Below are 68,508 nucleotides of genomic sequence, written 5' to 3' on the forward strand. Positions count from 1 at the left end.
GATATATTAGCGGATTTTTGGATGGTCATAGTTAAGCTGCTAATCCAAAAACGACATAAATTATTTAGAACTATTACTATATCCTACTATATTTTTAAATGACATCATTAACATATGTACATAGTAAAATTACATATGATCCGAAAGCACAATACAAAATTACTAACCCAATTTGGTTAATATATAGTTATAACACAAATTTTTTTGAGTTGAGTTAGAGTTGACTCATTTCATATCAACTCGATAATTGATATGACACGAACACGACACTAACTCAATAATAAGAAAAAAATTTAGAATACTCTAGGAGTAATACACCTAACAAATCAATTAATGTCACATGTACATTTTTTTCCTTAGACAAATCATCTCCCATGAAGTGGTATGTACAATTATTTTGACTGATTGGTGTATTACTCCTGGAATACAGTAAAAAAAATTCAATAATTGTCACATCTACAACAACCCCTCTTCATGTCTTTCACTCTTTGACAAAGTGGGCTTGGAAATTATTTTGAAACAAATTTCAAGGACTATCCCCCTATGGAGTTCTGCCCCTGGACAAGTAACATTGATTTTGCTTAAAATAGTTAGGAGTAAATATATACCATTTCATATGTTAGAGTCGAATCTATATTTTTCTAAAAATGCGTGTAACAAATTTCGCTTTTATCCCAATAAATTAAATTACTTCACTAGGTAGATTTTTGAAAGAAAAAAAGAATTAAAATTTATTTTGCTTGAAAAGGTTACTAATAAATTTATACAATTTCATATGTTAGAGTCAAATATGTACTTTTCAGAAAATATTAGAGAGGAATTTAGCCTTTATGTCAATAAATTAAATTACTTCACTAGGTAGCTTTTTGAAAAAAAAAAGAAAAAAAATGATTAAAATTGATTTTACTTGAAAAGGTTAGGAGTAAATTTATAAAATTTATATACTTTTCATAAAATATTAAAGTGAAATTTAGCCTTTATGTCAATAAATTAAATTACTTCACTAGGTAGATTTTTGAAAAAAAAAACAAGATTTAATTTGATAATCAAATGACAAAAATTGGTAATTAAAGGAGACAAAATAGATTGAATTCATAGCATACAAAAATGTTTTAAAAAAGGCTTACATATATTTTCTTTATCTGATTATAATATTTATTGTTTCATTGAAATAAAAATACATCGAACCTAACCATAGCCATAGCTAGGGTTAGGTATTGTCCTGAATAAAACCCTAATCTTTATGCTGCTCTACAGCTTCAAGTTCAAGTCTAGCACTTCAAACTCAGAATCAGAATCAGAAATAGGGATCAAGGGTTTCTCCAGCTGCTGAAGAAATGGCTGGGTGAATTTCCTCGGAGCCTGAAAAGGGATAGGGAAACTTTGTGACCCAAACCCGTAGTTGTTCCTCACAGTTGGAAAAGGAGAGTACATGTCTGGGGCTGCCCGGGGATGAATAAACTGATTAGGATTCGGATTAAACATAGTACTGTAAACATTTGGAATGGGAAAACTGAAGTTGTTTCTTTGACCGAAGAGACGGCTCAAGCCACCACCGGAAGCATTAAGAGACGGTGGTGGCTGCTGCATCCTTCTAGAGGCAGAAACAGAAGAACCATCATGATCCGTAGACATGTGAATTTCGATGTGATGAAGAAAAGCTTCAGTGCTCACAAAAACCTGATTACAAATTCGACAGGCGATTTGTGGAGCGCCGGCGTACGTGCTTGTAGGAAGATTGTTGGAATTCCACCCATATCCAGCCATAGATTCAGGGTTTGAAAATTGAATTTGTGTCTTTTTTTGATAATCTGAAGAGAGGGCAAGAGAGAAGAGGGGTGTAATTTATAGCTAATTTGGTTACCATACACAGGTCATGTGCTAAGTTGTATAAAATGGCAAATATAGTATCTTAATTATTATGTGCAGAGGATATGACTCATCAAATAAAAAGTTCAGAGTGGAGGGAAAGTTTTGGAGTATAGGGGCAACATCTGAATTTCTAAAAGTTACAAATGATCCCACGTATTGTATCTAATAACCTCATAATTCTTAATAAAATTTGTTGCATGCTGAAAATGGAAGACACGCTCAGTCATGTCTCAAAATGCTCGTCACGTATCAAAAGAATGTGATAAATAGACAACAAATTAGGAAATTTTGAAAGTTCACGGGACAGTTGAATTTTTGGGTTATCCAATGCAATTAGACGAGATTATGGAGATATTGAATGTAACTGGACAAGTTATTGAATCAATTAGATAAGAACATAGGGTTATTAAACGCAATTGAAATTTTAGGCCAATACCTTGTTTGATAACTCATCTAATCATTTAAATTAAAAATTAAGCACTTATTTAATTTAAATGTGATTTTTTAAGGTAATTCACGTGTGTTTGTATTATCAACTAATTGTTTATATTCGGTATTTAAAATTCAGTATTTAATTTTATATTTTTTCAGTACTTAATTTTTATTTCTATCAAACAACATATAAGTACAGATTATATAAATCATGAAATCTATATTACATATAATAACAGAAACAGAAAGAAGATTAGAAGAGAATTTTAGATGCCATTTTGATGATGTTGCATGCTCTTACAAACAGAACATTTTTTTTAAATGTAAAAATTGTTAGTGATATTATATGACAAAAGGTATGAATTGGAAGAGTTTAATCGTAAGAAAAAAAAAAGGTAATTGGATTTGATGGGATTTTGATGATGTGGCATGCTCTTAGAAAAATGATAATTCTTTTTTTGGTTAAGGTGCAAAAATATCCCTAACGTTCTGGGCTAGGAGCAATTTTACTCCTAACGTCTAAAATGGTGCAATTTTACCCCTAACGTTGATAAATTTGGTCAATTTCAGACACTATTATAAAATACAGATATTTTTATTCATTATTCTGCACCAATTGCATAATAATTCGTCTAAAAAAAGGATTTCATATTTTTTATAATTTAGTAATAGAATTTGAGATTAATATTTACAAATTCGGTGGATTTTTAGAATTTTTTTTATCTAATCCGTACAAAAAAGACAGTATATTTTTTTATTTTTTTCACATTCCAATGAATGTTTGTGATTTGTTACTGATAAAATAACACACATATGAAGTGTAGATAACAAGATTCATGAGCGAGAAGACAGTTTGATGAATTATTTCTCAAATCGACCCAATTTATTTGTCACGTCAGTGTCTAGTTTTATTATTATTATTTTATGAAAATTGATTTCAATAGATAGTATTTTAAGTATATGATTAAAATCAAAGAAAATTACATATCAATTTGAATTATTTTTCGAAATAACATTTCGAAAACATCATTTAATTCGATTAGACCCGAGATAACAGTGTCAGACTAATCTTTTAATCGAAATAATAACAAATAGGTATAAAAATGTAATAAATGAGGTTTAATTACACGAATTACAAGAATTGGAGGTTAAATTAGAATTTTGGAAATTCCTTTTAATTAAAGAAAAATATACCCTTTCAAATTTTATAATCCGATATTATTAATGATACATTTAATTTGTTTTCTTATACTACCATATACTAATGATAATTTCATATTACAAGTTACTACCATTATTATTTCATTTTTTTTAACAGATTACCATTTTTATTTAATCAAATAATATATTTTATAAAAGAATATAAATTTCATGTCTAGTAAAACCTAATAATAATTTTCTAACTCTAATTTAAATAATGGGAGGAAGATATAGAAGGTCCTAGAATTAATTAAGTGAGGGAAATGTGTACATAAGGAAGGGAAGTTGCTAGAATTTAAGAAGGGGGGCACCGCAGAAGGGAGAAGGGAGAGAAAGAGAGAGAGAGAAAGCTTCTCTTTTCACCATTGTCTACTCTTCACAACCAATGTTATCAGACTCGGACCGGACCGGCCGGTTCGACCGGTTGAATCGGGAACCAGTTAGGCAACCGGTCCGAGCCTCTCCGGTTTGTTGAATGTTCAACAAACCGGAGTGACCTGAGGTTGAACCGGAATTCGGCGGTTCGACCGGAAACCGGTGTGACCCCGGGTCTGTAACATTTTTTTTTTAAAAAAAAATTTCAAATTTTAAATAAAAGACAAAACTCATGGTATTCTTTAATAAAAGGCAAAAGAATAATTCCATTGGAGCTCACCAAAGTGCTCCCCCTGCTTTCCCAATCCTCTCATTTGCTTTTATACTCACATATAGGTTTGCTCAAGTCTATTTTTTTCGATGTGGGATATACTCTTTCCACTATTTTTCTCTTTTTCTCTTTGTGCAATTTTTTTCTCTCTGATTTAATACTTCCCAAGTTATAATTTATAAATTTCACCTCCACTATTATATTATTTATAGGTTGAGTGCTTATTAAATAATAGCAAATTAAAAGATTGTATTCAAATTGTTTTGAGAGCCATAAAATAATAAATTAATCATCTTTTTTTTCACTAATAAATTAATTGTTTTTTTGACATCTTAAGAAACAACATAAGTATTATTACCTTGGATTTATTTCATTTTCTTACCACTTTAGAAAATTATCTATCAAAAGGTAGTTGGTCTACACGTTGATATATTTCAAGTTATTCTAAATTTCATTTATCCGTTATATATTTAAGTCTCAATTTGATGAAAACTAACAAACCAAAAGTTATTTATAATTTGTTTTGGATATATATAATTTATAAAAATAATTTTAAATTAACTATATATGTTTAATATATATAAATATCATTTATTTATTTATTACGTCATCCGGTTCGATCAATCCGAGCCATCCGATCCGACCAAGTGACCCGTAACCCAGCTATCAATCCGGTTTAATATCCGGTCCGGTTCTGATAACATTGTTCACAACCCCTTTCATCTTTTTCTTCCTCACTATACAGTCACCGGCGATTCAAACTGTCATTCTTTTCACCATTATCGAACGGATTTTCTGAAATTCTGCTTGGTTCCGTCAAATTGGGACACTTCCTGGTAGGTTTTTCGACTTTCAATTCTGGGAAACGGAATAACTGATTTTGATCTCTGCTTCTAGGAGTGTTTAGCGGAGGTCTGAATTCTTTCGTGTGTATGTGGTTACTGTTGGTTTTCCACAGACTCTTAATGGTTGGATTTTATACATGCAATAAGATTTTCAAATGTAAAATCTTTTCGTTATGGGTTTTTGTTCATGATTTCTCTTGTCCTGAAATTTTTACTTCAAGTTGCCTATATATGTTGTGATTGTCTGAGTTCTTCGAACTGAGAGCACTGGTTTTTGGGGTTGTCCACCCGGGGTTCGTATTAAAATAGGAATGAGGAAGATGGCCTCCTATGCTGATTTTCTCGACTTTTTGCAGATTAGGGACATTTTCTTGATTCCGTAATAAAAAGAGTTGTTTCGTTATTGAGTTGGTTTTGAGTGATTTGTTCAGTAATCAGAGTCGGGTTAGACTTTGATTAAGTCGTTTGGAATGATTCGTTTGATAGGAAATGCCAGTGATAGAATTGTTAATGGTTCAGATTTTGGGGAAAAGGTAGCTAAGCTATTCACTATTTTATGATCATAACTAATATCAAATCAACGGTTATTTCTACTGAGTTGAACGAAACCACATGTGTACACGCGTAGCATTATATCTTAATGGTATGATCTTGTTTGGTAGTGTGTGCATTATAAAAATACGAATAAGGATGATGTTTACATAAAATTAATTTAAAGATGACTGACTGAATATGGGTTAGTGTGTGCGTTTAATTTATGTTAGCGATGATGCGATTGTTCTACAATAATTGTTAAGTAAAAGTGCTCGAACAAGTAATTATTGATTGTGGTCTAGTCTATAAATAAACTAATAACTATTTTTTTTAGTTTGTTAATTATATTAATTTAAAGTATTTAATTTGTGCTTATAAAATCCAACTATATCTAGATAATTTAAAATAGGTAGAACTACGTGGCTTTGATTCCCGGTTGAAAGGTTAAAAAAAAACGTTCGGGATACGTAGGAAGCTTGATAAAATGATCAAGTCCAAGCCAAATAGTTAAATAAATTTTTTATCTAAGTTAAAATTTATGAGTCAAATTCATATATCGTTGTGTTATCTTTCCTTCACACCCGATGACGTTTAGGGTCGGGTGTGACATTTTGGTATCAGAGCCCTAGGTTAATTTCTTCGGACCTAATATAAAGATATATAGTGATGGGAAAATATCTATTTATTGTGTTGTATTCGTTAATAACGACAATATTTAGCTAATATTTTTCAAAAATAATTAGAATTAGCATATGAGATAGTTGATTATACATGATTATACATTTTTCTGGATTTGTTGCCTACCTTCAATTATAAGATTATGCTCACAATTTATGGTACTTGTAATAATTAGTTTTCAATTAGAGTCAAATTCATAGATCGTTGTGTTATCTTTCCTTCACACCCGATGCCGTTTAGGGTCGGATGTGACATTATTAACGTTAGGGGTAAAATTGCTCCTGACTTCCAATGTTAGGGGTAAAATTGCTCTTGACTTCCAACGTTAGGGGTAAAATTGCACCATTTTAGACGTCAGGGATAAAATTGCTCCTGGCCCAAAACGTTAGGGGTATTTTTGCATCTTAACTCTTCTTTTTTTATAAATTGTTAGTTATTATTTTTTTAAATGTAAAAATTGTTAGTGATATTATAGAACAAAAGACAAGATTTGGAAGGATTTTTTTTTTAAGAAAAGAATTGGAAGAGTTAATAGTAAGAAAAAAATTGGAAAAATCAACTTGTTTAAGAGTGAATTGAATGTGGTTAATGACATTTTTATAAGGGAAAATTACCCAGAAAATTCATATTTTAAAAACTATTTACAACTATGAGAAGTTATAATTTTGGATTATATCAAACTAGTAAAATTAGTACTTTTAATATATTTTAAGGATTAGAGTTTATAAATTAGAAGTCTAGAATATATTTTCTAAGGTTTATAATTTCTAAATTTGAGTCTATAATTTTTAAATTATGGTATAAAATCATAATATATAGAGAGAATAATGACATATTAAGAATTAAATTTAGTGATATGACTTAGTTGTAATTTTGTACTTAATTATGATATTCATATATTTGACTATTTTTATAAAGGCAAATGACATTAGAGTTTTTTTTTTTTGAAGTGGTTTGGTATTAATACCACAATGAAATACTTTTTTCATCTTCTAACATTTAAGCATAACTCATAGTTTTTTTTCTATTTAATACGTTTATATCGAGTCATGATTACCCATCGTTTGACTATATAATGACAAAAAGCATGGCTAGATTTATAGTTATTATGTAGTCTCTGTATCAAGTTATGATTGCCCCCCGTTTGATCATATATAATGATCCTATATTAGGTGGGGAATTTATAGGAAGGTCCTGGTCCTCCAACTCACTAAAAGAACCTTCCATATACTAATTGACACATGTCCTTCACTTATAACAGCTCATCAAATAAAAACTCTCTTTCACGGCAAAACACGTTCTCCATCTCCCTCCTCCATTTTTCGTTACTCCGATTGCCTCACTCAGATTGCCGCTGCTGATGAAGTCTTGTTGCCGATCTCCACCGTTCTCTTTCAACCTGTTTATCAGTGTAGTGAGACCTGTCACTGATTGATTTTCCCTTCGTCAAATTCTCTTCTCCGCTTGCTTCTTAACCATTCCACCTCTCTCTCTCTCTCACTTTTTTTTGTCAAAGTGTCTAAAATGTTTACTAAGTTACTAATATAGTTAGAAATAATAACCACAAAAATGTGCAAAACTATTTCAGTTTATCGACAAATTAATATGTTTGGAAATGTCTGATATGACAGTTTAATAATTGTCAAGTTAGTTCATTCAAATTTTCTATTATATAGCAGTAGTGGCAGAACCAGGACATTAGATGAGCCGAGGTTCAACTTAATGAAACAATCGTTGTTCATCGACGAGTCATTTAAAAAAAATTAAAACTTCATAGTTAAACCTTATTTCTATCTTTTATTCCTATATATCTTACCAATAACAACCTAGGAATGATAAATTTATACGCGATCGATTACTCGATATGTAATTATAGTGTTTGAATTTAGTTTAGTAGGTAAGGAGTAATTTTTTAGTTGAGAGAAAAGTGATACATAAATTTTAGGGTTGAATTGGTGTTGACCTGCTAACTCGAAAATGTCATGAATATTTAAAATTATTATCATATTCTCTAATGTGTTTATATTTCATTTAATTAGTAAACGTAATAAAATTACAATTACTAATTGCAAAAATGGCTTGAACCTTCCATATTTTTGCATGCGACTTATAAACACATTACACGAACTAAAATGATATATTAGCGGATTTTTGGATGGTCATAGTTAAGCTGCTAATCCAAAACCGACATAAATTATTTAGAACTATTACTATATCCTACTATATTTTTAAATGACATCATTAACATATGTATATAGTAAAATTACATATGATCCGAAAGCACAATACAAAATTACTAACCCAATTTGGTTAATATATAGTTATAACACAAATTTTTTTGAGTTGAGTTAGAGTTGACTCATTTCATATCAACTAGATAATTGATATGACACGAACACGACACTAACTCAATAATAAGAAAAAAATTTAGAATACTCTAGGAGTAATACACCTAACAAATCAATTAATGTCACATGTACATTTTTTTCCTTACACAAATCATCTCCCATGAAGTGGCATGTACAATTATTTTGACTGATTGGTGTATTACTCCTGGAATACAGTAAAAAAAATTCAATAATTGTCACATCTACAACAACCCCTCTTCATGTCTTTCACTCTTTGACAAAGTGGGCTTGAAAATTATTTTGAAACAAATTTCAAGGACTATCCCCCTATGGAGTTCTGCCCCTGGACAAGTAACATTGATTTTGCTTAAAATAGTTAGGAGTAAATATATATCATTTCATATGTTAGAGTCGAATCTATATTTTTCTGAAAATGCGCGTAACAAATTTCGCTTTTATCCCAATAAATTAAATTACTTCACTAGATAGATTTTTGAAAGAAAAAAAAAATTAAAATTGATTTTGCTTGAAAAGGTTACTAATAAATTTATACAATTTCATATGTTAGAGTCAAATATGTACTTTTCAGAAAATATTAGAGAGGAATTTAGCCTTTATGTCAATAAATTAAATTACTTCACTAGGTAGCTTTTTGAAAAAAAAAGAAAAAAAAGGATTAAAATTGATTTTACTTGAAAAGGTTAGGGGTAAATTTATAAAATTTATATACTTTTCATAAAATATTAAAGTGAAATTTAGCCTTTATGTCAATAAATTAAATTACTTCACTAGGTAGATTTTTGAAAAAAAAAGATTTAATTTGATAATCAAATGATAAAAATTGGTAATTAAAGGAGACAAAATAGATTGAATTCATAGCATACAAAACTGTGAACTCAGAAAGGAAAAAAAAGCAATGTTTTAAAAAAGGCTTGCATATATTTTCTTTTTCTGATTATAATATTTATTGTTTCATTGAAATAAAAATACATCGAACCTAACCATATCCATAGCTAGGGTTAGGTATTGTCCTGAACAAAACCCTAATCTTTATACTGCTCTACAGCTTCAAGTTCAAGTCTAGCACTTCAAACTCAGAATCAGAATCAGAAATAGGGATCAAGGGTTTCTCCAGCTGCTGAAGAAATGGTTGGGTGAATTTCCTCGGAGCCTGAAAAGGGATAGGGAAACTTTGTGACCCAAACCCGTAGTTGTTCCTCACAGTTGGAAAAGGAGAGTACATGTCTGGGGCTGCCCGGGGATGAATAAACTGATTAGGATTCGGATTAAACATAGTACTGTAAACATTTGGAATGGGAAAACTGAAGTTGTTTCTTTGACCGGAGAGACGGCTCAAGCCACCACCGGAAGCATTAAGAGACGGTGGTGGCTGCTGCATCCTTCTGGAGGTAGAAACAGAAGAACCATCATGATCGGTAGACATGTGAATTTCGATGTGATGAAGAAAAGCTTCAGTGCTCACAAAAACCTGGTTACAAATTCGACATGCGATTTGTGGAGCGCCGGCGTACGTGCTTGTAGGAAGATTGTTGGAATTCTACCAATATCCAGTCATAGATTCAGGGTTTGAAATTGAATTTGTGTCTTTTTTTTGATAATCTGAAGAAAGGGCAAGAGAGAAGAGGGGTGTAATTTATAGCTAATTTGGTTACCATACACAGGTCATGTGCTAAGTTGTATAAAATGGCAAATATAGTATCTTAATTATTATGTGCAGATGATATGACTCATCAAAAAAAAAAGTTCAGAGTGGAGGGAAAGTTTTGGAGTATAGGGGCAACATCTGAATTTCTAAAAGTTACAAATGATCCCACGTATTGTATCTAATAACCTCATAATTCTTAATAAAATTTGTTGCATGCTGAAAATGGAAGACACGCTCCGTCATGTCTCAAAATGCTCGTCACGTATCAAAAGAATGTGATAAATAGACAACAAATTAGGAAATTTACACAATTTCAATTTAGTACATAAACTATACATGGCTATCACCCCCCCCCCCCCCCGCAAGTTGAGCAGGGGGTGCACAAATGCTCAACTTGGAGCGAAGTAACCGAAAACGATCCTTACTCAAGGGTTTCGTCAAAATGTCAGCAACTTGATCATGTGTAGGTATGTATTGAACCCGTAGCAACCGTTTGGTGACACGATCACGGACAAAGAAAAAATCAATCTCAATATGCTTGCTGCGATGATGAAAAATGGGATTGATAGTCAGATAAGTGGCAGATAAATTATCACACAAGAGACGTGGAGGCCGATCAAGAGAGAAGCCGAGCTCATGGAGAACAATCTGAAGCCAGCCAATTTCAGATGCACCGTTAGCTAAGGCTCGGTATTCAGCCTCCGTGGATGACCGTGCAACCGATTTCTGTTTCTTAGAAGTCCAGGATATCAAATTCCTACCCAAATAAATGGCATAACCAGTGGTGGACTTTCGATCATCCGGTTTGCAAGTAGCGTAATATTCGCTTAACTCCCTGCCAATGGACACTAGTGGGAGAGTGCATATACTGGGCTAAGCGATTTACGGAGAAAGATATATCCGGCCTAGTAAAGGCGAGATATTGCAAGCTGCCAACAATAGTTCGATATAAGGTCGGATCATTAAAGGCATCACCCACATCCTGCTTGAACAATTCCTTAGAACACATAGGAGTAGTTAATCCTTTGCAAGTAGCCATTTTGGCTTTTTGAATGACATCACTGATGTACTTTGTTTGATGGAGTAATAAACCTGTTGACATCCACAAGGCTTCAATGCCAAGAAAAAAATTCAGCCTCCCCAAATCCCGTAGAGTAAACTCACTCTGTAACTTGCTAACAAGTGACCGAATAGCCCAAGGTTGAGGTCCTATGAGTATAATGTCGTCAACGTAAATTAAGCAAAACATAGTCACCTGAGAAGTGTGATAAAAATAGAGGGAGGTGTCGGACTTTGAGCCAGAGAATCCGAGGTTCCGCAAAAAATCTGTCAAGCGACGGTGCCACATTCTTGGCGCTTGTTTCAGACCGTATAGTGATTTTTGAAGCTTGCAAACATGAGTAGGAAAGTTATGATCACGGAAACCCGGTGGTTGAGCCATAAAAACATCTTCATCCAAAGTACCATGGAGGAAAGCATTAGAGATATCCAATTGATTAACTGTCCAACCACGAGAGATAGCAAGAGCTAAGAGTAATCGAACTGTCGAGGGCTTAATTACCGGGCTATACGTCTCAAAGTAATCAATTCCAGGTCGTTGATTATAACCTTTAGCAACCAAACGCGCTTTATAACGCTCAATAGTCCCATCAGGATGTTGTTTAATTGTGAAAATCCACTGACAACCAACAAGATTAATGTCCGAAGTACGAGGAACAAGGGTCCAAGTTGCATTCTTTTCCAATGCTCGAAACTCTACTTCCATAGCATGACGCCACTCAGGTATTTTTATGGCCTCGGCTGCATTCTTAGGAATAGCGGGTAATTGGTGAAGAAGAGCTCGGGAAGGTGGTGGCGGAAGCGAGCCTGTTTTTGAGCGGGTGATTATGGAGTGTTTGCTGGAATTGTTAGGGATTAAAGGGCCATAGCGAGATAGGTCAACAATGAGGGACGGTGTGGCAGTAGAAGGAATGGGAGGGAAAGGTGGATTTTTTGTTGTACTGGGTGAAGCAGGAGAAAGAGAATTAGAAAGGCTAGGTGAAAAAGTAGGATTTGTATGGGAATTGGAATGAGGTGGAGACGTAGGGGTTGTATGAGAATGTAAGGTATCATGTATGGTGGGTGGGGTAGTGTGATGATTAATTATTTGAGTGGGTGGGGTATTAGGAAGGGTTGCAGGGGGAGTAGAATAAGAGGGGAACGTAGGGTTTACATGGGATTTAGGTGAGGGTAATTGCATGGGACTATTAAGGGACACTGTTGGAGCTTGTTCATGAAGTGGATTTGATGGTGCCATAGGTTGCACTGGAACATGGGCAGGAAAAACAACAGTCACTGGAGTCGAATCAATATGAGTAGTAGGAGTCGAAGTACGAACATCATTTAACATTGGACCCGGAAACACCTGCTCATCAAAAAGAACATGACGTGAGATAAATATTTTGAAGGATGAGGGATCTAAACATTTATAGCCTTTATGAGAACGACTATAGCCAAGAAATATGCAAGGACGAGAGCGATCATCTAATTTTGTTTTATTATATGGACGAAGCCAAGGATAACACAAGCAACCAAAGACACGAAAGGACAAATAGTCAGGAACTTCACCAAATAATAGCTGATACGAATTTTTAAAACTCAAATTAGGCATTGGAGTACGATTAAGTAAATACGTTGCAGTATCAAAGGCAAATGTCCAAAATTGGATAGGTAACTGAGCACGTTTTAGTAAAGCAAGACCATGTTCAACGATGTGTCTATGTTTCCTTTCAGCCGTGCCATTTTGTTCAGGAGTGTAAGGACACGACATACGATGATGAATTCCATGAGTGCGAAAATAATGGGTCAATTTAATGAATTCACCACCCCCATCGGATTGAAAGGCTTTAATTGGTGTGGCAAAATACTTTTCAACAATACTGCGAAACTGAACAAAAGTATCATAAACATCCGATTTGCGTTTTAAAAAATATAACCAGCTATATTTGGTGTAGTGATCAATGAAAACAACATAATATCGAAAGCCATCAATAGATGGACACGAAGCAGGACCCCAAACATCAGAGCATATTAATTCCAACGGAGCATGTGAAACATGATCAGATAACATAAATGGTAATTTATGAGACTTGCTAATACTACAAGATGAACACAAGGACGAGTTATTATTGGAAACAGCAATTTTATTCGATTGAAGCAAATGTTTGACTACAGGAAAAGAAGCATGTCCAAGACGATCATGCCAGGTAAATAAACTAGCTAGATTAGCAGAACATGGAATAGACTTGGAAGCAGCTAAACACATGGAATAAAGTCCATTGTCACTCCGGCCTTTGAATCGAATCCGTCCCGTTGTCAAATCCTTTATGTAAAAAGAATCAGAGAAAAATTCAACAGAAACCGGGTTAGAATTAGTAAGCGCATAAACAGATAACAAATTATGAGATGAATTAGGGACATGTAAAATATTGCGCAAACTTAACGGAGAAGATCCAATAGAAACACAGGAATTACCCACATGAGACACAGGGAGTTTAGAACCATTACCAATTTGAACTTCATCGGGACCACTATATTCAGAATGGAGCTGGAGATTTCCAAGATCGGATGTTAAATGATGTGTCGCACCCGAATCAACGACCCATGGTTGGTTGCCGCCAGAGCTTGATGCTATGTTGGATTGAGGCTGATAATGATTATCCTTGTTGAATCGAGGAGAAGAACAATTCCGTGAAACATGGCCAATCCCTCTGCAATTATGGCACGTCAAGTGTTCTCTACCATTAGCCGAATGAAGAGGAATATTTGGGAGAGAGGCAGTGGTGGTTGAAGACTGATATTGCTGTCCTCCTTGGCGTGGTTGCCCATTCTGTCCGCGCCCATAACCGCCGCGATTGTGGCGTCCACGACCTTGACCCCGAGAGTGAGATTGTCCGGAGTTCTGCCTTGCGGAGTATAAGGCAGTAGATTCGACAAGGGTAGATTTAGGTTTTACACGTGTTAGCTGCCTCTCCTCGTGTAAAAGCAAACCAAATAGATGATCAAATTCAACAGCATGATTTTGGACACGAATCGTACGAATAAAGTGTGAAAAATTTTCATTAAGCCCATTGAATAAAGCATCAGTAAAATCTTCATCTGTCATCACATCTTGATAGGAAGCTAATTGGTCGTAAATACTACGAGCCTTCAAGACATAAGTTGTGATATCATCAGTACCTTGGGTGAGGGAGCGTAGTTCATCTTTAAGATTAACGACTCGGGAGCGAGCACCGGAAGCATAAGCACGAGTCAATTTTGTCCATGCCTCGAAAGCAGAATTAGCGGAAGCAATATGAGGTAGCAGAGAGATAGAAACCGAGCCCAATAACCAGCTCAAGACCTGTTGGTCTTTTTGATACCAAATCGAATAAATCGGATTGACAGACCTGTCAGACAAGTACTCCAACGGTGGCACCATTCGATCATCAAGGTGTTGGGCGAGTCCACTACCGCAAACGGCGGACAATACTTGGGCTCTCCATAGCACATAATTGGTAGAATCAAGTTTTATTGTAATCAAGCTGTGGAGATTAGGAGACTGTGGATATAAAGGTTGTGAGGGATTTGAATTAGAGTTTGGAAGTGATGAGTGGTGAGTTTGGGTAACAGTAGAAGTGGTGGGAAGTGGGTGCTGGAATGGATTAGAAAAAATCCATTGATTCCCCAAGGAACCAGAAGAGAATGATGAACCGGATACGGCGGTGGACGGCGGAGCAGAAAATTCAGGCAGAGACACGGAAGCAGAGGAAGCAGTGGTCGCCGGAATAGAGACGGAGGTAGCAAGCGAAGTGGTAGCCATAGGGATCGGGAAAAAAAAAGTCAGATTTGAGAGGTGACTAAGGTTGCGGCTCTGATACCATAAAGAATGTGGAAGCCCCCATTGTATTTCATTAAGAGAGGTATATATATACACAATGAGTTATGTAACCCTAGCTACACAATTTCAATTTAGTACATAAACTATACATGGCTATCAATATTGAATGTAACTGGACAGGTTATTGAATCAATTAGATAAGAACATAGGGTTATTAAACCCAATTGAAATTTTAGGCCAATACCTTGTTTGATAACTCATCTAATCATTTAAATTAAAAATTAAGCACTTCTTTAATTTAAATGTGATTTTTTAAGGTAATTCACGTGTGTTTGTATTATCAAATAATTGTTTATATTCGGTATTTAAAATTCAGTATTTAATTTTATATTTTTTCAGCACTTAATTTTTATTTCTATCAAACAACATATAAGTACAGATTATATAAATCATGAAATCTATATTACATATAATAACAGAAACAGAAAGAAGATTAGAAGAGAATTTTAGATGCCATTTTGATGATGCTCTTACAAACAGAACATTTTTTTTAAATGTAAAAATTGTTAGTGATATTATAGAACAAAATGTATGAATTGGAAGAGTTTAATCGTAAGAAAAAAAAAAGGTAATTGGATTTGATGGGATTTTGATGATGTGGCATGCTCTTAGAAAAATGATAATTCTTTTTTGGGTTAAGGTGCAAAAATATCCCTAACGTGCTAGGAGCAATTTTACCCCTAACGTCTAAAATGGTGCAATTTTACCCCTAAAGTTGATAAATTTGGTCAATTTCAGACACTATTATAAAATACAGATATTTTTATTCATTATTCTGCACCAATTGCATAATAATTCGTCTAAAAAAAGGATTTCATATTTTTTATAATTTAATAATAGAATTTGAGATTAATATTTATAAATTCGGTGGATTTTTAGAATTTTTTTTATCTAATCCGTACAAAAAAGACAGTATATTTTTTTTATTTTTTTCACATTCCAATGAATGTTTGTGATTTGTTACTGATAAAATAACACACATATGAAGTGTAGATAACAAGATTCATGAGCGAGAAGACAGTTTGATGAATTATTTCTCAAATCGACCCAATTTATTAACGTTAGGGGTAAAATTGCTCATGACTTCCAACGTTAGGGGTAAAATTGCTCTTGACTTCCAACGTTAGGGGTAAAATTGCACCATTTTAGACGTCAGGGATAAAAATGCTACTGGCCCAAAACGTTAGGGGTATTTTTGCATCTTAACTCTTCTTTTTTTTATAAATTGTTAGTTATTATTTTTTTAAATGTAAAAATTGTTAGTGATATTATAGAACAAAAGACAAGATTTGGAAGGGTTTTTTTTAAGAAAAGAATTGGAAGAGTTAATAGTAAGAAAAAAATTGAAAAAATCAATTTGTTTAAGAGTGAATTGAATGTGGTTAATGACATTTTTATAAGGGAAAATTACCCAGAAAATTCATATTTTAAAAACTATTTACAACTATGACAAGTTATAATTTTGGATTATATCAAACTAGTAAAATCAGTATTTTAATATATTTCAAGGATTAGAGTTTATAAATTAGAAGTCTAGAATATATTTTCTAAGGTTTATAATTTCTGAATTTGAGTATATAATTTTTAAATTATGGTATAAAATCATAATATATAGAGAGAATAATGACATATTAAGAATTAAATTTAGTGATATGACTTAGTTGTAATTTTGTACTTAATTATGATATTCATATATTTGACCCTTTTTATAAAGGCAAATGACATTAGAGTTTTTTTTTTTGAAGTGGTTTGGTATTAATACCACAATGAAATACTTTTTTCATCTTCTAACATTTAAGCATAACTCATAGTTTTTTTTTCTATTTAATACGTTTATATCGAGTCATGATTACCCATCGTTTGACCATATATAATGACAAAAAGCATGGCTAGATTTATAGTTATTATGTAGTCTCTATATCAAGTTATGATTGCCCCCCGTTTGATCATATATAATGATCCTATATTAGGTGGGGAATTTATAGGAAGGTCCTGGTCCTCCAACTCACTAAAAGAACCTTCCATATACTAATTGACACCTGTCCTTCACTTATAACAGCTCATCAAATAAAAACTCTCTTTCACGGCAAAACACGTTCTCCATCTCCCTCCTCCATTTTCCGTCACTCCGATTGCCTCACTCAGATTGCCGCTGCTGATGAAGTCTTGTTGCCGATCTCCACCGTTCTCTTTCAGCCTGTTTATCAGTGTAGTGAGACCTGTCACTGATTGATTTTCCTTTCGTCAAATTCTCTTCTCCGTTTGCTTCTTAACCATTCCATCTCTCTCTCTCTCTCACTTTTTTTTGTCAAAGTGTGTAAAATATTTACTATGTTACTAATATAGTTAGAAATAATAACCACAAAAATGTGCAAAACTACTTCAGTTTATCGACAAATTAATATGTTTGGAAATGTCTGATATGACAGTTTAATAATTATCAAGTTAGTTCATTCAAATTTTCTATTATCTAGCAGTAGTGGCAGAACCAGGACATTAGATGAGCCGAGGTTCAACTTAATGAAACAATCGTTGTTCATCGACGAGTCATTTAAAAAAAATTAAAACTTCATAGTTAAACCTTATTTCTATCTTTTATTCCTATATATCTTACCAATAACAACCTAGGAATTATAAATTTATACGCGATCGATTACTCGATATGTAATTATAGTGTTTGAATTTAGTTTAGTAGGTAAGGAGTAATTTTTTAGTTGAGAGAAAAGTGATACATAAATTTTAGGGTTGAATTGGTGTTGACCTGCTAACTCGAAAATGTCATGAATATTTAAAATTATTATCATATTCTCTAATGTGTTTATATTTCATTTAATTAGTAAACGTAATAAAATTACAATTACTAATTGCAAAAATAGCTTGAACCTTCCATATTTTTGCATGCGAGTTATAAACACATTACACGAACTAAAATGATATATTAGCGGATTTTTGGATGGTCATAGTTAAGCTGCTAATCCAAAAACGACATAAATTATTTAGAACTATTACTATATCCTACTATATTTTTAAATGACATCATTAACATATGTACATAGTAAAATTACATATGATCCGAAAGCACAATACAAAATTACTAACCCAATTTGGTTAATATATAGTTATAACACAAATTTTTTTGAGTTGAGTTAGAGTTGACTCATTTCATATCAACTCGATAATTGATATGACACGAACACGACACTAACTCAATAATAAGAAAAAAATTTAGAATACTCTAGGAGTAATACACCTAACAAATCAATTAATGTCACATGTACATTTTTTTCCTTACACAAATCATCTCCAAATGAAGTGGTATGTACAATTATTTTGACTGATTGGTGTATTACTCCTGGAATACAGTAAAAAAAAATTCAATAATTGTCACATCTATAACAACCCCTCTTCATGTCTTTCACTCTTTGACAAAGTGGGCTTGAAAATTATTTTGAAACAAATTTCAAAGACTATCCCCCTATGGAGTTCTGCCCCTGGACAAGTAACATTGATTTTGCTTAAAATAGTTAGGAGTAAATATATACCATTTCATATGTTAGAGTCGAATCTATATTTTTCTGAAAATGCGCGTAACAAATTTCGCTTTTATCCCAATAAATTAAATTACTTCACTAGGTAGATTTTTGAAAGAAAAAAAAATTAAAATTGATTTTGCTTGAAAAGGTTACTAATAAATTTATACAATTTCATATGTTAAAGTCAAATATGTACTTTTCAGAAAATATTAGAGAGGAATTTAGCCTTTATGTCAATAAATTAAATTACTTCACTAGGTAGCTTTTTGAAAAAAAAAGAAAAAAAAGGATTAAAATTGATTTTACTTGAAAAGGTTAGGAGTAAATTTATAAAATTTATATACTTTTCATAGAATATTAAAGTGAAATTTAGCCTTTATGTCAATAAATTAAATTACTTCACTAGGTAGATTTTTGAAAAAAAAAACAAGATTTTTTTTTTTTGGTAGAAAAGGAAAAGAAAAACGAACAACAACAAACTACCTAGGAATTAGCCTAGGAAAGCTAACCCAATCCTATCTTCTAAGAGAAGATGAGAGATGAAACTAGGGGAAACAAGAAGGGTAGTAATTAAAGGAGACAAAATAGATTGAATTCATAGCATACAAAACTGTGAACTCAGAAAGAAAAAAAAGCAATGTTTTAAAAAAGGCTTACATATATTTTCTTTTTCTGATTATAATATTTATTGTTTCATTGAAATAAAAATACATCGAACCTAACCATAGCCATAGCTAGGGTTAGGTATTGTCCTGAACAAAACCCTAATCTTTATGCTGCTCTACAGCTTCAAGTTCAAGTCTAGCACTTCAAACTCGGAATCAGAATCAGAAATAGGGATCAAGGGTTTCTCCAGCTGCTGAAGAAATGGCTTGGTGAATTTCCTCGGAGCCTGAAAAGGGATAGGGAAACTTTGTGACCCAAACCCGTAGTTGTTCCTCACAGTTGGAAAAGGAGAGTACATTTGTGGGGCTGCCCCGGGATGAATAAACTGATTAGGATTCGGATTAAACATAGTACTGTAAACATTTGGAATGGGAAAACTGAAGTTGTTTCTTTGACCGGAGAGACCGCTCAAGCCACCACCGGAAGCATTAAGAGATGGTGGTGGCTGCTGCATCCTTCTGGAGGCAGAAACAGAAGAACCATCTTGATCCGTAGACATGTGAATTTCGATGTGATGAAGAAAAGCTTCAGTGCTCACAAAAACCTGGTTACAAATTCGACAGGCGATTTGTGGAGCGCCGGCGTACGTGCTTGTAGGAAGATTGTTGGAATTCCACCCATATCCAGCCATAGATTCAGGGTTTGAAAATTGAATTTGTGTCTTTTTTTGATAATCTGAAGAGAGGGCAAGAGAGAAGAGGGGTGTAATTTATAGCTAATTTGGTTACAATACACAGGTCATGTGCTAAGTTGTATAAAATGGCAAATATAATATCTTAATTATTATGTGCAGAGGATATGACTCATCAAATAAAAAGTTCAGAGTGGAGGGAAAGTTTTGGAGTATAGGGGCAACATCTGAATTTCTAAAAGTTACAAATGATCCCACATATTGTATCTAATAACCTCATAATTCTTAATAAATTTGTTGCATGCTGAAAATGGAAGACACGCTCCGTCATGTCTCAAAATGATTGTCACGTATCAAAAGAATGTGATAAATAGACAACAAATTAGGAAATTTTGAAAGTTCACGGGACAGTTGAATTTTTGGGTTATCCAATGCAATTAGACGAGATTATGGAGATATTGAATGTAACTGGACAGGTTATTGAATCAATTAGATAAGAACATAGGGTTATTAAACGCAATTGAAATTTTAGGCCAATACCTTGTTTGATAACTCATCTAATCATTTAAATTAAAAATTAAGCACTTATTTAATTTAAATGTGATTTTTTTAAGGTAATTCACGTGTGTTTGTATTATCAACTAATTGTTTATATTCGGTATTTAAAATTCAGTATTTAATTTTATATTTTTTCAGCACTTAATTTTTATTTCTATCAAACAACATATAAGTACAGATTATATAAATCATGAAATCTATATTACATATAATAACAGAAACAGAAAGAAGATTAGAAGAGAATTTTAGATGCCATTTTGATGATGTTGCATGCTCTTACAAACAGAACATTTTTTTTAAATGTAAAAATTGTTAGTGATATTATAGAACAAAATGTATGAATTGGAAGAGTTTAATCGTAAGAAAAAAAAGGTAATTGGATTTGATGGGATTTTGATGATGTGGCATGCACTTAGAAAAATGATAATTCTTTTTTGGGTTAAGGTGCAAAAATATCCCTAACGTTTTGGGCTAGGAGCAATTTTACCCCTAACGTCTAAAATGGTGCAATTTTACCCCTAACGTTGATAAATTGGGTCAATTTCAGACACTATTATAAAATACAGATATTTTTATTCATTATTCTGCACCAATTGCATAATAATTCGTCTAAAAAAAGGATTTCATATTTTTTATAATTTAATAATAGAATTTGAGATTAATATTTATAAATTCGGTGGATTTTTAGAATTTTTTTTATCTAATCCGTACAAAAAAGACAGTATATTTTTTTATTTTTTTCACATTCCAATGAATGTTTGTGATTTGTTACTGATAAAATAACACACATATGAAGTGTAGATAACAAGATTCATGAGCGAGAAGACAGTTTGATGAATTATTTCTCAAATCGACCCAATTTATTAACGTTAGGGGTAAAATTGCTCATGACTTCCAACGTTAGGGGTAAAATTGCTTTTGACTTCCAACGTTAGGGGTAAAATTGCACCATTTTAGACGTCAGGGATAAAATTGCTCCTGGCCCAAAACGTTAGGGGTATTTTTGCATCTTAACTCTTCTTTTTTTATAAATTGTTAGTTATTATTTTTTTAAATGTAAAAATTGTTAGTGATATTATAGAACAAAAGACAAGATTTGGAAGGGTTTTTTTTTAAGAAAAGAATTGGAAGAGTTAATAGTAAGAAAAAAATTGGAAAAATCAATTTGTTTAAGAGTGAATTGAATGTGGTTAATGACATTTTTATAAGGGAAAATTACCCAGAAAATTCATATTTTAAAAACTATTTACAACTATGACAAGTTATAATTTTGGATTATATCAAACTAGTAAAATCAGTACTTTTAATATATTTTAAGGATTAGAGTTTATAAATTAGAAGTCTAGAATATATTTTCTAAGGTTTATAATTTCTGAATTTGAGTCTATAATTTTTAAATTATGGTATAAAATCATAATATATAGAGAGAATAATGACATATTAAGAATTAAATTTAGTGATATGACTTAGTTGTAATTTTGTACTTAATTATGATATTCATATATTTGACCCTTTTTATAAAGGCAAATGACATTAGAGTTTTTTTTTTTGAAGTGGTTTGGTATTAATACCACAATGAAATACTTTTTTCATCTTCTAATATTTAAGCATAACTCATAGTTTTTTTTTCTATTTAATACGTTTATATCGAGTCATGATTATCCATCGTTTGACCATATACAATGACAAAAAGCATGGCTAGATTTATAGTTATTATGTAGTCTCTGTATCAAGTTATGATTGCCCCCCGTTTGATCATATATAATGATCCTATATTAGGTGGGGAGTTTATAGGAAGGTCCTGGTCCTCCAACTCACTAAAAGAACCTTCCATATACTAATGGACACACTACAACAAATCATTACTTGTGTCACGAATTATGTCACGTGAATTCAAATTTCGTGGCATATTTTAATTTAGCCACGGAAAAAATAGATTCCACTACAAACTTATGACCACTTGTTGTATTTATGCCACGGGTAATTTTTTTCTATGGCAAACATATACTTATGCCATGAATTTTGCTACAGTATTTTTTTTTCCGTGGCTAAATCTATTTATGCCACGGAAAAAAAAAAATTACTCGTGGCATAAAATTACTTATACCACATGTAATTTATTTTATAAAAATTGTACTAAATTTAATTTAATATGTTAATTTGTTGCATTTTTTCTATGTGGAGGGAAACTACAAAAATTCGTTTGGATTAATCTGAAAATGACACGATATTTTGAAGTCGTGTTTGTATCAAACCACTAAACACAAAATTAACACGAAAATAAATACTTACAAAGTTTTGAATGATTAGTTTTTTAATTACAATATCTAATTAATTAAAACAAAACTTATCAAAATTATTGCATTTAATAAAAATAGGAGAAAGTTATACTATCTTTGAAAAATTAGCTTTTTTTGGTAAACTACGAGGGGCTACGCCCCATTTGAAAAATTAGCTAAATCAACATTTGTAAAGTATTATTTTATTAATTAAGTGTATACAAATTATAAAGTTTTAAATTGATGAAAATTTTAATATTTATTACTGGATTTCGTCCTAACCTTTTAAAATCCAATTACATGCCTTCAGCACTTGCAATCCTTATCCCTTCAACTTCCCCCCTCTATTATTTCCAAACAGTTTTTCTTTCCCGCTTCTATTTTTGAGAAATTTCCCTCTTCAAACTCCATTCCCCCTCTACTCTTTGGCTCTCAAGTGTCGGATGGCCTTCGATTGTACACTGATTCGTTTGTTTGTCCTTCTCCGAAACGCATGCTTCTCTTATCTTGAGTTCCGTCGGCCACCGACTGTGATTCAAACCCTATATTCGTAATGATTTCTTGCAATTGGATCCTCAAGCGGCAACTAACCCTCAGAACATGTAAGAACTGCAAACCCGATTTTACCCTTCCCTAAATCACCCTCACGCTTGTCGCTTCCACACTGCACATTTTCGAGGTAATTCATATAATCCAGTTTCCAATTTGTTATATTATGTTTGTTGTTTCAAACTATGACGCCTGGTATTTAATTATCCATTAATTAGCTATTGCACTTCAAACCAGTTTCGTTTTGTCATAATGCTGAGTTCCTTAATTTCATGTTAATTTACTAATACTTCATTCTGCAATTCATTGATTCCTTCTCTGCTTCTGTTTTTTTCATTATATGGATGTTTAAATTCATTATGAATATAAAGAAAGGGATTCCCTATATATGTTAACTGTGTGTAAAATCAATTATGGTTGATGTTATTTCATCTTTTTATATGTAACAGTTTATCTTGGGTTTTTTTCTCTATCTTTCATAAAATAATTACCTTGAATCACCTTATTCTTATTCTAATTTCAGTTTTTACCCTTTGGACTATTGCCACATTGATATGATATGGAAGAGAAAGCTGCAAGGACATATGATCTTGCTGCCCTCAAGTACTGGGGCCCTTCCACCCACATTAATTTTCTTGTAAATTTTGAAACCCCTTTCATGAATTAGTATAATCTTTCTCGAGATATATCTTAATCTTAGTTTTCGTTTCGTTTAGCTGGAAAAATATCAGGATGAGCTGAAGAGATGAAGAATAGATGAGCCGTCGGGAATAAGTTAATCATTTAAGACGGTAAAGACAATTTTTTTGCTTAATTACGAGAATGGTTAGTTAATTAATTGATTTTTTCCCTATTTCTATGGAGTAAAACATTTGGTTCTCTAGGAGTGATTCAATTTATAGAGGAGTAATAAGGTTTTCATTAATCTTATTGCATGGTTTCACAAGAAGCCCCTTCTTAATAGTATAAAGTTAGCTCATTGTTCTAACTGTCATATATCTATGTTATGGAGACATCACCTGCATTGAAGATGTCAAGCAAGGATAGGCAGAGTCACTGGAAACAAGGACATTTATCTTGGTACTTTCAGTGAGTTCTTTCTTTCATTTTTTATATTTGATAGATTTATATTCTGATATCAAGTTCAAACTTTTATTGGAATCTTGGTGAGTATAAAGCTTATACTTTTTTTTTATAACATTTACTGCATGTTGTTTCCACAAAAGACTAGTAATGCTTTTATAAGGCGATGATGGCCTTCTAATTTGGGGCTACTTGATGCATGCTTCTAATTGTCAACTACAATCTAACTTTCTGTAAGACTGTCTTTTTTTATGTTATTTTATCTGATAAAGTGGAATCAAAGTAATTTTATGAGTGAAAGAGATCATTTTATTTCAGGCTCAATGGCTTTGTTCTTCTGCTCAATCAGAACCTTCATTCTCTCCCTTAATCTCTGAATTGTCATTAAGGTTTCTCCTATCTATCCTCATTTTGTGCTTATTATGCATATCATCTTCTGTTAGTTATAATTGTTATTCTTTTTCTTATTTAGTTCATTTTTCTAATTTTTTGCTTATTGCAATTATTTGTGGGTTATGCATTGGTTAAAAATGTCAATTTTAACCAAGTTTGTGTTTTGAAAGTAATTACAATGTAAAATCAAGTCTTGAACTTAAATTGCTTTTGTTTTTGGATTTATTATTTTCAACCTAAAAAGAAACGCTAAAGAAAAGCATTGAGGAAGATGGAGCAGACAATTCCTTTGAGGCATCACACCACATAAAGCTAGTAAGTTTAATACCTTTTTGCTTTTCTTTCATTGAAAGTATTGAAAGATAGAAATATAAAAAGGAATATCATGATAACAATGTGGTATTATTAGACGATTGGTTACTAGAGCTTTGTTCTTTTTTGACTTCTCTGTTTTCATGGAGAAACCAGAGGATTTAGTTATTGCTGGAAGATTTTTAGCTCCCTATTATGTGCTAATTAGTTGGCTTGATCTTTCAATATGGGATTTTTTAATCAGTGATGATGATATGAACTCACAATTAATATCCAATTCCAAAAAATTTGAAGCCTTATCTTGGTGTAATTTCAATTATATTGAATTATTATTTGATTAATTGAAAAGTGGATCAATTACTCTACTTCTGAAATTGTAGACTTGTATGCTTATCTTGTTTATTTTCCATACAACTTTTGGGCATATCGTACAATGTTATTATTCATGCATACAAGCAATGTTGAGTCTATGGAAGTGGTCTGTACTATAACTTCTTAGTCAATTGTTGGTTGTGCTACGTGGTTTTCAGTATAATATACAACTATATGTTATCTTTTTAATAGAGCATAGAAGGTGAAAAGTATGATAGTTTGGTTTAGCCTTTGCGAATTCATAGTATTTTGTGATCATGTTGTGCTTCTTTGTCGTTTTTGTATAAATTACTACAATGTATAGCATATTTTCTTAGTATTGCAGGTAAAAAGAAGTTCGAAGAGCTAGTATCTCCATCCGCAACAAATGAATGTTGTTAACGTGATCAATATTTATAGAAGTTATAAGAGATTGGATATTGTATTTTATTTGATAGATATATATTTTTACTGTAAATATTTATATTATGGGGATATAAAGTATTTGATTCAGATGTCAATTGCACAATATTCAATATGTATATAAATAGATCTAATGACACCAATAAATTCTATGCCTCGACTTGTTTCATATTTGAATCTATTAATATTTTTTTCACAGTTTAAATTGGGTTAAATATGGCCAACACGAATTACAAAGAAAAAAGAAGAAGTTTGCCATGATTATATTTGTGGCTAAGCAAGATTTCTAGCCACAAGTGTTTTATCTTTGCTACGGTTATACTTGTGGCTCAATAAGGTTTCTAGCCAAAAATATTCTATTTTTTGCTACGGTTATGTCCGTGGCTAGCTAGGATGAATTACGACAGGCTGCTTTGTTTTGCCACGAGTATTTTAATTTTGCTACGATTTTTCCTGTGGCAAATGGATATGATTAGCCACGGATTTTTTCGTGGCATAAAAATCAATTTAAGCCACAACCATGATTTTTCGTGGCAACTACCTAGCCACGCTCACTTGCGCCACGGGAGTAGCTACCTTGAATTCTCGTGGCTAAATAGTATAGCCACAGAAATATCACACTTGTGCCACGATTCTAATCGTGGCGCAAGTGATGATTTGTTGTAGTGACACCTGTCCTTCACTTATAACAGCTCATCAAATAAAAAGTCTCTTTCACGGCAAAACACGTTCTCCATCTCCCTCCTCCATTTTCCGTCACTCCGATTGCCTCACTCAGATTGCCGCTGCTGATGAAGTCTTGTTGCCGATCTCCACCGTTCTCTTTCAACTTGTTTATCAGTGTAGTGAGACCTGTCACTGATTGATTTTCCCTTCGTCAAATTCTCTTCTCCGTTTGCTTCTTAACCATTCCACCTCTCTCTCTCTCTCTCTCTTTTTTTGTCAAAGTGTCTAAAATGTTTACTATGTTACTAATATAGTTAGAAATAATAACCACAAAAATGTGCAAAACTACTTCAGTTTATCGACAAATTAATATGTTTGGAAATGTCTGATATGACAGTTTAATAATTGTCAAGTTAGTTCATTCAAATTTTCTATTATATAGCAGTAGTGGCAGAACCAGGACATTAGATGAGCCGAGGTTCAACTTAATGAAACAATCGTTGTTCATCGACGAGTCATTTAAAAAAAATTAAAACTTCATAGTTAAACCTTATTTCTATCTTTTATTCCTATATATCTTACCAATAACAACCTAGGAATGATAAATTTATAGGCGATCAATTACTCGATATGTAATTATAGGGTGTGGGCTACTGTTACTTTGTTGTAAACAAAGTAAAATTTACGTTGATGTGATCACCATTGATTTGATACTAGAATAAAATATAGTAATGATGGATTCAATTAGTTTTAAATTGGTAACTGTTTCATCCGGTTACAATTTTTTTTAACTAACCTCCTTCCTCAATTACTTTTCCTTCCCCACTAATGCTTCGATTTTTTTTATTGGAGTTTGATAGGTTGTTATTCTCATCCCACTCACAAATTGGCTTAAACTGTTAAAAGAAAAAAAATTACTAATGTTGGCAAAAATTCATAAACTAGCTTCAAAAGTATAAAACCAAAAAGTGAAATCACTAATTATGGAAAAAATCACTTAAAACCTTTAAATTTTACCAAAAATAATTCAGTTTACACATTATTCACATGAAATCATACTTAATTTTAGTAAATTATTAGTATTTATTATTATCCAAAAAAATTATTAATTTCATGTGAAATTTAAATCCTATATTATCAGAAGTAATTCATGTAAATCCACCAACTTTGCGAAAAATCAAGTTTCAGGCAAAACTGAACTTATCCTCTATTGTTAGATTTTATTTACGTAAAAAGCAAATTATGAACGTTAAATAGAAACCTTGTGAAAATAGAGTTTTACATAAAACCTTTGAAATTAACGCAAATCTTTTATTTTTAGATATAATTATGTATAGTTTGACTAAATTACGTAATCTTTTTATTTTAGGGGGGAAAAAATTCACAAACCTTGTGAAAATAGAGTTTTACGTAAAGCCTATGAATTTTACGTAAAGCTTTTATTTTTAGACATAATTTACGTAAGGTTTGACTAAATTTACGTAACCCTTTTACTTTACGAGAAAAATCCACAACCATTGTGAAAATTAGAGTTTTACATAAAACCTTTGAACTTTACGTAAATATTTTATTTTTAGATATAATTTACCACTACAAAAAAAAGGATTTGTTGTGACGAAAAATTCCGTCAGAACATATACTTATTTTGTCACAATATACATATAGTGACTAAATATTTTGTCACAAACTTCGTTGCAATAAGCTCGTCTCAATAAGTTTCTTGTGACGAAATTGTAGTTTGTCTCCATTATTAAGATCATTTTGAGACAAAATTTCATTCGTCACCTTTGCGGTATATATTGTGACCAATAATTAGTCATGACATCGATTATATTTCGTTGCTACTAGATTATATTAGTCACAAAATGTTAGTTGGTTGGACAAATGTTTAATACCTATTGTGACAAAATTTGTTAATATGACAAAAGAATATTTGTTACAATTAATTTATTATTAAAATGTGACCAATGCAATATTTGTTACAATTTATTTAATATATTGTGATTAGTGCATCGTCATCAATTGTGTGATTTTTTTTAACAAGTTAGATGTTCTGGTCATAAGTTTTTTGCTTTAAAACTTAATTATTCATTTTATATATCAAGCTAATGAATATAATATCATATCTCAAGACTCAATCCAATATTCTATTAATCCACAATAGAAAAATGTACATTATCAACAATAGAAAAGCCACTAATTTAATTACAATGAAGAACACCAGATGTTTATAAGAAACAGTAAATCTAAAAATAATATCCAACTTTAATTTTGAGACAGTAGTTTTGCGAAATTGTTGCTGCTGCTCCAATTTAGAATACTCTTGGTGCCTCGAGATCATCCTGAAAGCAACAAAAAAGTAAACTATAACCCATCTAATAAGTATACAAGGAAAGCTTTTTAATAAGTTAATAACAAATTTTCTACATCCAGAAGACATGAACTGCTGTCTAAATTGTTAAATATCCAAAGGATGAACAAAATCTAACAGTTTTCTTACACAACTGAGAAAAAAATAACAATTCATGATCTTAAATATATGGTACAATAAACACAGGATGACAAAGGATTGAAGATTTTTAGTTGGAGAAAAGCATCATGGAGAAAAAAGATATCATTGACCGTACAGAAAGTTTCCTATAGTGAGTAGTAATAGAAACTTTTTTTCCTTGATTACTTGACGAATCAACTAAATATAAAATCTAATAGAAACAACTACGAAACATCATAAACAATTCATAATCATAACACATAAAATTACGCTTAAATAAGAGGTTGCATATGCAGGAGGCCTGGATTCAATTATTTTGCTAGTGTGGATTGGTCATTGACGCTGAATTGAAAAACCACATTTGTTTTGCCAATTTTACACCTACAGCTAGAGAACTATCAAACTGAATATAAATATATAATATAACACATCCCCCTGCAGAAATAATTTCATTCTTCATTTCTATTTCTAGATAGCATCACATATATTAGATTACCTTGCTTTAATATCAATAGCTATCTCACAATTGCATAAAGTCAATGCTTGAAACAACTAATTGACTTGAGTAATTTTTGTGTCATATTTAGCAAAGTGGTAAATTCCTAACTGATAAATCAGAGCCAGACTATCCTTTTAAAAGCAAATTTTCATATCAGGCTATAGAAACCATTTAACAGAGTTATCAAACTTCAATTTTTTTGTTAGACCTAGTCTAAACTTGTCAAGAAAATATTTCCTCTATCTCATGTCAGCTCATGACAATTAAAATACTAGAAAAAACACAAGTTTTTATAATAAAAATTGGGATAAGGTACCAAAATAGGCCTATGGTTTTGGGGGAAGTATCAATTTAGGTCTCGAGAACAGATTGGACACGTCATTTCTATTACTCCGTTAAGTTTTGATTTCTCCCTCCACGTATAATCGATAGAACTTAACGGAGTAATGTCAACGTCGTGTTTCGTTCCATTATCGATGCCTAAATTGGTACCTTTTTTTAAAGGCCTATATTAGTGTTATTTTTTACGTGGAGCCTAAATTGATACTTCCCTAACAACCATAGACCTATTTTAGTACCTTATCATTTGACACAATCAAATTAACAAGACCATATGACATGTTACAGAAAATTAAGATATGCAATCTAGAATTGGCGAGTGTTGCGGGTGTTAGTATTTGCTGGATCAAATTCATTTGTACATCCGCCATACCAAAACCATCCCCTTATTCACATAAACCAATAACAGTGCACACAAGATCAACAGATATAATAGGAAAATTTACCAGAAAATTTTGAATAATAGTAATGTCAATGTACCCAAAATATTGAATAATAATAACATGCTGCATACCTTGATATAGAAATTGCCGTCTACTTCTTGAACTAGGGATAAACGTTGAACCAAATTTGTCACTAGTTTTTTTCTGAGTCTACAACATACAACAAATATCAATTTCAATTAAAATAGTTTAGGGTGGAAACAAAACCAAATTTCAAATAACGAAAAACATAAAACATTATCTAATTTGAGAGTTTACTGTATGGAAGAAGCAGCCTTGGCAGCTCTATAAGCTTCGGGAGCGGTACTCTATAAACGATGGAGAATTAATTGCAGCATTCTCTCAAATGGCACCGTATTGCAAAAATCTGAAACCCTACTCAGACCAGAGCAATAAATTGAAAAAACCCAATTTATAAATACCCAAATCATACGGATAACATTTACATTAACAAACCTGAAATTCTATTGGGTATGAAGAAGTGAGTAGAGACTTCAATTAGACACCATAACATCAACAATGGCTGACAGAGCTACAATGTTGGTCTTTCAGAAAATTTACGGATCTGAAATTGATATTCACAGAGACGGATAAGGATAAAGAGCAAGGGGAAAACAGAATGGAAGAAGGTAGAAATAGGAAGTGGTGGCAAGAGTTGGTGGCCGGAGAAGAAGCAAAGGTGGGAGATGGGTTTGGTTATAGGGTTTCTGATATGAAAGGGGAAAGTGAGGGGTCGCCAGAGAGATGAGTTTAATTTCTGTTATCCACTTGTTTTATATTTAGGTTTCATTTTGTTAATGAATTTCGTCTTTTCCTTTTCTTTTCCAATAGAGAAAATAATAGATATATAGTTATAATTTTGAAACATATTGTGACCACACACTATTTCTTGCCATAGTCACTAATATCATAATAAAATTAAAAATCGATGATATATGTTGTTGTAACAAAATTATTTTGTCATAATAGTATTAATTTTTTAGAGACAAAATAATAGTCTCCATATATGTTTACAATTTTAACCCAAAAATATTATGTCATATATATTGCTACGAAATAGTAGTGACAAATTGATTTCGTTCCAAAATATACGTATAGTGACAACATTTTGTCAAAATAAGTATTTCATCACAATCTTTTGTATCTAGATTAATTATTGTGACAAATAATTTATTTTGTCACAATAACCATATTTATTGTGACAAAAATACTTTCGTTACAACAGAATTAGTCATAATATCATGATTTTTTTGTAGTGTACGTATAGTTTGACTAAATTTATATAACATTTTTATTTTAGGAGAAAAAAATTCACAAACCTTGTGAAAATAGAGTTTTACGTAAAACCTATAAATTTTACGTAAATCTTTTATATTTTGATATAAATGACGTTAAGTTGGACATAATTTATGTAACCTTGTTATTTTAGGAGAAAAAATCCACAAACCTTGTGAAAATTAGAGTTTTACATATAAAACCTTTGAACTTAACGTAAATCTTTTATATTTCGATATAATTTACGTAGAGTTTGACTAAATTTACGTAATCTTTTTAGTTTAGGCGGAAAAAATTCACAAATCTTGTGAAAATAGAGTTTTACGTAAAACCTGTGAATTTTACGTAAATCTTTTATTTTTAGACATAATTTACATAAGATTGACTAAATTTACGTAAACCTTTTACTTTAGGAGAAAAATTCACAAACATTGTGAAAATTAGAGTTTTATGTAAAACCGTTGAACTTTAAATAAATCTTTTATTTTTAGATATAATTTACGTATAGTTTGAATAAATTTATATAACCTTCTTATTTTAGGATAAAAAAATTCACAAACCTTGTGAAAAATTGAGTTTTACATAAAACTTTTAAACTTTACGTAAATCATTGATTTTTAGATATAATTTACGTAAAGTTTGACTAAATTTACGTAATCTTGTTACTTTAGGAAATAAAATCCAGAAACCTTGTGAAAAATAGAGTTTTACGTAAAATATTTGAACTTTACGTAAATCTTTTATTTTTAGACATAATTTACGTAAAGTTAGACTAAATTTACGTAACCTTGTTATGTTAGGAGATAAAATACAGAAACCTTGTGAAATATAGAGTTTTCTGTAAAAATTTTGGATTTTATGCAAATCTTTTATTTTTAGATATAATTTATGTAAGGTTTGACTAAATTTACGTAACCCTTTTATTTTATGAGAAAAATCCATAAATCTTGTGAAAAATGGAGTTTTACGTAATACCTTTGAACTTTACGTAAATATTTTATTTTTAGACATAATTTAAGTATACTTTGACTAAATTTAGGCAACCTTTTTATTTTAGGAGAAAAAAATTCACAAACCTTTTGAAAATAGAGTTTTACGTAAAACCTATGAATTTTACGTAAGGTTTGACTAAATTTATGTAACCCTTTCACTTTAGGAGAAACATCAATAAACATTGTGAAAATTAGAGTTTTACGTAAAACCTTTGAACTTTACGTAAATATTTTATTTTTAGATATAATTTACGTATAGTTTGACTAATTAATTCACAAACCTTGTAAAAATAGAGTTTTACGTAAAACCTATGAATTTTACGTAAATCTTTAATTTTTAGACATAATTTACGTAAGGTTTGACTAAATTTACGTAACCCTTTTACTTTAGGAGAAAAGTTCACAAACATTGTCAAAATTAGAGTTTTACGTAAAACCTTTGAACTTTACGTAAATATTTTATTTTTAAATATAATTTACGTATAGTTTGACTAAATTTATGTAACATTTTTATTTTAGGAGAAAAAAATTCACAAACCTTGTGAAAATAGAGTTTTACGTAAATCTTTTATTTTTAGACATAATTTACGTAAGGTTTGACTAAATTTACGTAACCGTTTTAGTTTAGGAGAAACAATCTTGTGAAAATAGAGTTTTACGTAAAACCTATGAATTTTACGTAAATCTTTTATTTTTATACATAATTTATGTAAGGTTTGACGAAATTTACGTAACCTTGTTATTTTAGGAGAAAAAATCCACAAACCTTGTGAAAATTGGAGTTTTACGTAAAACCTTTGAACTTTATGTAAATCTTTTATTTTTAGATATAATTTACGTATATTTTGACTAAATTTATGTAACCTTTTTTATTTAGGAGAAAAATTCACAAACATTGTGAAAATAGAGTTTTACGTAAAACCTATGAATTTTATGTAAATCTTTTATTTTTTGACATAATTTATGTAAGGTTTGACTAAATTTACGTAAGGTTTGACTAAATTTACGTAACCTTGTTATTTTAGGAGAAAACATCTACAAAGCTTGTGAAAATTGGAGTTTTACGTAAAATCTTTAAACTTTACGTAAATCTTTTATTTTTATATATAATTTACGTATAGTTTGACTAAAATTACATAACCTTTTTTATTTAGGAGAAAAAAATTCACAAACCTTGTGAAAGTAGAGTTTTACGTAAAACCTATGAATTTTACGTAAATCTTTTATTTTTTGACATAAATTACATAAAGTTGGACATAATTTACATAACCTTGTTTTTATAGGATGAAAAATCCACAAACGTTGTGAAAATGAGAGTTTTACGTAAAACCTTTGAACTTTATGTAAATCTTTTATTTTAGATATAATTTACGTATAGTTTGACTAAGTTTACGTAACCTTTTTTATTTAGAAGAAAAAATTCACGAACCTTGTGAAAATAGAGTTTTACGTAAAACCTCTGAAGTTTACTTAAATCTTTTATTTTTAGACATAATTTACGTAAGGTTTTTCTAAATTTACGTAACCCTTTTACTTTAGGAGAAAAATCCATAAATCTTGTGAAAATTATAGTTTTACGTAAAACCTTTGAACTTTATGTAAATCTTTTATTTTTAGATATAATTTACGTATAGTTTGACTAAATTTACGTAACCTTTTATTTTAAGAAAAAAAATTCACAAACCTTGTGAAAATAGAGTTTTACGTAAAACCTATGAATTTTACGTAAATCTTTTATTTTTTGACATAATTTACGTAAGGTTTGATAAATTTACGTAACCTTTTTATTTTAGGAGAAAAAATCTACAAAGCTTATGAAAATTTGAGTTTTACATAAAACCTTTGAACTTTATGTCAATCTTTTATTTTTATATATAATTTACGTATCGTTTGACTAAAATTACATAACCTTTTTTATTTAGGAGAAAAAAATTCACAAACCTTGTGAAAGTAGAGTTTTACATAAAACCTATGAATTTTACGTAAATCTTTTTTTTTTGACATAAATTGCATAAAGTTGGACATAATTAACGTAACCTTGTTATTATAGAATGAAAAATCCACAAATCTTGTGAAAATTAGAGTTTTATGTAAAACCTTTGAACTTTACGTAAATCTTTTAGTTTTAGATATAATTTACGTTTAGTTTGACTAAATTTACGTTACCTTTTTATTTTAGGAGAAAAAAATTCACAAACCTTATGAAAATAGAGTTTTACGTAAAACCTATGAATTTTATGTAAATTTTTTATTTTTAGACATAATTTACGTAAGGTTTGACTAAATCTACGTAATCCTTTTACTTTAGTAGAAAAAAGCTACAAACCTTGTGAAAATTAGAGTTTTGCCGTAAAACCGTTGAACTTTACGTAAATCTTTTATTTTTAGATATAATTTACGTATAGTTTTACTAAATTTATGTTACCTTTTTATTTTAGGAGAAAAAAATTCACAAACCTTGTGAAAATAGAGTTTTATGTAAAACCTATGAATTTTACGTAAATCTTTTATTTTTAGACATAATTTATGTAAGGTTTGACTAAATTTACGTAACCTTGTTATTTTAGGAGAAAAAATCCACAAACCTTGTGAAAATTAGAATTTTACGTAAAACCTTTGAACTTTACGTAAATCTTTTATTTTTAAATATAATATACGTATAGTTTGACTAAATTTACGTAATCTTTTTATTTTAGGAGAAAAAAATTCACAAATCTTGTGAAAATAGAGTTTTACGTAAAACCTATGAAATTTACGTAAATCTTTTATTTTTTTGACATAATTTACGTAAGGTTTGACTAAATTTACGTAACCTTGTTATTTTGGGAGAAAAAATCTACAAAGCTTATGAAAATTGGAGTTTTACGTAAAACTTTTGAACTTTACATAAATCTTTTATTTTTAGATAATTTACGTATAGCTTGACTAAATTTACGTAACCTTTTTTATTTAGGAGAAAAAAATTCATAAACCTTGTTAAAATAGAATTTTACGTAAATCTTTTATTTTATCAGTTCCTATGTTAAATATCTAACATATTGTTCAGTTATCGTATTTTAAAATTTATTGTTTAGTTCTGATTTTTTATTTTGATCAACAGTTTTATCACTTAAATTTTTAAATTATTGAACAGATTAGTCCTTTATAAGGGACTAAACTGTTGAATTGAGTTAAAATTAAGGACTTAATAGTGTATTATTAACATATAATAACTAAATAATAATTAAATTAAAATAGAGGGGCCCATATATTATTTACCTTATAATTAATAATCTTTAAAATTTCCATAATTAAATATTACCTGCTATAGCAGGTTACTTTTTTTATTAATTTTAATTAACATAATTTTAATTAACACATGTCCAAATACTATTGGATACTAAAACAAAGTATGACTACTTTGTTTTCCAACAAAGTAGCCATAGAATTTACCGTAATTATAGTGTTTGAATTTAGTTTAGTAGGTAAGGAGTAATTTTTTAGTTGAGAGAAAAGTGATACATAAATTTTAGGGTTGAATTGGTGTTGACCTGCTAACTCGAAAATGTCATGAATATTTAAAATTATTATCATATTCTCTAATGTGTTTATATTTCATTTAATTAGTAAACGTGATAAAATTACAATTACTAATTGCAAAAATGGCTTGAACCTTCCATATTTTTGCATGCGACTTATAAACACATTACACGAACTAAAATGATATATTAGCGGATTTTTGGATGGTCATAGTTAAGCTGCTAATCCAAAAACGACATAAATTATTTAGAACTATTACTATATCCTACTATATTTTTAAATGACATCATTAACATATGTACATAGTAAAATTACATATGATCCGAAAGCACAATACAAAATTACTAACCCAATTTGGTTAATATATATAGTTATAACACAAATTTTTTTGAGTTGAGTTAGAGTTGACTCATTTCATATCAACTCGATAATTGATATGACACGAACACGACACTAACTCAATAATAAGAAAAAAATTTAGAATACTCTAGGAGTAATACACCTAACAAATCAATTAATGTCACATGTACATTTTTTTCCTTACACAAATCATCTCCCATGAAGTGGTATGTACAATTATTTTGACTGATTGGTGTATTACTCCTGGAATACAGTAAAAAAAAATTCAATAATTGTCACATCTACAACAACCGCTCATGTCTTTCACTCTTTGACAAAGTGGGCTTGAAAATTATTTTGAAACAAATTTCAAGGACTATCCCCCTATGGAGTTCTGCCCCTGGACAAGTAACATTGATTTTGCTTAAAATAGTTAGGAGTAAATATATACCATTTCATATTTTAGAGTCGAATCTATATTTTTCTGAAAATGCGCTTAACAAATTTCGCTTTTATCCCAATAAATTAAATTACTTCACTAGGTAGATTTTTGAAAGAAAAAAAAATTAAAATTGATTTTGCTTGAAAAGGTTACTAATAAATTTATACAATTTCATATGTTAGAGTCAAATATGTACTTTTCAGAAAATATTAGAGAGGAATTTAGCCTTTATGTCAATAAATTAAATTACTTCACTAGGTAGCTTTTTGAAAAAAAAAGAAAAAAAGGATTAAAATTGATTTTACTTGAAAAGGTTAGGAGTAAATTTATAAAATTTATATACTTTTCATAAAATATTAAAGTGAAATTTAGCCTTTATGTCAATAAATTAAATTACTTCACTAGGTAGACTTTTGAAAAAAAAATATTTAATTTGATAATCAAATGACAAAAATTGGTAATTAAAGGAGACAAAATAGATTGAATTCATAGCATACAAAACTGTGAACTCAGAAAGGAAAAAAAGCAATGTTTTAAAAAAGGCTTACATATATTTTCTTTTTCTGATTATAATATTTATTGTTTCATTGAAATAAAAATACATCGAACCTAACCATAGCCATAGCTAGGGTTAGGTATTGTCCTGAACAAAATCCTAATCTTTATGCTGCTCTACAGCTTCAAGTTCAAGTCTAGCACTTCAAACTCAGAATCAGAATCAGAAATAGGGATCAAGGGTTTCTCCAGCTGCTGAAGAAATGGCTGGGTGAATTTCCTCCGAGCCTGAAAAGGGATAGGGAAACTTTGTGACCCAAACCCATAGTTGTTCCTCACAGTTGGAAAAGGAGAGTACATGTCTGGGGCTGCGCGGGGATGAATAAACTGATTAGGATTCGGATTAAACATAGTACTGTAAACATTTGGAATGGAAAAACTAAAGTTGTTTCTTTGACCGGAGAGACGGCTCAAGCCACCACCGGAAGCATTAAGAGACGGTGGTGGCTGCTGCATCCTTCTGGAGGCAGAAATAGAAGAACCATCATGATCCGTAGACATGTGAATTTCGATGTGATGAAGAAAAGCTTCAGTGCTCACAAAAACCTGGTTACAAATTCGACAGGCGATTTGTGGAGCACCGGCGTACGTGCTTGTAGGAAGATTGTTGGAATTCCACCCATATCCAGCCATAGATTCAGGGTTTGAAAATTGAATTTGTGTCTTTTTTTGATAATCTGAAGAGAGGGCAAGAGAGAAGAGGGGTGTAATTTATAGCTAATTTGGTTACCATACACAGGTCATGTGCTAAGTTGTATAAAATGGCAAATATAGTATCTTAATTATTATGTGCAGAGGATATGACTCATCAAAAAAAAAGTTCAGAGTGGAGGGAAAGTTTTGGAGTATAGGGGCAACATCTGAATTTCTAAAAGTTACAAATGATCCCACGTATTGTATCTAATAACCTCATAATTCTTAATAAAATTTGTTGCATGCTGAAAATGGAAGACACGCTCCGTCATGTCTCAAAATGCTCGTCACGTATCAAAAGAATGTGATAAATAGACAACAAATTAGGAAATTTTGAAAGTTCACGGGACAGTTGAATTTTTGGGTTATCCAATGCAATTAGACGAGATTATGGAGATATTGAATGTAACTGGACAGGTTATTGAATCAATTAGATAAGAACATAGGGTTATTAAACGCAATTGAAATTTTAGGCCAATACCTTGTTTGATAACTCATCTAATCATTTAAATTAAAAATTAAGCACTTATTTAATTTAAATGTGATTTTTTTAAGGTAATTCACGTGTGTTTGTATTATCAACTAATTGTTTATATTCAGTATTTAAAATTCAGTATTTAATTTTATATTTTTTCAGCACTTAATTTTTATTTCTATCAAACAACATATAAGTACAGATTATATAAATCATGAAATCTATATTACATATAATAACAGAAACAGAAAGAAGATTAGAAGAGAATTTTAGATGCCATTTTGATGATGTTGCATGCTCTTACAAACAGAACATTTTTTTTAAATGTAAAAATTGTTAGTGATATTATAGAACAAAAGGTATGAATTGGAAGAGTTTAATCGTAAGAAAAAAAAAGGTAATTGGATTTGATGGGATTTTGATGATGTGGCATGCTCTTAGAAAAATGATAATTATTTTTTGGGTTAAAGTGCAAAAATATCCCTAACGTTTTGGGCTAGGAGCAATTTTACCCCTAACGTCTAAAATGGTGCAATTTTACCCCTAACATTGATAAATTGGGTCAATTTCAGACACTATTATAAAATACAGATATTTTTGTTCATTATTATGCACCAATTGCATAATAATTCGTCTAAAAAAAGGATTTAATATTTTTTATAATTTAATAATAGAATTTGAGATTAATATTTATAAATTCGGTGGATTTTTAGAATTTTTTTTTATCTAATCCGTACAAAAAAGACAGTATATTTTTTTATTTTTTTCACATTCCAATGAATGTTTGTGATTTGTTACTGATAAAATAACACACATATGAAGCGTAGATAACAAGATTCATGAGCGAGAAGACAGTTTGATGAATTATTTCTCAAATCGACCCAATTTATTAACGTTAGGGGTAAAATTGCTCCTGACTTCCAACGTTAGGGGTAAAATTGCTCTTAACTTCCAACGTTAGGGGTAAAATTGCACCATTTTAGACGTCAGGGATAAAATTGCTCCTAGCCCAAAACGTTAGGGGTATTTTTGCATCTTAACTCTTCTTTTTTTTATAAATTGTTAGTTATTATTTTTTTAAATGTAAAAATTGTTAGTGATATTATAGAACAAAAGACAAGATTTGGAAGGGTTTTTTTTAAGAAAAGAATTGGAAGAGTTAATAGTAAGAAAAAAATTGGAAAAATCAATTTGTTTAAGAGTGAATTGAATGTGGTTAATGACATTTTTATAAGGGAAAATTACCCAGAAAATTCATATTTTAAAAACTATTTACAACTATGACAAGTTATAATTTTGGATTATATCAAACTAGTAAAATCAGTACTTTTAATATATTTTAAGGATTAGAGTTTATAAATTAGAAGTCTAGAATATATTTTCTAAGGTTTATAATTTCTGAATTTGAGTCTATAATTTTTAAATTATGGTATAAAATCATAATATATAGAGAGAATAATGACATATTAAGAATTAAATTTAGTGATATGACTTAGTTGTAATTTTGTACTTAATTATGATATTCATATATTTGACCCTTTTTATAAAGGCAAATGACATTAGAGTTTTTTTTTGAAGTGGTTTGGTATTAATACCACAATGAAATACTTTTTTCATCTTCTAACATTTAAGCATAACTCATAGTTTTTTTTTCTATTTAATACGTTTATATCGAGTCATGATTACCCATCGTTTGACCATATATAATGACAAAAAGCATGGCTAGATTTATAGTTATTATGTAGTCTCTGTATCAAGTTATGATTGCCCCCCGTTTGATCATATATAATGATCCTATATTAGGTGGGGAATTTATAGGAAGGTCCTGGTCCTCCAACTCACTAAAAGAACCTTCCATATACTAATTGACACCTGTCCTTCACTTATAACAGCTTATCAAATAAAAACTCTCTTTCACGACAAAACACGTTCTCCATCTCCCTCCTCCATTTTTCGTCACTCCGATTGCCTCACTCAGATTGCCGCTGCTGATGAAGTCTTGTTGCCGATCTCCACCGTCCTCTTTCAGCCCGTTTATCAGTGTAGTGAGACCTGTCACTGATTGATTTTCCCTTCGTCAAATTCTCTTCTCCGTTTGCTTCTTAACCATTCCACCTCTCTCTCTCTCTCTCTCTCTCTTTTTTTGTCAAAGTGTCTAAAATGTTTACTATGTTACTAATATAGTTAGAAATAATAACCACAAAAATGTGCAAAACTACTTCAGTTTATCGACAAATTAATATGTTTGGAAATGTCTGATATGACAGTTTAATAATTGTCAAGTTAGTTCATTCAAATTTTCTATTATATAGCAGTAGTGGCAGAACCAGGACATTAGATGAGCCGAGGTTCAACTTAATGAAACAATCGTTGTTCATCGACGAGTCATTTAAAAAAAATTAAAACTTCATAGTTAAACCTTATTTCTATCTTTTATTCCTATATATCTTCACTAATAACAACCTAGGAATGATAAATTTATACGCGATCGATTACTCGATATGTAATTATAGTGTTTGAATTTAGTTTAGTAGGTAAGGAGTAATTTTTTAGTTGAGAGAAAAGTGATACATAAATTTTAGGGTTGAATTGGTGTTGACCTGCTAACTCGAAAATGTCATGAATATTTAAAATTATTATCATATTCTCTAATGTGTTTATATTTCATTTAATTAGTAAACGTAATAAAATTACAATTACTAATTGCAAAAATGGCTTGAACCTTCCATATTTTTGCATGCGACTTATAAACACATTACACGAACTAAAATGATATATTAGCGGATTTTTGGATGGTCATAGTTAAGCTGCTAATCCAAAAACGACATAAATTATTTAGAACTATTACTATATCCTACTATATTTTTAAATGACATCATTAACATATGTACATAGTAAAATTACATATGATCCGAAAGCACAATACAAAATTACTAACCCAATTTGGTTAATATATAGTTATAACACAAATTTTTTTGAGTTGAGTTAGAGTTGACTCATTTCATATCAACTCGATAATTGATATGACACGAACCCGACACTAACTCAATAATAAGCAAAAAATTTAGAATACTCTAGGAGTAATACACCTAACAAATCAATTAATGTCACATGTACATTTTTTTCCTTACACAAATCATCTCCCATGAAGCGGTATGTACAATTATTTTGACTGATTGGTGTATTACTCCTGGAATACAGTAAAAAAAAATTCAATAATTGTCACATCTACAACAACCCCTCTTCATGTCTTTCACTCTTTGACAAAGTGGGCTTGAAAATTATTTTGAAACAAATTTCAAGGACTATCCCCCTATGGAGTTCTGCCCCTGGACAAGTAACATTGATTTTGCTTAAAATAGTTAGGAGTAAATATATACCATTTCATATGTTAGAGTCGAATCTATATTTTTCTGAAAATGCGCGTAACAAATTTCGCTTTTATCCCAATAAATTAAATTACTTCACTAGGTAGATTTTTGAAAGAAAAAAAAAATTAAAATTGATTTTGCTTGAAAAGGTTACTAATAAATTTATACAATTTCATATTTTAAAGTCAAATATGTACTTTTCAGAAAATATTAGAGAGGAATTTAGCCTTTATGTCAATAAATTAAATTACTTCACTAGGTAGCTTTTTGAAAAAAAAAAGAAAAAAAAGGATTAAAATTGATTTTACTTGAAAAGGTTAGGAGTAAATTTATAAAATTTATATACTTTTCATAAAATATTAAAGTGAAATTTAGCCTTTATGTCAATAAATTAAATTACTTCACTAGGTAGATTTTTGAAAAAAAAAACAAGATTTAATTTGATAATCAAATGACAAAAATTGGTAATTAAAGGAGACAAAATAGATTGAATTCATAGCATACAAAACTGTGAACTCAGAAAGAAAAAAAAACAATGTTTTAAAAAAGGCTTACATATATTTTCTTTTTCTGATTATAATATTTATTGTTTCATTGAAATAAAAATACATCGAACCTAACCATAGCCATAGCTAGGGTTAGGTATTGTCCTGAACAAAACCCTAATCTTTATGCTGCTCTACAGCTTCAAGTTCAAGTCTAGCACTTCAAACTCAGAATCAGAAATAGGGATCAAGGTTTCTCCAGCTGCTGAAGAAATGGCTTGGTGAATTTCCTCGGAGCCTGAAAAGGGATAGGGAAACTTTGTGACCCAAACCCGTAGTTGTTCCTCACAGTTGGAAAAGGAGAGTACATTTGTGGGGCTGCCCGGGGATGAATAAACTGATTAGGATTCGGATTAAACATAGTACTGTAAACATTTGGAATGGGAAAACTGAAGTTGTTTCTTTGACCGGAGAGACCGCTCAAGCCACCACCGGAAGCATTAAGAGACGGTGGTGGCTGCTGCATCCTTCTGGAGGCAGAAACAGAAGAACCATCATGATCCGTAGACATGTGAATTTCGATGTGATGAAGAAAAGCTTCAGTGCTCACAAAAACCTGGTTACAAATTCGACAGGCTATTGTTGGAATTCCACCCATATCCAGCCATAGATTCAGGGTTTGAAAATTGAATTTGTGTCTTTTTTTGATAATCTGAAGAGAGGGCAAGAGAGAAGAGGGGTGTAATTTATAGCTAATTTGGTTACCATACACAGGTCATATGCTAAGTTGTATAAAATGGCAAATATAATATCTTAATTATTATGTGCAGAGGATATGACTCATCAAATAAAAAGTTCAGAGTGGAGGGAAAGTTTTGGAGTATAGGGGCAACATCTGAATTTCTAAAAGTTACAAATGATCCCACATATTGTATCTAATAACCTCATAATTCTTAATAAAATTTGTTGCATGCTGAAAATGGAAGACACTCTCCGTCATGTCTCAAAATGCTCGTCACGTATCAAAAGAATGTGATAAATAGACAACAAATTAGGAAATTTTGAAATTTCACGGGACAGTTGAATTTTTGGGTTATCCAATGCAATTAGACGAGATTATGGAGATATTGAATGTAACTGGACAGGTTATTGAATCAATTAGATAAGAACATAGGGTTATTAAACGCAATTGAAATTTTAGGCCAATACCTTGTTTGATAACTCATCTAATCATTTAAATTAAAAATTAAGCACTTATTTAATTTAAATGTGATTTTTTTAAGGTAATTCACGTGTGTTTGTATTATCAACTAATTGTTTATATTCAGTATTTAAAATTCAGTATTTAATTTTATATTTTTTCAGCACTTAATTTTTATTTCTATCAAACAACATATAAGTACAGATTATATAAATCATGAAATCTATATTACATATAATAACAGAAACAGAAAGAAGATTAGAAGAGAATTTTAGATGCCATTTTGATGATGTTGCATGCTCTTACAAACAGAACATTTTTTTTAAATGTAAAAATTGTTAGTGATATTATAGAAAAAAATGTATGAATTAGAAGAGTTTAATCATAAGAAAAAAAAGGTAATTGGATTTGATGGGATTTTGATGATGTGGCATGCTCTTAAAAAATGATAATTCGTTTTTGGGTTAAGGTGCAAAAATATCCCTAACGTTTTGGGCTAGGAGCAATTTTACCCCTAACGTCTAAAATGGTGCAATTTTACCCCTAACGTTGATAAATTGGGTCAATTTCAGACACTATTATAAAATACAGATATTTTTATTCATTATTCTGCACCAATTGCATAATAATTCGTCTAAAAAAAGGATTTCATATTTTTTATAATTTAATAATAGAATTTGAGATTAATATTTATAAATTCGGTGGATTTTTAGAATTTTTTTTATCTAATCCGTACAAAAAAGACAGTATATTTTTTTATTTTTTTCACATTCCAATGAATGTTTGTGATTTGTTACTGATAAAATAACACACATATGAAGTGTAGATAACAAGATTCATGAGCGAGAAGACAGTTTGATGAATTATTTCTCAAATCGACCCAATTTATTAACGTTAGGGGTAAAATTGCTCCTGACTTCCAACGTTAGGGGTAAAATTGCTTTTGACTTCCAACATTAGGGGTAAAATTACACCATTTTAGACGTCAGGGATAAAATTGCTCCTGGCCCAAAACGTTAGGGTTATTTTTGCATCTTAACTCTTCTTTTTTATAAATTGTTAGTTATTATTTTTTTTAAATGTAAAAATTGTTAGTGATATTATAGAACAAAAGACAAGATTTGGAAGGGTTTTTTTTTAAGAAAAGAATAGGAAGAGTTAATAGTAAGAAAAAAATTGGAAAAATCAATTTGTTTAAGAGTGAATTGAATGTGGTTAATGACATTTTTATAAGGGAAAATTACCCAGAAAATTCATATTTTAAAAACTATTTACAACTATGACAAGTTATAATTTTGGATTATATCAAACTAGTAAAATCAGTACTTTTAATATATTTTAAGGATTAGAGTTTATAAATTAGAAGTCTAGAATATATTTTCTAAGGTTTATAATTTCTGAATTTGAGTCTATAATTTTTAAATTATGGTATAAAATCATAATATATAAAGAGAATAATGACATATTAAGAATTAAATTTAGTGATATGACTTAGTTGTAATTTTGTACTTAATTATGATATTCATATATTTGACCCTTTTTATAAAGGCAAATGACATTAGAGTTTTTTTTTTTTTGAAGTGGTTTGGTATTAATACCACAATGAAATACTTTTTTCATCTTCTAACATTTAAGCATAACTCATAGTTTTTTTTTCTATTTAATACGTTTATATCGAGTCATGATTACCCATCGTTTGACCATATATAATGACAAAAAGCATGGCTAGATTTATAGTTATTATGTAGTCTCTGTATCAAGTTATGATTGCCCCCCGTTTGATCATATATAATGATCCTATATTAGGTGGGGAGTTTATAGGAAAGTCCTGGTCCTCCAACTCACTAAAAGAACCTTCCATATACTAATGGACACACTACAACAAATCATTATTTGTGCCACGAATTATGCCACGTGAATTCAAATTTCGTGGCATATTTTAATTTAGCCACGGAAAAAATAGATTCCACTACAAACTTATGACCACTTGTTGTATTTATGCCACGGGTAATTTTTTTCTGTGGCAAACATATACTTATGCCATGAATTTTGCTACAGTATTTTTTTTTCCGTGGCTAAATCTATTTATGCCACGGAAAAAAAAAAATTACTCGTGGCATAAAATTACTTATACCACATGTAATTTATTTTATAAAAATTGTTCTAAAATTAATTTTAATATGTTAATTTGTTGCATTTTTTCTATGTGGAGGGAAACTACAAAAATTCGTTTGGATTAATCTGAAAATGACACGATATTTTGAAGTCGTGTTTATATCAAACCACTAAACACAAAATTAACACGAAAATAAATACTTACAAAGTTTTGAATGATTAGTTTTTTAATTACAATATCTAATTAATTAAAACAAAACTTATCAAAATTATTGCATTTAATAAAAATAGGAGAAAGTTATACTATCTTTGAAAAATTAGCTTTTTTTTTTTTTTGGTAAACTACGAGGGGCTACGCCCCATTTGAAAAATTAGCTAAATCAACATTTGTAAAGTATTATTTTATTAATTAAGTGTATACAAATTATAAAGTTTTAAATTGATGAAAATTTTAATATTTATTACTGGATTTCGTGCTAACCTTTTAAAATCCAATTACATGCCTTCAGCACTTGCAATCCTTATCCCTTCAACTTCCCCCCTCTATTATTTCCAAACAGTTTTTCTTTCCCGCTTCTATTTTTGAGAAATTTCCCTCTTCAAACTCCATTCCCCCTCTACTCTTTGGCTCTCAAGTGTCGGATGGCCTTCGATTGTACACTGATTCGTTTGTTTGTCCTTCTCCGAAACGCATGCTTCTCTTATCTTGAGTTCCGTCGGCCACCGACTGTGATTCAAACCCTATATTCGTAATGATTTCTTGCAATTGGATCCTCAAGCGGCAACTAACCCTCAGAACATGTAAGAACTGCAAACCCGATTTTACCCTTCCCTAAATCACCCTCACGCTTGTCGCTTCCACACTGCACATTTTCGAGGTAATTCATATAATCCAGTTTCCAATTTGTTATATTATGTTTGTTGTTTCAAACTATGACGCCTGGTATTTAATTATCCATTAATTAGCTATTGCACTTCAAACCAGTTTCGTTTTGTCATAATGCTGAGTTCCTTAATTTCATGTTAATTTTACTAATACTTCATTCTGCAATTCATTGATTCCTTCTCTGCTTCTGTTTTTTTCATTATATGGATGTTTAAATTCATTATGAATATAAAGAAAGGGATTCCCTATATATGTTAACTGTGTGTAAAATCAATTATGGTTGATGTGATTTCATCTTTTTATATGTAACAGTTTATCTTGGGTTTTTTTCTCTATCTTTCATAAAATAATTACCTTGAATCACCTTATTCTTATTCTAATTTCAGTTTTTACCCTTTGGACTATTGCCACATTGATATGATATGGAAGAGAAAGATGCAAGGACATATGATCTTGCTGCCCTCAAGTACTGGGGCCCTTCCACCCACATTAATTTTCTTGTAAATTTTGAAACCCCTTTCATGAATTAGTATAATCTTTCTCGAGATATATCTTAATCTTAGTTTTCGTTTTGTTTAGCTGGAAAAATACCAGGATGAGCTGAAGAGATGAAGAATAGATGAGCCGTCGGGAATAAGTTAATCATTTAAGACGGTAAAGACAATTTTTTTGCTTAATTACGAGAATGGTTAGTTAATTAATTGATTTTTTCCCTATTTCTATGGAGTAAAACATTTGGTTCTCTAGGAGTGATTCAATTTATAGTGGAGTAATAAGGTTTTCATTAATCTTATTGCATGGTTTCACAAGAAGCCCCTTCTTAATAGTATAAAGTTAGCTCATTGTTCTAACTGTCATATATCTATGTTATGGAGACATCACCTGCATTGAAGATGTCAAGCAAGGATAGACAGAGTCACTGGAAACAAGGACATTTATCTTGGTACTTTCAGTGAGTTCTTTCTTTCATTTTTTATATTTGATAGATTTATATTCTGATATCAAGTTCAAACTTTTATTGGAATCTTGGTGAGTATAAAGCTTATACTTTTTTTTTATAACATTTGCTGCATGTTGTTTCCACTAAAGACTAGTAATGCTTTTATAAGGCGATGATGGCCTTCTAATTTGGGGCTACTTGATGCATGCTTCTAATTGTCAACTACAATCTAACTTTCTGTAAGACTGTCTTTTTTTATGTTATTTTATCTGATAAAGTGGAATCAAAGTAATTTTATGAGTGAAAGAGATCATTTTATTTCAGGCTCAATGGCTTTGTTCTTCTGCTCAATCAGAACCTTCATTCTCTCCCTTAATCTCTGAATTGTCATTAAGGTTTCTCCTATCTATCCTCATTTTGTGCTTATTATGCATATCATCTTCTGTTAGTTATAATTGTTATTCTTTTTCTTATTTAGTTCATTTTTCTAATTTTTTGCTTATTGCAATTATTTGTGGGTTATGCATTGGTTAAAAATGTCAATTTTAACCAAGTTTGTGTTTTGAAAGTAATTACAATGTAAAATCAAGTCTTGAACTTAAATTGCTTTTGTTTTTGGATTTATTATTTTGGGTTTAGTTGGTCAATATTTTCAACCTAAAAAGAAACGCTAAAGAAAAGCATTGAGGAAGATGGAGCAGACAATTCCTTTGAGGCATCACACCACATAAAGCTAGTAAGTTTAATACCTTTTTGCTTTTCTTTCATTGAAAGTATTGAAAGATAGAAATATAAAAAGGAATATCATGATAACAATGTGGTATTATTAGACGATTGGTTACTAGAGCTTTGTTCTTTTTTTACTTCTCTGTTTTCATGGAGAAACCAGAGGATTTAGTTATTGCTGGAAGATTTTTAGCTCCCTATTATGTGCTAATTAGTTGGCTTGATCTTTCAATATGGGATTTTTTAATCAGTGATGATGATATGAACTCACAATTAATATCCAATTCCAAAAAATTTGAAGCCTTATCTTGGTGTAATTTCAATTATATTGAATTATTATTTGATTAATTGAAAAGTGGATCAATTACTCTACTTCTGAAATTGTAGACTTGTATGTTTATCTTGTTTATTTTCCATACAACTTTTGGGCATATCGTACAATGTTATTATTCATGCATACAAGCAATGTTAAGTCTATGGAAGTGGTCTGTACTATAACTTCTTAGTCAATTGTTGGTTGTGCTACGTGGTTTTCAGTATAATATACAACTATATGTTATCTTTTTAATAGAGCATAGAAGGTGAAAAGTATGATAGTTTGGTTTAGCCTTTGCGAATTCATAGTATTTTGTGATCATGTTGTGCTTCTTTGTCGTTTTTGTATAAATTACTACAATGTATAGCATATTTTCTTAGTATTGCAGGTAAAAAGAAGTTCGAAGAGCTAGTATCTCCATCCGCAACAAATGAATGTTGTTAACGTGATCAATATTTATAGAAGTTATAAGAGATTGGATATTGTATTTTATTTGATAGATATATATTTTTACTGTAAATATTTATATTAGGGGGATATAAAGTATTTGATTCAGATGTCAATTGCACAATATTCAATATGTATATAAATAGATCTAATGACACCAATAAATTCTATGCCTCGACTTGTTTCATATTTGAATCTATTAATATTTTTTTCACAGTTTAAATTGGGTTAAATATGGCCAACACGAATTACAAAGAAAAAAGAAGAAGTTTGCCATGATTATATTTGTGGCTAAGCAAGATTTCTAGCCACAAGTGTTTTATCTTTGCTACGGTTATACTTGTGGCTCAATAAGGTTTCTAGCCAAAAATATTCTATTTTTTGTTACGGTTATGTCCGTGGCTAGCTAGGATGAATTACGACAGGCTGCTTTGTTTTGCCACGAGTATTTTAATTTTGCTACGATTTTTCCTGTGGCAAATGGATATGATTAGCCACGTATTTTTTCGTGGCATAAAAATCAATTTAAGCCACAACCATGATTTTCCGTGGCAACTACCTAGCCACGCTCACTTGCGCCACGGGAGTAGCTACCTTGAATTCTCGTGGCTAAATAGTATAGCCACAGAAATATCACACTTGTGCCACGATTCTAATCGTGGCGCAAGTGATGATTTGTTGTAGTGACACCTGTCCTTCACTTATAACAGCTCATCAAATAAAAACTCTCTTTCACGGCAAAACACGTTCTCCATCTCCCTCCTCCATTTTCCGTCACTCCGATTGCCTCACTCAGATTGCCGCTGCTGATGAAGTCTTGTTGCCGATCTCCACCGTTCTCTTTCAACCTGTTTATCAGTGTAGTGAGACCTGTCACTGATTGATTTTCCCTTCGTCAAATTCTCTTCTCCGTTTGCTTGTTAACCATTCCACCTCTCTCTCTCTCTCTCTCTCTCTCTCTCTCTCTTTTTTTGTCAAAGTGTCTAAAATGTTTACTATGTTACTAATATAGTTAGAAATAATAACCACAAAAATGTGCAAAACTACTTCAGTTTATCGACAAATTAATATGTTTGGAAATGTCTGATATGACAGTTTAATAATTGTCAAGTTAGTTCATTCAAATTTTCTATTATATAGCAGTAGTGGCAGAACCAGGACATTAGATGAGCCGAGGTTCAACTTAATGAAACAATCGTTGTTCATCGACGAGTCATTTAAAAAAAATTAAAACTTCATAGTTAAACCTTATTTCTATCTTTTATTCCTATATATCTTACCAATAACAACCTAGGAATGATAAATTTATAGGCGATCAATTACTCGATATGTAATTATAAGGTGTGGGCTACTGTTACTTTGTTGTAAACAAAGTAAAATTTACGTTGCTGTGATCACCATTGATTTGATACTAGAATAAAATATAGTAATGATGGATTCAATTAGTTTTAAATTGGTAACTGTTTCATCCGGTTACAATTTTTTTTAACTAACCTCCTTCCTCAATTACTTTTCCTTCCCCACTAATGCTTCGATTTTTTTTATTGGAGTTTGATAGGTTGTTATTCTCATCCCACTCACAATTTGACTTAAACTGTTAAAAGAAAAAAAATTACTAATGTTGGCAAAAATTCATAAACTAGCTTCAAAAGTATAAAACCAAAAAGTGAAATCACTAATTATGGAAAAAATCACTTAAAACCTTTAAATTTTACAAAAAATAATTCAGTTTACACATTATTCACATGAAATCATACTTAATTTTAGTAAATTATTAGTATTTATTATTATCCAAAAAAATCATTAATTTCATGTGAAATTTAAATCCTATATTATCAGAAGTAATTCATGTAAATCCACCAACTTTGCGAAAAATCAAGTTTCAGGCAAAACTGAACTTATCCTCTATTGTTAGATTTTATTTACGTAAAAAGCAAATTATGAACGTTAAATAGAAACCTTGTGAAAATAGAGTTTTACATAAAACCTATGAAATTAACGCAAATCTTTTATTTTTAGATATAATTATGTATAGTTTGACTAAATTACGTAATCTTTTTATTTTAGGGGGGAAAAAATTCACAAACCTTGTGAAAATAGAGTTTTACGTAAAGCTTTTATTTTTAGACATAATTTACGTAAGGTTTGACTAAATTTACGTAACCCTTTTACTTTACGAGAAAAATCCACAACCATTGTAAAAATTAGAGTTTTACATAAAACCTTTGAACTTTACGTAAATATTTTATTTTTAGATATAATTTACGTATAGTTTGACTAAATTTATATAACATTTTTATTTTAGGAGAAAAAAATTCACAAACCTTGTGAAAATAGAGTTTTACGTAAAACCTTTGAATTTTACGTAAATCTTTTATATTTTGATATAAATGACGTTAAGTTGGACATAATTTACGTAACCTTGTTATTTTAGGAGAAAAAATCCACAAACCTTGTGAAAATTAGAGTTTTACATATAAAACCTTTGAACTTAACGTAAATCTTTTATATTTTGATATAATTTACGTAGAGTTTGACTAAATTTACGTAATCTTTTTAGTTTAGGCGGAAAAAATTCACAAACCTTGTGAAAATAGAGTTTTACGTAAAACCTGTGAATTTTACGTAAATCTTTTATTTTTAGACATAATTTACATAAGATTGACTAAATTTACGTAAACCTTTTACTTTAGGAGAAAAATTCACAAACATTGTGAAAATTAGAGTTTTATGTAAAACCGTTGAACTTTAAATAAATCTTTTATTTTTAGATATAATTTACGTATAGTTTGACTAAATTTATATAACCTTCTTATTTTAGGATAAAAAATTCACAAACCTTGTGAAAAATTGAGTTTTACATAAAACTTTTAAACTTTACGTAAATCATTGATTTTTAGATATAATTTACGTAAAGTTTGACTAAATTTACGTAATCTTGTTACTTTAGGAAATAAAATCCAGAAACCTTGTGAAAATAGAGTTTTACGTAAAATATTTGAACTTTACGTAAATCTTTTATTTTTAGACATAATTTACGTAAAGATAGACTAAATTTACGTAACCTTGTTATGTTAGGAGATAAAATACAGAAACCTTGTGAAATATAGAGTTTTCTGTAAAAAATTTGGATTTTACGCAAATCTTTTATTTTTAGATATAATTTATGTAAGGTTTGACTAAATTTACGTCATCCTTTTATTTTATGAGAAAAATCCATAAATCTTGTGAAAAATGGAGTTTTACTTAATACCTTTGAACTTTACGTAAATATTTTATTTTTAGACATAATTTAAGTATACTTTGACTAAATTTAGGCAACCTTTTTATTTTAGAAGAAAAAAATTCACAAACCTTTTGAAAATAGAGTTTTACGTAAAACCTATGAATTTTACGTAAGGTTTGACTAAATTTATGTAACCCTTTTACTTTAGGAGAAACATCAATAAACATTGTGAAAATTAGAGTTTTACGTAAAACCTTTGAACTTTACGTAAATATTTTATTTTTAGATATAATTTACGTATAGTTTGACTAATTAATTCACAAACCTTGTAAAAATAGAGTTTTACGTAAAACCTATGAATTTTACGTAAATCTTTAATTTTTAGACATAATTTACGTAAGGTTTGACTAAATTTACGTAACCCTTTTACTTTAGGAGAAAAGTTCACAAACATTGTGAAAATTAGAGTTTTACGTAAAACCTTTGAACTTTACGTAAATATTTTATTTTTAAATATAATTTACGTATAGTTTGACTAAATTTATGTAACATTTTTATTTTAGGAGAAAAAAATTCACAAACCTTGTGAAAATAGAGTTTTACGTAAATCTTTTATTTTTAGACATAATTTACGTAAGGTTTGACTAAATTTACGTAACCGTTTTAGTTTAGGAGAAACAATCTTGTGAAAATAGAGTTTTACGTAAAACCTATGAATTTTACGTAAATCTTTTATTTTTATACATAATTTATGTAAGGTTTGACGAAATTTACGTAACCTTGTTATTTTAGGAGAAAAAATCCACAAACCTTGTGAAAATTGGAGTTTTACGTAAAACCTTTAAACTTTATGTAAATCTTTTATTTTTAGATATAATTTACGTATATTTTGACTAAATTTATGTAACCTTTTTTATTTAGGAGAAAAATTCACAAACCTTGTGAAAATAGAGTTTTACGTAAAACCTATGAATTTTATGTAAATCTTTTATTTTTTGACATAATTTATGTAAGGTTTGACTAAATTTACGTAAGGTTTGACTAAATTTACGTAACCTTGTTATTTTAGGAGAAAACATCTACAAAGCTTGTGAAAATTGGAGTTTTACGTAAAATCTTTAAACTTTACGTAAATCTTTTATTTTTATATATAATTTACGTATAGTTTGACTAAAATTACATAACCTTTTTTATTTAGGAGAAAAAAATTCACAAACCTTGTGAAAGTAGAGTTTTACGTAAAACCTATGAATTTTACGTAAATCTTTTATTTTTTGACATAAATTACATAAAGTTGGACATAATTTACATAACCTTGTTTTTATAGGATGAAAAATCCACAAACGTTGTGAAAATGAGAGTTTTACGTAAAACCTTTGAACTTTATGTAAATCTTTTATTTTAGATATAATTTACGTATAGTTTGACTGAGTTTACGTAACCTTTTTTATTTAGAAGAAAAAATTCACGAACCTTGTGAAAATAGAGTTTTACGTAAAACCTCTGAAGTTTACTTAAATCTTTTATTTTTAGACATAATTTACGTAAGGTTTTTCTAAATTTACGTAACCCTTTTACTTTAGGAGAAAAATCCATAAATCTTGTGAAAATTATAGTTTTACGTAAAACCTTTGAACTTTATGTAAATCTTTTATTTTTAGATATAATTTACGTATAGTTTGACTAAATTTACATAACCTTTTATTTTAAGAAAAAAAATTCACAAACCTTGTGAAAATAGAGTTTTACGTAAAACCTATGAATTTTACATAAATCTTTTATTTTTTGACATAATTTACGTAAGGTTTGATAAATTTACATAACCTTTTTATTTTAGGAGAAAAAATCTACAAAGCTTGTGAAAATTTGAGTTTTACATAAAACCTTTGAACTTAATGTCAATCTTTTATTTTTATATATAATTTACGTATCGTTTTACTAAAATTACATAACCTTTTTTATTTAGGAGAAAAAAATTCACAAACCTTGTGAAAGTAGAGTTTTACATAAAACCTATGAATTTTATGTAAATCTTTTTTTTTTGACATAAATTGCATAAAGTTGGACATAATTAACGTAACCTTGTTATTATAGAATGAAAAATCCACAAATCTTGTGAAAATTAGAGTTTTACGTAAAACCTTTGAACTTTACGTAAATCTTTTAGTTTTAGATATAATTTACGTTTAGTTTGACTAAATTTACGTTACCTTTTTATTTTAGGAAAATAAAAATTCACAAACCTTATGAAAATAGAGTTTTACGTAAAACCTATGAATTTTATGTAAATTTTTTATTTTTAGACATAATTTACGTAAGGTTTGACTAAATCTACGTAATCCTTTTACTTTAGTAGAAAAAAGCTACAAACCTTATGAAAATTAGAGTTTTGCCGTAAAACCGTTGAACTTTACGTAAATCTTTTATTTTTAGATATAATTTACGTATAGTTTTACTAAATTTATGTTACCTTTTTATTTTAGGAGAAAAAAATTCACGAACCTTGTGAAAATAGAGTTTTATGTAAAACCTATGAATTTTACGTAACTCTTTTATTTTTAGACATAATTTATGTAAGGTTTGACTAAATTTACGTAACCTTGTTATTTTAGGAGAAAAAATCCACAAACCTTGTGAAAATTAGAATTTTACGTAAAACCTTTGAACTTTACGTAAATCTTTTATTTTTAAATATAATATACGTATAGTCTGACTAAATTTACGTAATCTTTTTATTTTAGGAGAAAAAAATTCACAAATCTTGTGAAAATAGAGTTTTACGTAAAACCTATGAAATAGAGGGGCCCATATATTATTTACCTTATAATTAATAATCTTTAAAATTTCCATAATTAAATATTACCTGCTATAGCAGGTTACTTTTTTTATTAATTTTAATTAACATAATTTTAATTAACACATGTCCAAATACTATTGGATACTAAAACAAAGTATGACTACTTTGTTTTCCAACAAAGTAGCCATAGAATTTACCGTAATTATAGTGTTTGAATTTAGTTTAGTAGGTAAGGAGTAATTTTTTAGTTGAGAGAAAAGTGATACATAAATTTTAGGGTTGAATTGGTGTTGACCTGCTAACTCAAAAATGTCATGAATATTTAAAATTATTATCATATTCTCTAATGTGTTTATATTTCATTTAATTAGTAAACGTAATAAAATTACAATTACTAATTGCAAAAATGTCTTGAACCTTCCATATTTTTGCATGCAACTTATAAACACATTACACGAACTAAAATGATATATTAGCGGATTTTTGGATGGTCATAGTTAAGCTGCTAATCCAAAAACGACATAAATTATTTAGAACTATTACTATATCCTACTATACTTTTAAATGACATCATTAACATATGTACATAGTAAAATTACATATGATCCGAAAGCACAATACAAAATTACTAACCCAATTTGGTTAATATATAGTTATAACACAAATTTTTTTGAGTTGAGTTAGAGTTGACTCATTTCATATCAACTCGATAATTGATATGACACGAACACGACACTAACTCAATAATAAGAAAAAAATTTAGAATACTCTAGGAGTAATACACCTAACAAATCAATTAATGTCACATGTACATTTTTTTCCTTACACAAATCATCTCCCATGAAGTGGTATGTACAATTATTTTGACTGATTGGTGTATTACTCCTGGAAAATTGTCACATCTACAACAACCCCTCTTCATGTCTTTCACTCTTTGACAAAGTGGGCTTGAAAATTATTTTGAAACAAATTTCAAGGACTATCCCCCTATGGAGTTCTGCCCCTGGACAAGTAACATTGATTTTGCTTAAAATAGTTAGGAGTAAATATATACCATTTCATATGTTAGAGTCGAATCTATATTTTTCTGAAAATGCGCGTAACAAATTTCGCTTTTATCCCAATAAATTAAATTACTTCACTAGGTAGATTTTTGAAAGAAAAAAAAATTAAAATTGATTTTGCTTGAAAAGGTTACTAATAAATTTATACAATTTCATATGTTAGAGTCAAATATGTACTTTTCAGAAAATATTAGAGAGGAATTTAGCCTTTATGTCAATAAATTAAATTACTTCACTAGGTAGCTTTTTGAAACAAAAAAAGAAAAAAAAGGATTAAAATTGATTTTACTTGAAAAGGTTAGGAGTAAATTTATAAAATTTATATACTTTTCATAAAATATTAAAGTGAAATTTAGCCTTTATGTCAATAAATTAAATTACTTCACTAGGTAGACTTTTGAAAAAAAAAATATTTAATTTGATAATCAAATGACAAAAATTGGTAATTAAAGGAGACAAAATAGATTGAATTCATAGCATACAAAACTGTGAACTCAGAAAGGAAAAAAAGCAATGTTTTAAAAAAGGCTTACATATATTTTCTTTTTCTGATTATAATATTTATTGTTTCATTGAAATAAAAATACATCAAACCTAACCATAGCCATAGCTAGGGTTAGGTATTGTCCTGAACAAAACCCTAATCTTTATGCTGCTCTACAGCTTCAAGTTCAAGTCTAGCACTTCAAACTCAGAATCAGAATCAGAAATAGGGATCATGGGTTTCTCCAGCTGCTGAAGAAATGGCTGGGTGAATTTCCTCGGAGCCTGAAAAGGGATAGGGAAACTTTGTGACCCAAACCCATAGTTGTTCCTCACAGTTGGAAAAGGAGAGTACATGTCTGGGGCTGCGCGGGGATGAATAAACTGATTAGGATTCGGATTAAACATAGTACTGTAAACATTTGGAATGGGAAAACTGAAGTTGTTTCTTTGACCGGAGAGACGGCTCAAGCCACCACCGGAAGCATTAAGAGACGGTGGTGGCTGCTGCATCCTTTTGGAGGCAGAAACAGAAGAACCATCATGATCCGTAGACATGTGAATTTCGATGTGATGAAGAAAAGCTTCAGTGCTCACAAAAACCTGGTTACAAATTCGACAGGCGATTTGTGGAGCACCGGCGTACGTGCTTGTAGGAAGATTGTTGGAATTCCACCCATATCCAGCCATAGATTCAGGGTTTGAAAATTGAATTTGTGTCTTTTTTTGATAATCTGAAGAGAGGGCAAGAGAGAAGAGGGGTGTAATTTATAGCTAATTTGGTTACCATACACAGGTCATGTGCTAAGTTGTATAAAATGGCAAATATAATATCTTAATTATTATGTGCAGAGGATAGGACTCATCAAATAAAAAGTTCAGAGTGGAGGGAAAGTTTTGGAGTATAGGGGCAACATCTTAATTTCTAAAAGTTACAAATGATCCCACGTATTGTATCTAATAACCTCATAATTCTTAATAAAATTTGTTGCATGCTGAAAATGGAAGACACGCTCCGTCATGTCTCAAAATGCTCGTCACGTATCAAAAGAATGTGATAAATAGACAACAAATTAGGAAATTTTGAAAGTTCACGGGACAGTTGAATTTTTGGGTTATCCAATGCAATTAGACGAGATTATGGAGATATTGAATGTAACTGGACAGGTTATTGAATCAATTAGATAAGAACATAGGGTTATTAAACGCAATTGAAATTTTAGGCCAATACCTTGTTTGATAACCCATCTAATCATTTAAATTAAAAATTAAGCACTTATTTAATTTAAATGTGATTTTTTTAAGGTAATTCACGTGTGTTTGTATTATCAACTAATTGTTTATATTCGGTATTTAAAATTCAGTATTTAATTTTATATTTTTTCAGCACTTAATTTTTATTTCTATCAAACAACATATAAGTACAGATTATATAAATCATGAAATCTATATTACATATAATAACAGAAACAGAAAGAAGATTAGAAGAGAATTTTAGATGTCATTTTGATGATGTTGCGTGCTCTTACAAACACAACATTTTTTTTTAAATGTAAAAATTGTTAGTGATATTATAGAACAAAATGTATGAATTGGAAGAGTTTAATCGTAAGAAAAAAAAGGTAATTGGATTTGATGGGATTTTGATGATGTGGCATGCTCTTAGAAAAATGATAATTCTTTTTTGGGTTAAGGTGCAAAAATATCCCTAACGTTTTGGGCTAGGAGCAATTTTACCCCTAACGTCTAAAATGGTGCAATTTTACCCCTAACGTTGATAAATTTGGTCAATTTCAGACACTATTATAAAATACAGATATTTTTATTCATTATTCTGCACCAATTGCATAATAATTTGTCTAAAAAAAGGATTTCATATTTTTTATAATTTACTAATAGAATTTGAGATTAATATTTATAAATTCGGTGAATTTTTAGAATTTTTTTTTATCTAATCCGTACAAAAAAGACAGTATATTTTTTTATTCTTTTCACATTCCAATGAATGTTTGTGATTTGTTACTGATAAAATAACACACATATGAAGTGTATATAATAAGATTCATGAGCGAGAAGACAGTTTGATGAATTATTTCTCAAATCGACCCAATTTATTAACGTTAAGGGTAAAATTGCTCCTGACTTCCAACGTTAGGGGTAAAATTGCTCTTGACTTCCAACGTTAGGGGTAAAATTGCACCATTTTAAACGTCAGGGATAAAATTGCTCCTGGCCCAAAACGTTAGGGGTATTTTTGCATCTCAACTCTTCTTTTTTTTTTAAATTGTTAGTTATTATTTTTTTAAATGTAAAAATTGTTAGTGATATTATAGAACAAAAGATAAGATTTGGAAGGGTTTTTTTTATGAAAAGAATTGGAAGAGTTAATAGTAAGAAAAAAATTGGAAAAATCAATTTGTTTAAGAGTGAATTGAATGTGGTTAATGACATTTTTATAAGGGAAAATTACCCAGAAAATTCATATTTTAAAAACTATTTACAACAATGACAAGTTATAATTTTGGATTATATCAACCTAGTAAAATCAGTACTTTTAATATATTTTAAGGATTAGAGTTTATAAATTAGAAGTCTAGAATATATTTTCTAAGGTTTATAATTTCTGAATTTGAGTCTATAATTTTTAAATTATGGTATAAAATCATAATATATAGAGAGAATAATGACATATTAAGAATTAAATTTAGTGATATGACTTAGTTGTAATTTTGTACTTAATTATGATATTCATATATTTGACCTTTTTTATAAAGGCAAATGACATTAGAGTTTTTTTTTTTTGAAGTGGTTTGGTATTAATACCACAATGAAATACTTTTTTCATCTTCTAACATTTAAGCATAACTCATAGTTTTTTTTTCTATTTAATACGTTTATATCGAGTCATGATTACCCATCGTTTGACCATATATAATGACAAAAAGCATGGCTAGATTTATAGTTATTATGTAGTCTCTGTATCAAGTTATGATTGTCCCCCGTTTGATCATATATAATGATCCTATATTAGGTGGGGAATTTATAGGAAGGTCCTGGTCCTCCAACTCACTAAAAGAACCTTCCATATACTAATTGACACCTGTCCTTCACTTATAACAGCTCATCAAATAAAAACTCTCTTTCACGGCAAAACACGTTCTCCATCTCCCTCCTCCATTTTCCGTCACTCCGATTGCCTCACTCAGATTGCCGCTGCTGATGAAGTCTTGTTGCCGATCTCCACCGTTCTCTTTCAGCCTGTTTATCAGTGTAGTGAGACCTGTCACTGATTGATTTTCCCTTCGTCAAATTCTCTTCTCCGTTTGCTTCTTAACCATTCCACCTCTCTCTCCCTCTCTCTCTCTCTCTCTTTTTTTTTTGTCAAAGTGTCTAAAATGTTTACTATGTTACTAATATAGTTAGAAATAATAACCACAAAAATGTGCAAAACTACTTCAGTTTATCGACAAATTAATATGTTTGGAAATGTCTGATATGACAGTTTAATAATTGTCAAGTTAGTTCATTCAAATTTTCTATTATATAACAGTAGTGGCAGAACCAGGACATTAGATGAGCCGAGGTTCAACTTAATGATTCAATCGTTGTTCATCGACGAGTCATTTAAAAAAAATTAAAACTTCATAGTTAAACCTTATTTCTATCTTTTATTCCTATATATCTTCACTAATAACAACCTAGGAATGATAAATTTATACGCGATCGATTACTCGATATGTAATTATAGTGTTTGAATTTAGTTTAGTAGGTAAGGAGTAATTTTTTAGTTGAGAGAAAAGTGATACATAAATTTTAGGGTTGAATTGGTGTTGACCTGCTAACTCGAAAATGTCATTAATATTTAAAATTATTATTATATTCTCTAATGTGTTTATATTTCATTTAATTAGTAAACGTAATAAAATTACAATTACTAATTGCAAAAATGGCTTGAACCTTCCATATTTTTGCATGCGACTTATAAACACATTACACGAACTAAAATGATATATTAGCGGATTTTTGGATGGTCATAGTTAAGCTGCTAATCCAAAAACGACATAAATTATTTAGAACTATTACTATATCCTACTATATTTTTAAATGACATCATTAACATATGTACATAGTAAAATTACATATGATCCGAAAGCACAATACAAAATTACTAACCCAATTTGGTTAATATATAGTTATAACACAAATTTTTTTGAGTTGAGTTAGAGTTGACTCATTTCATATCAACTCGATAATTGATATGACACGAACCCGACACTAACTCAATAATAAGCAAAAAATTTAGAATACTCTAGGAGTAATACACCTAACAAATCAATTAATGTCACATGTACATTTTTTTTCTTTACACAAATCATCTCCCATGAAGCGGTATGGACAATTATTTTGACTGATTGGTGTATTACTCCTGGAATACAGTAAAAAAAATTCAATAATTGTCACATCTACAACAACCCCTCTTCATGTCTTTCACTCTTTGACAAAGTGGGCTTGAAAATTATTTTGAAACAAATTTCAAGGACTATCCCCCTATGGAGTTCTGCCCCTAGACAAGTAACATTGATTTTGCTTAAAATAGTTAGGAGTAAATATATACCATTTCATATGTTAGAGTCGAATCTATATTTTTCTGAAAATGCGCGTAACAAATTTCGCTTTTATCCCAATAAATTAAATTACTTCACTAGGTAGATTTTTGAAAGAAAAAAAAAATTAAAATTGATTTTGCTTGAAAAGGTTACTAATAAATTTATACAATTTCATATGTTAGAGTCAAATATGTACTTTTCAGAAAATATTAGAGAGGAATTTAGCCTTTATGTCAATAAATTAAATTACTTCACTAGGTAGCTTTTTGCAAAAAAAAAGAAAAAAAAGGATTAAAATTGATTTTACTTGAAAAGGTTAGGAGTAAATTTATAAAATTTATATACTTTTCATAAAATATTAAAGTGAAATTTAGCCTTTACGTCAATAAATTAAATTACTTCACTAGGTAGATTTTTGAAAAAAAATGATTTAATTTGATAACCAAATGACAAAAATTGGTAATTAAAGGAGACAAAATAGATTGAATTCATAGCATACAAAACTGTGAACTTAGAAAGGAAAAAAAAGCAATGTTTTAAAAAAGGCTTACATATATTTTCTTTTTCTGATTATAATATTTATTGTTTCATTGAAATAAAAATACATCGAACCTAACCATAGCCATAGCTAGGGTTAGGTGTTGTCCTGAACAAAACCCTAATCTTTATGCTGCTCTACAGCTAGTTCAAGTCTAGCACTTCAAACTCAGAATCAGAATCAGAAATAGGGATCAAGGGTTTCTCCAGCTGCTGAAGAAATGGCTGGGTGAATTTCCTCGGAGCCTGAAAACCGATAGGGAAACTTTGTGACCTAAACCCGTAGTTGTTCCTCACAGTTGGAAAAGGAGAGTACATGTCTGGGCCTGCCCGGGGATGAATAAACTGATTAGGATTCGGATTAAACATAGTACTGTAAACATTTGGAATGGGAAAACTGAAGTTGTTTCTTTGACCGGAGTGACCGCTCAAGCCACCACCGGAAGCATTAAGAGACGGTGGTGGCTTCTGCATCCTTCTGGAGGCAGAAACAGAAGAACCATCATGATCCGTAGACATGTGAATTTCGATGTGATGAAGAAAAGCTTCAGTGCTCACAAAAACCTGGTTACAAATTCGACATGCGATTTGTGGAGCGCCGGCGTACGTGCTTGTAGGAAGATTGTTGGACTTCCACCCATATCCAGCCATAGATTCAGGGTTTGAAAATTGAATTTGTGTCTTTTTTTGATAATCTGAAGAGAGGGCAAGAGAGAAGAGGGGTGTAATTTATAGCTAATTTGGTTACCATACACAGGTCATGTGCTAAGTTGTATAAAATGGCAAATATAGTATCTTAATTATTATGTGCAGAGGATATGACTCATCAAATAAAAAGTTCAGAGTGGAGGGAAAGTTTTGGAGTATAGGGGCAACATCTGAATTTCTAAAAGTTACAAATGATCCCACGTATTGTATCTAATAACCTCATAATTCTTAATAAAATTTGTTGCATGCTGAAAATGGAAGACACGCTCCGTCATGTCTCAACATGCTCGTCACGTATCAAAAGAATGTGATAAATAGACAACAAATTAGGAAATTTTGAAAGTTCACGGGACAGTTGAATTTTTGGGTTATCCAATGCAATTAGACGAGATTATGGAGATATTGAATGTAACTGGACAGGTTATTGAATCAATTAGATAAGAACATAGGGTTATTAAACGCAATTGAAATTTTAGGCCAATACCTTGTTTGATAACTCATCTAATCATTTAAATTAAAAATTAAGCACTTATTTAATTTAAATGTGATTTTTTGAAGGTAATTCACGTGTGTTTGTATTATCAACTAATTGTTTATATTCGGTATTTAAAATTCAGTATTTAATTTTATATTTTTTCAGCACTTAATTTTTATTTCTATCAAACAACATATAAGTACAGATTATATAAATCATGAAATCTATATTACATATAATAACAGAAACAGAAAGAAGATTAGAAGAGAATTTTAGATGCCATTTTGATGATGTTGCATGCTCTTACAAACAGAACATTTTTTTTTAAATGTAAAAATTGTTAGTGATATTATAGAACAAATGGTATGAATTGGAAGAGTTTAATCGTAAGAAAAAAAAGGTAATTGGATTTGATGAGATTTTGATGATGTGGCATGCTCTTAGAAAAATGATAATTCTTTTTTGGGTTAAGGTGCAAAAATATCCCTAACGTTTTGGGCTAGGAGCAATTTTACCCCTAACGTCTAAAATGGTGCAATTTTACCCCTAACGTTGATAAATTGGGTCAATTTCAGACACTATTATAAAATACAGATATTTTTGTTCATTATTCTGCACCAATTGCATAATAATTCGTCTAAAAAAAGGATTTCGTATTTTTTATAATTTAATAATAGAATTTGAGATTAATATTTATAAATTCGGTGGATTTTTAGAATTTTTTTTATCTAATCCGTACAAAAAAGACAGTATATTTTTTTATTTTTTTCACATTCCAATGAATGTTTGTGATTTGTTACTGATAAAATAACACACATATGAAGTGTAGATAACAAGATTCATGAGCGAGAAGACAGTTTGATGAATTATTTCTCAAATCGACCCCATTTATTAACGTTAGGGGTAAAATTGCTCCTGACTTACAACGTTAGGGGTAAAATTGCTCTTGACTTCCAACGTTAGGGGTAAAATTGCACCATTTTAGACGTCAGGGATAAAATGGCTCCTGGCCCAAAACGTTAGGGGTATTTTTGCATCTTAACCCTTGTTTTTTTTTATAAATTGTTAGTTATTATTTTTTTAAATGTAAAAATTGTTAGTGATATTATAGAACAAAAGACAAGATTTGGAAGGGTTTTTTTTAAGAAAAGAATTGGAAGAGTTAATAGTAAGAAAAAAATTGGAAAAATCAATTTGTTTAAGAGTGAATTGAATGTGGTTAATGACATTTTTATAAGGGAAAATTACCCAGAAAATTCATATTTTAAAAACTATTTACAACTATGACAAGTTATAATTTTGGATTATATCAAACTAGTAAAATCAGTACTTTTAATATATTTTAAGGATTAGAGTTTATAAATTAGAAGTCTAGAATATATTTTCTAAGTTTTATAATTTCTGAATTTGAGTCTATAATTTTTAAATTATGGTATAAAATCATAATATATAAAGAGAATAATGACATATTAAGAATTAAATTTAGTGATATGACTTAGTTGTAATTTTGTACTTAATTATGATATTCATATATTTGACCCTTTTTATAAAGGCAAATGACATTAGAGTTTTTTTTTGAAGTGGTTTGGTATTAATACCACAATGAAATACTTTTTTCATCTTCTAACATTTAAACATAACTCATAGTTTTTTTTTTCTATTTAATACGTTTATATCGAGTCATGATTACCCATCGTTTGACCATATATAATGACAAAAAGCATGGCTAGATTTATAGTTATTATGTAGTCTCTGTATCAAGTTATGATTGCCCCCCGTTTGATCATATATAATGATCCTATATTAGGTGGGGAATTTATAGGAAGGTCCTGGTCCTCCAACTCACTAAAAGAACCTTCCATATACTAATTGACACATGTCCTTCACTTATAACAGCTCATCAAATAAAAACTCTCTTTCACGGCAAAACACGTTCTCCATCTCCCTCCTCCATTTTCCGTCACTCCGATTGCCTCACTCAGATTGCCGCTGCTGATGAAGTCTTGTTGCGGATCTCCACCGTTCTCTTTCAGCCTGTTTATCAGTGTAGTGAGACCTGTCACTGATTGATTTTCCCTTCGTCAAATTCTCTTCTCCGTTTGCTTCTTAACCATTCCACCTCTCTCTCCCTCTCTCTCTCTCTCTCTTTTTTTGTCAAAGTGTCTAAAATGTTTACTATGTTACTAATATAGTTAGAAATAATAACCACAAAAATGTGCAAAACTACTTCAGTTTATCGACAAATTAATATGTTTGGAAATGTCTGATATGACAGTTTAATAATTGTCAAGTTAGTTCATTCAAATTTTCTATTATATAGCAGTAGTGGCAGAACCAGGACATTAGATGAGCCGAGGTTCAACTTAATGAAACAATCGTTGTTCATCGACGAGTCATTTAAAAAAAATTAAAACTTCATAGTTAAACCTTATTTCTATCCTTTATTCCTATATACATATCTTACCAATAACAACCTAGGAATGATAAATTTATACGCGATCAATTACTCGATATGTAATTATAGTGTTTGAATTTAGTTTAGTAGGTAAGGAGTAATTTTTTAGTTGAGAGAAAAGTGATACATAAATTTTAGGGTTGAATTGGTGTTGACCTGCTAACTCGAAAATGTCATGAATATTTAAAATTATTATCATATTCTCTAATGTGTTTATATTTCATTTAATTAGTAAACGTAATAAAATTACAATTACTAATTGCAAAAATGGCTTGAACCTTCCATATTTTGCATGCGACTTATAAACACATTACACGAACTAAAATGATATATTAGCGGATTTTTGGATGGTCATAGTTAAGCTGCTAATCCAAAAACGACATAAATTATTTAGAACTATTACTATATCCTACTATATTTTTAAATGACATCATTAACATATGTACATAGTAAAATTACATATGATCCGAAAGCACAATACAAAATTACTAACCCAATTTGGTTAATATATAGTTATAACACAAATTTTTTTGAGTTGAGTTAGAGTTGACTCATTTCATATCAACTCGATAATTGATATGACACGAACACGACACTAACTCAATAATAAGAAAAAAATTTAGAATACTCTAGGAGTAATACACTTAGCAAATCAATTAATGTCACATGTACATTTTTTTCCTTACACAAATCATCTCCCATGAAGTGGTATGTACAATTATTTTTACTGATTGGTGTATTACTCCTGGAATACAGTAAAAAAAATTCAATAATTGTCACATCTACAACAACCCCTCTTCATGTCTTTCACTCTTTGACAAAGTAGGCTTGAAAATTATTTTGAAACAAATTTCAAGGACTATCCCCCTATGGAGTTCTGCCCCTGGACAAGTAACATTGATTTTGCTTAAAATAGTTAGGAGTAAATATATACCATTTCATATGTTAGAGTCGAATCTATATTTTTCTGAAAATACGCGTAACAAATTTCGCTTTTATCCCGATAAATTAAATTACTTCACTAGGTAGATTTTTGAAAGAAAAAAAAATTAAAATTGATTTTGCTTGAAAAGGTTACTAGTAAATTTATACAATTTCATATGTTAAAGTAAAATATGTACTTTTCAGAAAATATTAGAGAGGAATTTAGCGTTTATGTCAATAAATTAAATTACTTCACTAGGTAGCTTTTTGAAAAAAAAAGAAAAAAAAGGATTAAAATTGATTTTACTTGAAAAGGTTAGGAGTAAATTTATAAAATTTATATACTTTTCATAAAATATTAAAGTGAAATTTAGCCTTTATGTCAATAAATTAAATTACTTCACTAGGTAGATTTTTGAAAAAAAAAAACAAGATTTAATTTGATAATCAAATGACAAAAATTGGTAATTAAAGGAGACAAAATAGATTGAATTCATAGCATACAAAACTGTGAACTCAGAAAGAAAAAAAAGCAATGTTTTAAAAAAGGCTTACATATATTTTCTTTTTCTGATTATAATATTTATTGTTTTATTGAAATAAAAATACATCGAACCTAACCATAGCCATAGCTAGGGTTAGGTATTGTCCTGAACAAAACCCTAATCTTTATGCTGCTCTACAGCTTCAAGTTCAAGTCTAGCACTTCAAACTCAGAATCAGAATCAGAAATAGGGATCAAGGGTTTCTCCAGCTGCTGAAGAAATGGCTGGGTGAATTTCCTCGGAGCCTGAAAAGGGATAGGGAAACTTTGTGACCAAAACCCGTAGTTGTTCCTCACAGTTGGAAAAGGAGAGAACATGTCTGGGGCTGCCCGGGGAAGAATAAACTGATTAGGATTCGGATTAAACATAGTACTGTAAACATTTGGAATGGGAAAACTGAAGTTGTTTCTTTGACCGGAGAGACGGCTCAAGCCACCACCGGAAGCATTAAGAGACGGTGGTGGCTGCTGCATCCTTCTGGAGGCAGAAACAGAAGAACCATCATGATCCGTAGACATGTGAATTTCGATGTGATGAAGAAAAGCTTCAGTGCTCACAAAAACCTAGTTACAAATTCGACAGGCGATTTGTGGAGCGCCGGCGTACGTGCTTGTAGGAAGATTGTTGGAATTCCACCCATAGATTCAGGGTTTGAAAATTGAATTTGTGTCTTTTTTTGATAATCCGAAGAGAGGGCAAGAGAGAAGAGGGGTGTAATTTATAGCTAATTTGGTTACCATACACAGGTCATGTGCTAAGTTGTATAAAATGGCAAATATAGTATCTTAATTATTATGTGCAGAGGATATGACTCATCAAATAAAAAGTTCAGAGTGGAGGGAAAGTTTTGGAGTATAGGGGCAACATCTGAATTTCTAAAAGTTACAAATGATCCAACGTATTGTATCTAATAACCTCATAATTCTTAATAAAATTTGTTGCATGCTGAAAATGATAAATTTATACGCGATCGATTACTCGATATGTAATTATAGTGTTTGAATTTAGTTTAGTAGGTAAGGAGTAATTTTTTAGTTGAGATAAAAGTGATACATAAATTTTAGGGTTGAATTGGTGTTGACCTCCTAACTTGAAAATGTCATGAATATTTAAAATTATTATCATATTCTCTAATGTGTTTATATTTCATTTAATTAGTAAACGTAATAAAATTATAATTACTAATTGCAAAAATAGCTTGAACCTTCCATATTTTTGCATGCGACTTATAAACACATTACACGAACTAAAATGATATATTAGCGGATTTTTGGATGGTCATAGTTAAGCTGCTAATCCAAAAACGACATAAATTATTTAGAACTATTACTATATCCTACTATATTTTTAAATGACATCATTAACATATGTACATAGTAAAATTACATATGATCCGAAAGCACAATACAAAATTACTAACCCAATTTGGTTAATATATAGTTATAACACAAATTTTTTTGAGTTGAGTTAGAGTTGACTCATTTCATATCAACTCGATAATTGATATGACACGAACACGACACTAACTCAATAATAAGAAAAAAATTTAGAATAC

At 30.1% G+C, this 68,508-nt stretch overlaps 3 long non-coding RNA genes across 7 annotated transcripts; 2 read left to right on the top strand and 1 right to left on the bottom strand.

Moving 5' to 3' along the window:
* The first annotated feature begins 23,127 nt into the window (after positions 1-23,127).
* Positions 23,128-26,023, top strand: LOC136220610 (uncharacterized). Of its 4 annotated transcripts, none has more exons than XR_010684607.1 (7): positions 23,128-23,485; positions 23,879-23,992; positions 24,072-24,444; positions 24,582-24,671; positions 24,757-24,827; positions 25,076-25,146; positions 25,833-26,023. It is a non-coding gene; the product is annotated as an uncharacterized lncRNA (long non-coding RNA). The 4 variants fall into 4 exon arrangements; XR_010684609.1 differs by having other exon boundaries at positions 24,072-24,146; positions 24,368-24,444; positions 25,076-26,023; XR_010684606.1 differs by having other exon boundaries at positions 25,076-26,023.
* A 2,758-nt stretch (positions 26,024-28,781) lies between these two features.
* Positions 28,782-31,144, bottom strand: LOC136220761 (uncharacterized). Its single transcript, XR_010684708.1, has 4 exons — positions 30,812-31,144; positions 30,614-30,730; positions 30,427-30,505; positions 28,782-28,925 (listed from the first exon to the last, which is right to left on the bottom strand). It is a non-coding gene; the product is annotated as an uncharacterized lncRNA (long non-coding RNA).
* Positions 31,145-46,350: 15,206 nt separating this feature from the next.
* LOC136220611 (uncharacterized) lies at positions 46,351-49,215 on the top strand. Of its 2 annotated transcripts, XR_010684611.1 has the most exons (6): positions 46,351-46,695; positions 47,090-47,203; positions 47,283-47,646; positions 47,968-48,038; positions 48,283-48,379; positions 49,066-49,215. It is a non-coding gene; the product is annotated as an uncharacterized lncRNA (long non-coding RNA). The 2 variants fall into 2 exon arrangements; XR_010684610.1 differs by lacking the exons at positions 46,351-46,695; positions 47,090-47,203; positions 47,283-47,646 and adding an exon at positions 47,723-47,882.
* Positions 49,216-68,508: the final 19,293 nt, after the last annotated feature.

Source organism: Euphorbia lathyris, chromosome 2 (assembly GCF_963576675.1).
Source record: "Euphorbia lathyris chromosome 2, ddEupLath1.1, whole genome shotgun sequence".
Taxonomy (NCBI): Eukaryota; Viridiplantae; Streptophyta; class Magnoliopsida; order Malpighiales; family Euphorbiaceae; genus Euphorbia; species Euphorbia lathyris.